Source organism: Lepidochelys kempii, chromosome 23 (genome assembly GCF_965140265.1).
Source record: "Lepidochelys kempii isolate rLepKem1 chromosome 23, rLepKem1.hap2, whole genome shotgun sequence".
Lineage (NCBI taxonomy): Eukaryota > Metazoa > Chordata > Testudines > Cheloniidae > Lepidochelys > Lepidochelys kempii.
This window is the reverse complement of record NC_133278.1, coordinates 10,510,199-10,562,827: the sequence shown is the minus strand read 5'-3', so window position 1 is coordinate 10,562,827 and position 52,629 is coordinate 10,510,199. Positions and strand designations below refer to the sequence as shown.

Here is a 52,629-nt window from a genome sequence, read left to right as displayed (position 1 = left end):
CCATTACCCAATCCCCTGGCTTAAAGGAATGAACTTGTAACCCTAAGGGTGCGGTTTGAAACAACTGAGCTTCAGACTGGTTGTCAGTCAGCTCCTTTTGCAGTCTAGCAACATATCTGGCCAAAGTTTCATCTCCATCCAAGAGGCTAGCATGTGCAGGAACATAAGTTCCCGGGACCAAAGCTGGTCTCCCAAACAGTACCTCAAATGGGGACAGGCCTAGGGGCATGCGTGGCGTTCGTCTTATATGCCATAAAACTATAGGCAAGGCCTCTGGCCACTTAAGTCCAGTTTCCTTACAAAACTTTGCTACCATTGTCTTTATTGTTCGGTTCATGCGCTCCACCTGACCTGCAGACTGGGGGTGGTACGGGGTGTGTAATTGTCGAATAATCCCCAAGCACCGGTACAGTTCCTCCAAAATCTTTGCAGTAAAGTGTGAGCCCCGATCTGAATCAATGACTTCAGGGACACCAAACCTGGGTACAATGTCTTTCATTAAGAACTTGACCACAGATCTTGCATCTGCCTTTCTGGTTGGTATTGCTTCAGGCCATCCGGAAAGTTGGTCCACTATAACAAGGAGGTGGTGAAACCCTGAGCATTTGGGCATTTCTGCGTAGTCCATCTGCAAGCGCTGAAACGGGAAGTTTGCCCAGGGTCTCCCCCCTTTTGAGTTGGCATCGAGCCGAGTCTTAGCAGAGAAGGCCAGGCAAGTAGAGCAGGAGCCAAGAACTCGCTTTACCGCGGGATAAACATGCGGTGCTGCCCAGAACTTTAGTATGGCAGCCACCGTGCCCTGAATACCAGCGTGACCCAGGGAATGAAAATAATGAGCAGCTGTGAGTAGATAACGACGGGGGAGAATAGGTTTGTTCCCGATCCGCCAAACCTTATCGGAGCCCTTAGATCCCTCCCAGCGTTTCCAGTCATGCAGCTCCTCCAAGGATACGTCAGCATACAGCAGTGTCCAGTCAGCAGGTGGGAAGGACACATCCAGGGGGAGGGAAGCCGAAACCAGAAGGGGCTGTAGAGCTGCAGCCTTTGCGGCTGAATCAGCTAATGCATTGCCCTGAGATACAACACTGTTAGACTGCCTGTGCGCATAACAATGAACCACCGCCACCTGACGAGGGGCCTGAATAGCTTCCAAAAGGGCAGAGATTAGAGGGCCATTAGCGATTTTTGTGCCTGAGGAGGTTAAAAATCCTCGTTGCTTCCAGAGCTGGCCTGTAGCATGACAAACCCCAAAAGCATACTTAGAGTCTGTATAAATGGTAACAGTTTTTCCTGAAGACAATAAGCAAGCCCTGGTAAGCGCGTGTAACTCTGCACCCTGGGCGCTGAAGGAAGGTGGTAGGGGGGCAGCCTCGATAATGTCTGCCTGAGAGGTAACCGAATAGCCCGAGACCCGGTGGCCATTTAAATGGTACGAGGACCCATCTGTGAAAAGAAGTAAATCGGGCTCTACTAAAGGGGAGTCCGCTAAATCCGGGCGGGGCTTACCATTCTGCGCGACGACATCCATGCATACATGGTGAGGGGTACCGTCCTCTGGGAGGGGTAGCATTGTGGCTGGATTGAGGATGTTACAGCGGCGTAAAGTAACGTTGTCAGCGGCCAACAGGATTAGCTCATATTTATGAGCCCGCTGTGGAGACAATGCCTGTGTAGAATGCTGTTTTAAAAGAATTTCAACCTCATGAGGGACCCAGACAGTTAGAGGGTGCCCCAGAACAATAGGTCGTGACCGTTCAACCATGACAGCAGCAGCAGCAACAGACCGTACACAGGAGACAGAGCCCTGAATAACGGGGTCCAGTTGTACTGAATAATAGGCTACGGGGCGTGGGCGACCCCCCAGGTATTGCAAAAGGACGCCGCTAGCCACTCCCTGCTGTTCATGAGTGAAAAGAGAAAATGGTTTACCGTAATCCGGGAATCCCAAGGCGGGCGCAGAGATCAGAGCCTTTTTGACGGATTTAAAAGCATTTTCCATTTCCGGGGTCCAGGAGACAGGATCGAGGGTCAGTGTTGTAGTAGCTTGAACTAACGGTTTTACCAATTCTCCGAAAGCCACAACCCAGGGTCGACAGAACCCTGCAGCCCCCAGGAAAGCCCGTAACTGCTTTTTTGTAGTCGGACGTGGGTCATCCTGGATTGCCCGCACCCTATCAGGGGATAGTAAGCGCTCCCCAGGTCTAATTACAAAACCCAAATAAATTACCTGATCTAGGCACAGCTGCAACTTGGATGGGGAAGCACGATGACCCTTATTAGCTAATGCAGTAAGCAAAACAACAGAGTCAATTAAACATGCGTTATAATCTGAGGCAGCGATTAGCAAATCATCCACATACTGAACCAGGACAGACGAACTAGGCAAAACAATGTCTTTTAAATCCTCGGTGAGAATTCGGGAAAAAATAGTAGGGGATCCTGAGAACCCCTGGGGAAGACGCGTCCATGTTAGCTGCTGACCCTTCCAGGTAAATGCGAATAAATATTGAGAATCAGGGTGCAAAGGAATACTGAAAAATGCTGCACACAAATCTATGACAGTAAAGCAAGTGGCTGACTGAGGAATTAGCGTTAGAATAGTGCTCGGATCAGGGACAACTGGATGGGGGGCTATAACATAACCATTTATAGCCCGAAGATCCTGAACAAATCGATAGACTGGACGCCCATCTGGTCCCGGTTTAGGCTTCCTTACTGGAAGAATGGGAGTATTACAGGGCGAACTGCAAGGGACTAAAACCCCCTGAGTTAAATAACTGTCAATAAGGAGTGAGATGCCTTCTTCCGCCTCCCTCGGCAAGGGGTATTGTTTTACGGACGGAGGCGGTCCGCCCCCTGTTTTCAGACTCACTGGAACTGCTGATTTAAGAAGACCCACATCAGTAGGATTTGTGCTCCACAAAGTGTGGGGAACACTGGACAATTCAGAGGGGACACCAGGAATAGGTGTAACCGATGTCATAAGAGAAGCAACCGCCGAGTCCGGGACGGACATGCGGAGCCCCTCGGGGGCGCAATATATATGTGCCCCCAATTTGCCCAGCACATCCCGCCCGAGGAGGTTTGCGGGGCCCTCCGGCATTACAACAAATCTATGTGATAGCTTTAAAGAACCAAGCTCGATAGGGACAGGGTAGGATAAAGGGGCCGGGCAGGGATTACCTTCTATACCCTGCACCCAAACCTTGGTATCGGACAGAGAGCCCGGAACAAAAGTTAAAGTGGAGAGAGTGGCCCCAGTATCTACTAGAAAAGGCACAAGGTGTTCCCCCACCTTTAAATAAATTTGTGACTGTAATCCCAAGTCCCATTCCAACTCTCCCAAAGTCCCCAAAACCTCCGCCTCTAGTCACTGGGGGTTAACAAGGTTCTGGGGGGCGTTAGGGGGAAAAGAAGGATTAGCCTCTACCTGGCTCTTCCAAGGAGCCCCTCGGGGAAGCAGGGGACACTCCCTCCTCCAGTGCCCTGGTTGTTTACAATAATTACAATTCCCCTCCCTCATTCTATCCCAACCTCCCCCTCCTCCTGTCCCCCGTCCATGCCCCCTTCCCCTCATCTCTTCGCGCCCTCGCCAATGCTGGTTTCCCAAAGGAGCCTGCAAGGCAGCAGCTAACATACTTACTTCCTCCTTCTTCTGTTTACGTTTTTCCCGTGCTTTTTCCTCGTCCCTGCCGTTAAACACAAAGGTGGCCAGGCGGACAACCTCCTGGAGGGGTTTTCCTGGCCAATCGGGCACATGCTCAGAAAAATATTTTTTTATATCTGATGCTGCCTGATCAACATAAAAGGAGACCATCATAGGACGGTTTTCCTCTGCCTCAGGGTTTATACCGCCCCCATATACACGAACTTGCTTGGACAACCGGGCCAAAAAGGCGGGGGGTGCTCAGTAAGCTCTTGCCGACATTCACGAATTTTAGACCAGTTAGCCGTTTTACTACCAGCTTTACGTACAGCTTCTAAAAGGCCGTTTCTACCCGCCTTTAAAAGGCCCATCGGAGTAGGCACGTTAGGATTCCAATTGGGATCAGTCAGGGGCCAAGAAACCCGGGTACTATCCTCCCCTGCCCAGCGCCTATTAGCATCCAGAATGGAATATTTTTCATCAGGGGTAAAAAGTGTGTCCAGGATTACCTGGACATCTCCCCATGTAGGATTAAATGCGGTAAATACAGACCGAATGGTTTGCAGAACCTTCTCTGGATCGTCACGCAGGCGAGGCATCTGCTGTTGCCATGTTACTAAATCGCCTGGGCCAAAAGGGCGGTGAACATAGGGAAAAGCAAACCGTTCACTTCCGTCCGTATTATGAGTAACAAGGGGTTGCTGAATGAGGGGAGCTTGCAGAGTAACCGGTGGGTCAATGGTGGGCCCGCACGGGCAGGGGGGTGGCGAGCAAGGAGATGATAGGCATAAGTCAGAAAGCCGAGGGTAAGCCGGGGGAGGGGCAGAAACAGGCCGGGGAGGAGAAGAAACAGGCATAGCACAGAGCGGGGCTGAAGACCCCTGAGATAGATAGGAAAAGGAGGAGGAAAGAGGACGTCCTTTCGCACGCGCATAAGCCCAGTTGTCCCATACATACCAATAATCCATTTGGGCTGGAGCTTTGTCCTCCAGCCTTCTTCTAAGCGTTGTTAATGTATCCCCAGCAAAGGACCCATCCGGTGGCCATTCAACAGATGTTTGAGTTGTTAGTGCTGGCCACTCAACCTTACATAAAATAACAGCTTTCTTCCTGCCTAACCCATGGGTGCCAGAGATATTTCCCCAATTCTCAAGAATTTCAGCTAAAGGGGTCCCCTTACTTACACTCTGCCCAGAACCCATAATGGGCTACCAAAAGAACACAAAATGTGCCACCTTATCGCCTAAGCGACGGCTCACACCCCCCCCTCCTCGGAGTTCTCAAAGGTGAACTCACCCTGTGCCGGCTGGAGCTGTCCGAGAGGAGGAGTGTAGTCTTGCTTGTTGGGGCGAGCCTAGCGTCCCTTCGTGGTCGCCAAAACTGTTACGAATTACACCTGATAGGACACGCACACAAGTGCTACGAATTACACCCGGTAGGACACGCACACAAATGCTGCGAATTACACCTGGTAGGACACGCACACCAGTGCTGCGAATTATACCTGATAGGTCACGCACAGTTCGAATCTAGGCTGAGGCACAGAAACAAAGTCCACAACTGCAGAGTTCCCAAAAGACACTAAGTTTATTACGCTCGAGCGTGGTGCCCCCTTGCTAGCCAGGAGGGGACCCTGAATGCAAATTATACAAAGGTTATATACCTTTTAGCAAAGCATGTTGCCCTCGTGCATCGGAAACCTTAGCCAATAAACAAACCCTTATCTTATCTACCACCTATCCCTGCTTGGTGCATTCCTCGTGCTATACCAGTATGTTAATTACACAGCATGGTCCTAAAGCTATGCATCAGTAACTTTTATTATCAGGATGGGAGGTCTCACATCAAGGCCAAGAGACAGGGAGTTAGAGACTGACAAAAACCAGATACTGGGAGTCAAGGCAGGCTGGAGGCGAGGAGGAGGATTTTCACAGGGATTTGATATCTAAGGATTACTCCTCCTGGTGTATGATGTGCTGGCATTTAAACAATGGTGGGCCCCAAACCAAAATGGAGTCACATGTGCTAACTTTTCCTGAACAGATAACAATGAGTGAGGAATACACTTAGCCTTTTGACCTCTGACCACCATGCATAATGGCCACTTGCTTTGAAATTAGCATTTTCTGTTAAAGACAGTAACTCATAGAATCATAGAAGATTAGGGTTGGAAGAGACCTCAGGAGGTCATCTAGTCCAATCCCCTGCTCAAAGCAGGACCAATCCCCAACTAAATCATCCCAGCCAGGGCTTTGTCAAGCCGAGCCTTAAAAACCTCTAAGGATGGAAATTCTACCACCTCCCTAGGTAACCCATTCCACTGCTTCACCACCCTCCTAATGAAATAGCTTTTCCTAATATCCAACCGAGACCTCCCACACTGCAACTTGAGACCATTGCTCCTTGTTCTGTCATCTGCCACCACTGAGAACAGCCAAGCTCCATCCTCTTTGGAACTCTCCTTCAGGTAGTTGAAGGCTGCTATCAAATCCCCCCTCACTGTTCAGCAAACTAAATAAGCCCAGTTCCCTCAGCTTCTCCTCATAAGTCATGTGCCCCAACCCCCTAATCGTTTTTGTTGCCCTCTGCTGGACTATCTCCAGTTTGTCCACATCCTTTCTGTAATGGGGGGCTCAAAACTGGATGCAAGTCCTTCTTTAGCATTTCCCAAGATTTCTTTGATGGGTTATTTAGTCAGAGGAGTATACACAATGTAAGTGTTTGCAATTACATTATAACAACAACAGACAAGTAAAAACAATATGGGTAACATTCCACTAATTTTCATGAAGTTTAAACATCTGAATACAATCTTACATTTGCACTCATTTTGATCTATACTAATATACAAGTATATTGACTTGAATACACTCTGACATGACCTTATCTGCCAGCATCCCTGTACCTGGGGAACTACTCGATGATGTGAATGATGCAAGTTCAAATTGCTCCTCTAAATGAGCTAGAGAAGAGGCTTGAACGTGGATTTTGTACAATCCAGGTGAGTGCGCTATTTAGTGGTGGCTGGGTTTCTTCCTCTGATATCTCCCTTTGTCTCTGGCTTTTGGGAAGAAATTGACAGATCTCAATTTCATCCCAATGTGGGTCAGGACATTGTTTTGAAATCTCCAACATTTTGCAGGAAGGGAAGTCTGTTTCCTGCCAAGCTATGGTGGTGCTAGTGATTTCATGAGAGCCCTGACTTGCAGATGATAGGGCTGAGGCTGTGGGAGTGGGTGACCCCTCATATGGACACTAAGAAGATTGACCATCACATTTAGGAGATGACTCCTCAATAAGGGCAGGCCCCAGGAACCCCTCTTAATGATACTGTGCCCCCCTCCCCATCCTGCTCACTCTGCATCCCCCAGGGCATTCAGATATCGCTCTGCTCAGGCTGGGCTTTTGCTCTATCAATGCGTTGCCCTGGCAACTGGCTTCTTAGGCAGCTCCAGGCTCTGCAGGGGCCTGGCTCAGAGGGCGAGCAGCTCCTGCCCAGCATGGGCCACCCAACAATAAGGGTCCCATATCACCCCACTAGTTGCTCAGCCCAGCCAGCTGCTGGCAGCAGGGGCAATAGGCCTGGCCAGAACCCCCAAAAGATGTACCGAAGAGGGGCCTAATAACATTATCTACCCACAAGAGGAACTGCCCTTCCAATCTTTCACCCTGGGGGATTTGTACCCCATAATCTCTCCCCAGGTAGGAATTACACTTCCTAATGTGTTCCTAGTTGAATGTCCCCATAATCGAATTCGTTCCTGACTACAACTGCACCTCAGTAAATCTGCCTCCTCAAAATACCTCTGCCCATTGACCTCCCCATCTGAATACAAGAGCACCAAATATCCTTCAAGATGGATTTTACTTAGGACAGTTGATTTGGATAGACCAAAGAACGGAAGGAATTTGGTATAATTGAAAAGCCAGGGTGCAGGAATCTAAATGATAAGCATATCATACACAATCCACAAATGCAAGAAGCCTGGGAAACAAGCAGGGAGAACTGGAAGTCCTGGCACAGTCAAGGAATTATGATGTGATTGGAATAACAGAGACTTGGTGGGATAACTCACATGACTGGAGTACCGTCATGGATGGATATAAACTGTTCAGGAAGGACAGGCAGGGTAGAAAGGTGGGGGAGTTGCACTGTATGTAAGGGAGCAGTATAACTGCTCAGAGCTCAAGTATGAAACTGCAGAAAAACCTGAGAGTCTCTGGATGAAGTTTAGAAGCATGAGCAACAAGGGTGATGTCATGGTGGGAGTCTGCTAAGAGACCACTGGACCAGGGGGATGAGGTGGATGAGGCTTTCTTCCAGCAACTCACAAAAGTTACTAGATTGCAGGCTCTGGTTCTCATGGGAGACTTCAATCACCCTGATATCGGCTGGGAGAGCAATACAGCAGTGCACAGAAAATCCAGGAAGTTTTTGGAAAGTGTAGGGGACAATTTCCTGGTGCAAGTGCTGGAGGAACCAACTAGGGGCAGAGCTCTTCTTGACTTGCTGCTCACAAACCAGGAAGAATTAGTAGGGGAAACAAAAGTGGAGGGGAACCTGGGAGGCAGTGACCATTAGATGGTTGAGTTCAGGATCCTGACACAGCGAAGAAAGGGGAGCAGCAGAATACGGACCCTGAACTTCAGAAAAGCAGACTTTGACTCCCTCAGGGAACTGATGGGCAGGATCCCCTGGGAGAATAACATGAGGGGGAAAGGAGTCCAGTAGAGCTGGCTGTATTTTAAAGAATCCTTATTGAGGTTACAGGGACAAACCATCCTGATGTGTAGAAAGAATAGTAAATGTGGCAGGCGAGCAGCTTGGCTTAACAGTGAAATCCTTGCTGATCTTAAACACAAAAAAGAAGCTTGCAAGAAGTGGAAGATTGGACAAATGACCAGGGAAGAGTATAAAAATATTGTTCGGGCATGCAGCAGTGAAATCAGGAAGGCGAAATCACACCTGGAGTTGCAGCTAGCAAGAGATGTTAAGAGAAACAAGAAGGGTTTCTTCAGGTATGTTAGCAACAAGAAGAAAGTCAAGGAAAGTGTGAGCCCCTTACTGAATGAGGGAGGCAACCTAGTGACAGAGGATGTGGAAAAAGCTAATGTACTCAATGCTTGTTTTGCCTCTGTCTTCACGAACAAGGTCAGCTCCTTGTCCTTGAACAACTGGGCAGTGCAGCATGGGGAGGAGGTGACCAGCCTTCTGTGGAGAAAGAAGTGGTTCGGGACTATTTAGAAAAGCTGGACGAGCACAAGTCCATGGGGCCGGATGCGTTGCATCCAAGCACGCTAAAGGAGTTGGCGGATGTGATTGCAGAGCCATGGCCATTATCTTTGAAAGCTCATGGTGATCGGGGGAAGTCCCAGACGACTGGAAAAAGGCTAGCAGATCGAGGGACGTGATCGTTCCCCTCTATTCAACACTGGTGAGGCCTCATCTGGAGTACTGTGTCCAGTTTTGGGCCCCAAAGTGCAAGAAGGATGTGGAAAAATTGGAAAGAGTCCAGCGGAGGGCAACAAAAGTGATTAGGGGACTGGAACACATGACTTATGAGGATAGGCTGTGGGAACTGGGATTGTTTAGTCTGTGGAAGAGAAGAATGAGGGGGGATTTGATAGCTGCTTTCAACTACCTGAAAGGTGGTTCCAAAGAGGATGGATCTAGACTCTTCTCAGTGGTGGAAGAGGACAGGACAAGGAGTAATGGTCTCAAGTTGCAGTGGGGGAGGTTTAGGTTGGATATTAGGACAAGCTTTTTCACTAGGAGGGTGGTGAAACACTGGAATGCGTTACCTAGGGAGGTGGTAGAATCTCCTTCCTTAGAGGTTTTTAAGGTCAGGCTTGACAAAGCCCTGGCTGGGATGATTTAATTGGGATTGGTCCTGCTTTGAGCAGGGTGTTGGACTAGATGACCTCCTGAGGTCCCTTCCAACCCTGATATTCTATGATTCTATGATTTACAGCTAGCATGATGCTGTATTATCCAAATGGATTATTTCAGGTTGTATTTGTTCTACAGTTGATGTTCAAAATGATTTTAAAACACCAGGTAATAATTATGCCCAGCTTTTATATAGCACTTTTCATCAGTAGATCTCAAAGTGTTCTACAAAGGAGGTTAGTTTCCTTATCCACATTGTACAGTTGGGGAAACTGAGGCCCAGAGAGACCATGACTGGGCCAAAGTCACCCAGCAGAGCAGCAGAACTAAGAACAGAAACCATGTCTCCTGAACCCCACTCCAGAGATCAATTCACTAGGCAATACTGCCTCCCTCTTGGTATCTGGTTTATATAAAATATATATTGTATCATTATATAATTCCAATTATAAGGAGAAATATTATAATCTGCTCTCTTTTGTCCTCCATCTGTAGATTAGTTTTGTTTTTGTTTATTTGAGATGAACTGGGCAGGTGTTTAGGAGACACAAGCGGGCTTTGCTTCTTGAGAAAGTTCCTAACACTTTGTGATTCATCTTAATTCCTAAACAGTTTGAGCCAGTATGGGAAAAATGGAATATGAAGCCCAGGAGTCATGTATAAAGTAACTACTTCAAGGTTTCAGATGAATATAATGAATTTTGTGTTGCTTAAGCTAAATTTGTGACTCAGCAGTACTGTACCTATGGATTTATATAATATATTAACAAAACTACTATACATACTGGGATCAATAGAGCCAAAGTTAGGGAATTATCCCCATCAGGGAAATACACCCAGAGACAGGTTCAATGTTTACAGAAATATGGACAGTTTAATAAAAAAATACATCATAATGACAACACCACTCTTTGAGGTCTAATCACATAAAAAGGCAGCGGAAAACATCTGAGGACTTCCAAGAGGGCATAAAGTTAGACTCTATTTATAACCTTAATTTTTTCAATTTTCTATATTGCATAATCAAACTCTCTCTTCATATTATTGCTTTAGATATCACAGGGGAGAGCTAATATGCTTTTGGGGATACAGGGTTTGTATTAGAAATTTCATTTTTCTTCATAACCATTCCTGTATGACTCCTAACCAGCAACTGAATCATTTTAAGATTTTATCCTTTTCTCTGTGGGTAGCCATCCATAATGGTGTCTTTTCTAACTATTGCTACATTGCTATATTTGGCAATATCACACTTTCATTTCCCCTCAACACATCCCCCCCCCCCCAAGATTTTGTCATTAAAGTAGTTTCCTATTTTTAAAAAATGCAACAGAAAGTTAAATAAAAATATTTCTATGAAGACAAGTCTCATTCCTTTCAGAAAGTATTGATTTCAACTTCTGAGTCAACAAGCATAGGCAAGCGTTTTTGTCTTTTTTTCTTCTGTTTTATGTTTCATTTAATCTTCAGTTTCTACTTTGCTTATTTTACTGTTTCACATGTTTACATTCCCTTCTCCCTTCTGTTTTGAGTTTTACTTCTCCAAAGTAACTTGATCTCATTTTTCCTTTCTCAGAGGCTTTAAAGGAACAGGGACTCTGATGGGGTTGGATTGCTGGTGGTTTCTGCTTTCCTGTTTTGTTCCTGGGACTCAGGAATGTGTAATACAAAAATTTCCTCGGTAAACTCTGCAGGGATAGTTGTGATGAGGTGCATCACCCCTGCACCATAAAATGAGATTTTTTCCCTCTTCCTGATCCAGAAATACACCAATCACTTTTGTCAAAGTTTGACTCAGATTCACAATTTATCAGACCACTCTGTTTTATTAGCAAAGCTGCTCTGCTAATACATTTAGTAGTGAGCCCCCCGAGTGGGGCTTGTGTCTCTTAATTTATACAGTTTTTTGGAGAACAAGTTACAGAGAAGTTACAGACAAAAGAAGAAAAAGATTTTAGTCACCACCCTTCGAGATCCCTGAGACCAGTCACGTATCTTCAATTACCTGCCACCCATAACAATCTCCTTTAACAGCTTCCAGTTAACTTAACTAATTTTCCTTCACACCTTCCATTCTGATGCCTGCTTCTTAGACGTGCTGGCTCTATCTTAATTGCTTCTCCATTCAAAAGCTAACTGTCCCTACGTGTGTTCCCTCAGATACTTTGTAACATGTTTTGGCATGCCCTCTCATATACAATGTATCCAGCATGTCCCCTTATACAACATTATACTTATACAATGTTATACTTCCACACTTTATATGGTATATCCTTCTTTTCAATCTCAGCATTTTTTATGCTTGAAAAAAAGTCTCCCTGGGACCTCTTCAGAGACCAATATTCCTCCTCAGCGAGTTTCTCTGCCTTCTTTTTTTTCACTCTGTCCCTCACCGACTGACTAAGGATCCCCAGCTCCCAGTCCAGTTTCTCCCCCAGCCTTAAACCCCTCCTTCCCCACCACGAGCAGGGCCCCAGAGGCTGCATCCAGCTCAGGAGATGCAGGTCCATGCCAGACTCTTTTCTGATCCTCTGACACTTTGAGTTCTGGGTGTTTGCAATCCTGATCCAGAGTGATGGGAACTGGGGAGAGAAATTGGAATAGTCCCCTGGTTAGTAAGGAGTGAATCAGGTACACTCAGTGTAAGGAGAAGAGACAGGGAATAAACCAGGGGAGCAATGAATTTTAAAATGACAAATTCATATAAACATCAACATAACGGGTACTGTATGACAATACATACTCCGCAGGCAAAGTCCAGCACTGGGGCAGGGACAGGGCATAGGGAGCTTTTCCCGATCTTACACTCCACTACTGAAGTAAGGCAGCAGGGGCGCTGGCTAAGTTCCCTCGTGATTTATCTTTGCTCCAATGGAGCGATATCTGCTGGCTTGGGCCAGCAGGAAGCAATTTCTGGAGGTTAGACACAAGCTGCTCCTTTGTGAGCAGCCGTAAGGAGCAATAAGGAGCATATTGCATACACATCACTCTGACCCACCCTGCCCTGTTGTGGCTGGATGGCTGGTGGACGTGCTACTCAGATGTTCCCACGCCTTTAGTGAAGAGAAGCAGGATTCTTCTTATGTGTTGCTATGGAAAACTTATTATGAAAAGTACTAGGGGTCTGATCCTGAAATGTGCTGAGCTCTCTAGCCCAGCAAAGTGCATCAGAACATGAGTAGTTCAATTGACTGCAACTGCTTCATTGGATGAAGTCAGAGTGCTCAGGATCTTACAGGGCTAAACCTTATCTGCCGTATAACGTGCATGCACACACGCAAACACCTTGAGGCAAAAATCACACAATGCTCTGACGCATTGTAAGGACACCACAACTGACCGGAAGGATGTGAAATTCTAGTGTTATGTTACAAACCACAAGTGCTTTAAAAACTGGACTGAAAGGGTGAATTAATCCTGGAGTGAAGCTCTATTCTGGAATTGCTTTATTTGTCTTTAAATTAGAGGCTTATTTCAGGCTCGATCCTCCAGAGGCACGGTCCATGCCAGAGCTCCCAGCATGAAGGGGAGCGTCAAGCAGCACGGTCACTTAAGATGTTGCAGTCGGGTTCCCTGCTCTGCCTGGAGAGCTCTGGGAATGCTCACATTAGCCCCTGTCTGTCCTGCTGCCAGCTTAAATGCCATATGGCTAACACTGAACTCAGTCTTCTTCCCAAGACCTTCACTCTCCTGCCTTTCTCCACTGCTGGTGACAGCTTTGTCTTCACCCTGGTGCACAGACTCACAACCCTGGTGTTATCTTCAACTTGTCACTTTGCTGACAAACCTTGTCTGTTTGTTTTTTCTTCACAACATCTCAACAATGCACCATGCCCTGCCTATCCCTATGACTAAAATGCTTCTCCAGTCCTTGGTCATCTCATGCTTCCACATCTCCCACAACCTACTCCTCTCTTACTGCCCCAGCTTGAACCTCACTTCCCAATTTCCATTTAAACCACAAGAGGTCAAGTCAGGCTTCTCACCTGCTCTGTGTCTCACTGCCTCACCTGTCAGTCACCTTCTTTAATCCCTCCACTGTCTTTCTCTTACCCTTTGTGACGTTGCACCCCATAATGCTTTATAGAAATATGCTTATGAGTGTAAATATGACATAACTGTAATATGTTTTATGCTAGATATGCCATGTAACATATCTTTGCAAAGGTTATGATTTACTGAATATATTCATCCTATTTGTATGCATGTGTCATTTTTATATTTGAAGTTATGAGCGTTGTATTTAAAGTGTTTGCTGTAGGAAGCATATAAAACAGATTTGGTCAACATAGTGTGAAGGGATTATTCAAGTAATCCACATCTGAGCTTTCCTGGGAAAGTTCAAACTAACATGTAAACAATGGCATCGGACTGCAAAAAACTGAATAGAAATGTGACTTGCACAGGTGGCTGGTTGTTAGAGAGCCTGCATTTGACTGCAGCTGGGAGTGTCCCTAGTTGTGCAAATGCTGGTGAAAGTGCAAACTTGGAGGGCTTTGCAAGTTGTCACAACAGCACAGTGTGACAGGGATTTGGGGAATTTGTCACCTACCTCGACGATGGGGCTATATTCTCAGTTTCATGGGCAGAACACCTGTAACACTCCAAGCTATCTTCCAGTCCATAAGGGAAGCAGGATTAACCATTCAGTCCAAAAAGTGTCAAATAGGCCTGAACAGGGTAACGTACCTTGGACACCAGGTGGGTCAAGGTACTATCAACCCCCTACAGGCTAAGTTAAATGCTATCCAAAATTGGCCTGTCCCTAAGTCAAAGAAGCAGGTCCAATCCTTCTTGGGCTTGGCCGGGTATTACCAACGATTTGTATCACACACAGCCACATTGACACCCCACTGACAGACCTAACCAGGAAAAAACAGCCAAATGCCATTCAGTGGACTAAGAAGTGTCAGAAAGCCTTTAACCAGTTTAAGGCGGCCCTTACATCTGACCCTGCACTGAGGGCCCTGGTCTTCGATCAACTGTTCATCGTAGGAGCAGTTTTAATGGAGAAAGGACCGATCAACAATTCCATCCTGTCATGTTTCTCAGCAAAAAACTTGCTGGGAGGGAAAGCCACTGGTCAGTCTCAGAAAAAGAATGTTACGCCATTGTGTATGCTCTGGAGAAGCTACACCCACACATTTGGGGATGGCGGTTCCACGTGCAGACTGACCATGCTGCACTGAAGTGGCTTCACACAGTCAAAAAGACTAACAGAAAACTTCTTTGGTGGAGTTTAGCTCTTCAAGACTTTGATTTTGAAATACAACACATTTCAGGAGCCTCTAACAAAGTGGCTGATGCACTCTCCAGGGAAGGTTTCCCAGAATCAGCTGGCTGAAAATGTCCCTGCATTCTAAGTCACTGTAGTCCTTGAAATGTAAAAAGTACTGTTTAGTTCTTCCTGTAACTAGTGAAATTAGAGGTGCATATATCTTATTAACTCTGTTCCCTAAACCTCCAGGAAGAAATCCCAGCTGGTGTGGACCCAACCTGAACCAGGTTGGCCAGCACCATCTATGATTTGGGGGCCTGTGATAAATAAAGTGGTGGGATAGCTCCCTTTGATGGACACCCACCCAGCCAGCCAGCCAGTTAGCTGTAAAATCTCTCTTGGTAGCTGTTCTTTACTTGCTTTACCTGTAAAGGCTTAAAAAGTCCCCCAGGTAAAGACAAAAAGGAGTGGGCACCTGACCAGAAGAGCCAATGGGAGGGCTAGAACTTTTTTAAATGGGGGAAAAAAACTTCCCTTTGTTTTGTGTTTTGGATCTCTCCGGGAAAGAGAAGAACAGAGGGCAGCAGGAATGCTGTGTAAGGCTTGAACCAGATATAAAAATTCATCCTCCATACCTAGAAGAAATTATTGGACAGGGCATGTTTGGTTTTTTTTTGCATTTGGGTGGTGGCTGTGTTTACCAAGCCAAGATCAGAAAGAAGCTGTAACCTTGGGAGTGTAATAAAAGCCTGGAGTGGCAAGTATTAATTTTTAGAATCCTTGCAGGCCCCCACCTTCTGCACTCAAAGTGACAGAGTGGGGATTCAGCCTTGACACCCAGTGTCACTCAGTGGGTCAGCAGCACACTGAGGAACAGAGCTCCATCTGCTAGGTCAGACAAACTCTGGGCATTTATTTCTTACCACAACAGGAGTGAAAAAACTCGGATCCCTCTCATTAATCAGACAACCTCTTTACTGATTCTACAGTCACTAACCACAATGTGCACTCATTTGAAATCAGGACTCTAGACTCGCTCGCTGTTTTTAGCATGTTGCCGATTGCTTTGGAGGAGATTTCATTATCTGATCCTGGTTCTATGTTAATGGAACTTTCAATAGTGAAGGTTCCAGCAGGTTTCTTTGTGTTGACGGTGGTTGGCTTTTCTTGTCGGTTTTGTCCCTTACTGTCTCGCCAGAGTACCTGGGGCTCAGAAAACCATCCCTCTGACCTGCATGCCTTGCCTAAACAGCCCGGAGTCTGGGGGAATTGCCCCACTGGCAGCACCTTGTGTACAAAAGTAGCTTATGTGGTCTATCAGAATTTGGGAACTGATCTTTTCATTAGAGGGAAATTCCCAGCCTCTCTTTCCCACTGAGCTTTTGTACGGGTTTCTCCCCTCATGTAAATCTGAGGAGCTTTCATCATCAAGTTCAAACAAAGATGTTGTGCCTCAAAGTGCACTGCAGTCAGTGGTACCTCAAGAAAACTTATTTTTCTTGATATCATTTCACAATCTATAAGAGAAGTGAAATCCTGTGTGGACACTCTCCCTCTCACTCACTTGTGGCTAAGAGGTTAAGAGAGCCAAATTGCTGAGTGAGTTGGTTCACTAGACAATCTTGCTAATAAGCATGTGAGGCTAAATCTATAGTTTTTAAGGCCAGAAGGGATTATTATGTCTGACCTCCTGTATAATGTAGGACATAGAATCATAGAATATCAGAGTTGGAAGGGACCTCAGGAGGTCATCTAGTCCAACCCTCTGCTCAAAGCAGGACCAATCCCCAGTTAAATCATCCCAGCCAGGGCTTTGTCAAGCCTGACCTTAAAAACTTATAAGGAAGGTGTCATAAATATAAAGGGAAGGGTAAAACCCTTTAAAATCCCTCCTGGCCAGAGGAAAAATCCTCTCACCTGTAAAGGGTTAAGAAGCTAAAGGTAACCTCGCTGGCACCTGACCAAAATGACCAATGAGGAGACAAGATACTTTCAAAAGCTGGCAGGAGGGAGAAAAACTAAGGGTCTGTGTCTGTCTGTGTGATGCTTTTGCTGGGGACAGAACAGGAATGGAGTCTTAGAACTTAGTAAGTAATCTAGCTAGGTATGTGTTACATTATGATTTCTTGAAATGGCTGAGAAAATAGCTGTGCTGAATAGAATGAATATTCCTATCTGTGTGTCTTTTTTGTAACTGAAGGTTTTGCTTAGAGGGATTCTCTGTGTTTTGAATCTAATTACCCTGTAATTAGGGTAATCCTGATTTTACTTCTATTAAAAGTCTTCTTGTAAGGAAACTGAATGTTTTTTCATTGTTCTAAGATCCAAGGGTTTGGGTCTGTGGTCACCTATGCAAATTGGTGAGGATTTTTACCAAACCTTCCCCAGGAAGTGGGGTGCAAGGGTTGGGAGGATTTTGGGGGGAAAGATGTTTCCAAACTACGTTTTTTCAGGAACCCCGATAAAGTTTGGTGGTGGCAGTGGAAGTCCAAGGGCAAAGGGTAAAATAGTTTGTACCTTGGGGAAGTTTTAACCTAAGCTGGTAAAAGTAAGCTTAGGAGGTTTTCATGCAGGTCCCCACATCTGTACCCTAGAGTTCAGAGTGGGGAAGGAATCTTGACAGAAGGAGATTCCACCACCTCCCTAGGTAACACATTCCAGTGTTTCACCACCCTCCTAGTGAAAAAGTTTTTCCTAATATCCAACCAAAACCTCCCCCACTGCAACTTGAGACTCCTTGTTCTGTCATCTGCTACCACTGAGAACAGTTTAGGTCCATCCTCTTTGGAACCACCTTTGGAACCACCTTTCAGGTAGTTGAAAGCAGCTATCAAATCCCCCCTCATTCTTCTCTTCCGCAGACTAAACAATCCCAGTTCCCTCAGCTTCTCCTCATAAGTCATGTGTTCCAGTCCCCTAATCATTTTTGTTGCCCTCTGCTGGACTCTGCACTTGTCCTTGTTGAACCTCATCAGATTTCTTTTGGCCCAATCCTCCAATCTGTCTAGATCCCTCTGTATCCTATCCCTACCCTTCAGTGTATCTACCTCTCCTCCCAGTTTAGTGTCATCTGCAAACTTGCTGAGGGTGCAATCCACACCATCCTCCAGATCATTTATGAAGATATTGAACAAAACCGGCACCAGAACTGACCCTTGGGGTACTCCACTTGATACCAGCTGCCAACTAGACATGGAGCCATTGATCACTACCCATTGAGCCAGACAATCTAGCCAACTTTCTACCCACCTTATAGTCCATTCATCCAGCCCATACTTCTTTAACTTGCTGGCAAGAATACTGTGGGAGACCGTGTCAAAGCTTTGCTAAAGTCAAGGAACAACACGTCCATTGCTTTCCCTTCATCCACAGAACCAGTTATCTCATCATAGAAGGCAATTAGATTAGTCAGGCATGATTTGCCCTTGGCAAATCCATGCTCACTGTTCCTGATCACTTTGCTCTCCTCTAAGTGCTTCAGAATTGATTCCTTGAGGACCTGCTCCATGATTTTTCCAGGGACTGAGGTGAGGCTGACTGGCCTGTAGTTCCCAGGATCCTCCTTCTTCCCTTTTTTAAAGATGGGCACTACATTAGCCTTTTTCCAGTTGTCTGGGACTTCCCCCGATCATCATGAGCTTTCAAAGATAATGGCCATGGCTCTGCAATCACATCCGCCAACTCCTTTTGCACTCTCGGATGCAACGCATCCGGCCCCATGGACTTGTGCACGTCCAGCTTTTCTTAATAGTCCCGAACCACTTCTTTCTCCACAGAGGGCTGGTCACCTCCTCCCCATGCTGTGCTGCCTAGTGCAATAGTCTTGGAGCTGACCTTGTTCGTGAAGACAGAGGCAAAAAAAGCACTGAGTACATTAGCTTTTTCCATGTCCTCTGTCACTAGGTTGCCTCCCTCATTCAGTAAGGGGCTCACACTTTCCTTGACTTTCTTCTTGTTGCTAACATACCTGAAGAAACCCTTCTTGTTACTCTTAACATCTCTTGCTAGCTGCAACTCCAGGTGTGATTTCGCCTTCCTGATTTCACTCCTATATGCCCGAACAATATTTTTATACTCTTCCCTGGTCATTTGTCCAATCTTCCACTTCTTGTAAGCTTCTTTTTTGTGCTTAAGATCAGCAAGGATTTCACTGTTAAGCCAAGCTGGTCACCTGCCATATTTACTATTCTTTCTACATATCGGGGTGGTTTGTCCCTGTAACCTCAATAAGGATTCTTTAAAATACAGCCAGCTCTCTTGGACTCCTTTCCCCCTCATGTTATTCTTCCAGGGGATCCTGCCCATCAGTTCCCTGAGGGAGTCAAAGTCTGCTTTTCTGAAGTCCAGGGTCCGTATTTTGCTGCTTTCCTTTCTTCCTTGTGTCAAGATCCTGAACTCGACCATCTCATGGTCACTGCCTCCCAGGTTCCCATCCACTTTTGCTTCCCCTACTAATTCTTCCTGGTTTGTGAGCAGCAAGTCAAGAAGAGCTCTTCCTTGTAGATAAATTGGAGAGAGTCCAGCGAAGGGCAACAAAAATGATTAGGGGACTGGAACACATGAGTTATGAGGAGAGGCTGAGGGAGCTGGGATTGTTTAGCCTGCAGAAGAGAAGAATGAGGGGGGATTTGATAGCTGCTTTCAACTACCTGAAAGGGGGTTCCAAAGAGGATGGCTCTAGACTGTTCTCAATGGTAGCAGATGACAGAACGAGGAGTAATGGTCTCAAGTTGCAGTGGGGGAGGTTTAGATTGGATATTAGGAAAAACTTTTTCACTAAGAGGGTGGTGAAACACTGGAATGCATTACCTAGGGAGGTGGTAGAATCTCCTTCCTTAGAGGTTTTTAAGGTCAGGCTTGACAAAGCCCTGGCTGGGATGATTTAACTGGGAAATGGTCCTGCTTCGAGCAGGGGGTTGGACTAGATGACCTCCTGAGGTCCCTTCCAACCCTGATATTCTATGATTCTATTCTATGATTCTTCCCCTAGTTGGTTCCTCCAGCACTTGCAGCAGGAAATTGTCCCCTACATTTTCCAAAAATTTTCTGGATTGTCTGTGCACCGCTGTGTTGCTCTCCCAGCAGATATCAGGGTCTCCCATGAGACTTCCATCTATGCACCTTCCTCCTGAAACTCAACCACACAGAGTCATTCCACTGAGCAGCCGGCCCACCGGCCTCACTTGCCCTGCCCCTCTCCCAATATTACCTTAGTTCCTCACCCTCCTTCCCTATATCCCTTCTGTTTCCCTTCTCCTCACAGTATTCTCTCGCCTCTTGACAGATCAACAACTGGCCATCTCCTTTGACAACTGACTGGCTTCATCTTAACAGCAAACTATGGGAGGTGGAGGCCATCTTTGTCAAAGGCAGCCTCATCAGCACTTGCAAAGGCTGTCAGGAAGTTGTTTTATACAAGCCAGGTGAGTGAACTATTTAGGGGCGGCTGGGTTTCTTCCTCTGATATCTCTGTCTCTGGCTTTTGGGAAAAAATTGACAGATCTCATTTCATCGCAGTGTGGGTCAGGACATTGTTTTGAAATCGCCAACATTTTTGCAGGAATGGAAGTCTGTTTCCTGCCAAGCTATGGTGGTGCTACTGATTTCATGAGAGCCCTAACACGTAGGTGATGGGGCTGAGGCTGTGGGAGGGGGTGACCCCTCATATGGACCCTGGGGAGATTGATCCTCACTTTTAGAGGACGAATCCACAATAAGGACAGGCCCCAGAAACCCATCTTAATAATACTGTGCGCCCCTCCCCTTCCTGCCCTCTCTGCATCCCACAGGGCATTCAGATGTCACGCTGCTCAGGCAGGGCTTTTGCTCTGTCAGTGCATTGCCCTGGCAACTGGGTCCTGAGGCAGCTCCAGGTTCTGCAGGGGCCTGGCTCAGACGGGGTGCAGCTTCTGCCCAACTTGGACCACCCAATAATAAGGGCCCTGTATCTCCCCACTGGTGGCCCTACCCATCCAGCCACTGATAGCAGGGTGTATAAGCCTGGCCAGAACCCCCAAAAGATGAACCAGAGAAGAGGGGCCAAATAACATTATTTACCCCCAAGATGAACTGCCCCGCCCCAATCTTTCACCCTGGTGGACTTCTATCCTATAACCTCTGCGCCAGGGGGAATTAAACTTCATAATGTGTTTCTGGTTTAAATGTTCCACTAATCTACTCAGCAGAGGAATTGCACCCCGTAATATGCTCATACGGAATTAGCCCTCCAAATTTGCCCTTCTAGGGCACTTACATGGCATAATTTGATCCTGACACAACTGCACCTCAGTAAATCTGCCTCCTCAAAATTACTCTGCCCATTGACCCACCCAGCCTGTGTACAAGAGCACCAAATCTTCAAGGTGGATTTTACTCAGGACAGTTTATTTGGATACACTAAAGAATGGAAGGAAGTTGGTATAATGGAAAAGCCAGTGTTCAGGAATCTAAATGGTAAATATATACAGATAGGAGGATGCTGTATTAACCAAATGGATTATTTCAGGTTGTATTTGTTGGACAGGTGATGTTCAAATTGATTTTAAAGTACCAGATATTTTTGAATTGTAGTTGTGTTGAAATAAGCAGCTTTAGATTCCCTATAGAGGAAGAATAATGTTTGAAAATAAAACTAAAATAAGTAGAATAAAAAAGGAAAAGAACATATATTTGGTGTTTCGAGTAATAATAACATCCAACTTTTACACAGCACTTTCCATCATTAGATCTCACAAAGGAGGTCAGTTTCCTTATCCCCAGCAGAACTGAGAACAGAAACCAGGTCTAATGAACCTCACGCCAGAGATCTATTCATAGAATCATAGAATCATAGAATATCAGGGTTGGAAGGGACCTCAGGAGGTCATCTAGTCCAACCCCCTGCTCAAAAGCAGGACTCATCCCCAATTAAATCATCCCAGCCAGGGCTTTGTCAAGCCTGACCTTAAAAACTTCTAAGGAAGGAGATTCCACCACCTCCCTAGGCAACGCATTCCAGTGTTTCACCACCCTCCTAGTGAAAAAGTTTTTCCTAATATCCAACCTAAACCTCCCCCACTGCAACTTGAGACCATTACTCCTTGTCCTGTCCTCTTCCACCACTGAGAATAGTCTAGAACCATCCTCTCTGGAACTACCTCTCAGGTAGTTGAAAGCAGCTATCAAATCCCCCCTCATTCTTCTCTTCCGCAGACTAAACAATCCCAGTTCCCTCAGCCTCTCCTCATAAGTCATGTGTTCCAGACCCCTAATCATTTTTGTTGCCCTCCGCTGGACTCTTTCCAATTTTTCCACATCCTTCTTGTAGTGTGGGGCCCAAAACTGGACACAGTACTCCAGATGAGGCCTCACCAATGTCGAATAGAGGGGGACGATCACGTCCCTCGATCTGCTCGCTATGCCCCTACTTATACATCCCAAAATGCCATTGGCCTTCTTGGCAACAAGGGCACACTGCTGACTCATATCCAGCTTCTCGTCCACTGTCATCCCTAGGTCCTTTTTCCGCAGAACTGCTGCCTAGCCATTCGGTCCCTAGTCTGTAGCTGTGCATTGGGTTCTTCCGTCCTAAGTGCAGGACCCTGCAATTATCCTTATTGAACCTCATCAGATTTCTTTGGCCCAATCCTCCAATTCGTCTAGGTCCCTCTGTATCCTATCCCTGCCCTCCAGCGTATCTACCACTCCTCCCAGTTTAGTATCATCCGCAAATTTGCTGAGAGTGCAATCCACACCATCCTCCAGATCATTTATGAAGATATTGAACAAAACCGGCCCCAAGACCAGCCCCTGGGGCACTCCACTTGACACCAGCTGCCAACTAGACATGGAGCCATTGATCACTACCCGTTGAGCCCGACAATCTAGCCAACTTTCTACACACCTTATAGTGCATTCATCCAGCCCATACTTCTTTAACTTGCTGACAAGAATACTGTGGGAGACCGTGTCAAAAGCTTTGCTAAAGTCAAGATACAATACATCCACTGCTTTCCCTTCATCCACAGAACCAGTAATCTCATCATAGAAGGCGATTAGATTAGTCAGGCATGACCTTCCCTTGGTGAATCCATGCTGACTGTTCCTGATCACTTTCCTCTCATGTAAGTGCCTCAGGATTGATTCTTTGAGGACCTGCTCCATGATTTTTCCGGGGACTGAAGTGAGGCTGACTGGCCTGTCATTCCCAGGATCCTCCTTCTTCCCTTTTTTAAAGATTGGCACTACATTAGCCTTTTTCCAGTCATCCGGGACTTCCCCCGTTCGCCACGAGTTTTCAAAGATAATGGCCAATGGCTCTGCAATCACAGCCGCCAGTTCCTTTAGCACTCTCGGATGCAACTCGTCCGGCCCCATGGACTTGTGCACGTCCAGCTTTTCTAAATAGTCCCTAACCACCTCTTTCTCCACAGAGGGCTGGCCATCTATTCCCCATGTTGTGATGCCCAGCGCAGCAGTCTGGGAGCTGACCTTGTTCGTGAAGACAGAGGCAAAAAAAGCATTGAGTACATTAGCTTTTTTCACATCCTCTGTCACTAGGTTGCCTCCCTCATTCATTAAGCCACTTTCCTTGGCTTTCTTCTTGTTGCCAACATACCTGAAGAAACCCTTGTTATTACTCTTGACATCTCTCGCTAGCTGCAGCTCCAGGTGCGATTTGGCCCTCCTAATTTCATTTCTCCATGCCCGAGCAATATTTTTATACTCTTCCCTGGTCATATGTCCAATCTTCCACTTCTTGTAAGCTTCTTTTTTATGCTTAAGATCCACTAGGATTTCACCGTTAAGCCAAGCTGGTCGCCTGCCATATTTACTATTCTTTCGAGACATCGGGATGGTTTGTCCCTGTAACCTCAACAGGGATTCCTTGAAATACAGCCAGCTCTCCTGGACTCCTTTCTCCTTCATGTTAGTCCCCCAGGGGATCCTACCCATCCGTTCCCTGAGGGAGTCGACTCAGCAACACTGCCTCCCTCTCGGTATCTGGTAAGGACAAGTATTATAATCTACTCTCTTTTGTCCTCCATCTGCAGAAAAGCTTTTTTTTTTTTAATAATATTTGAGATGAACTGGGCAGGTGTTTTGGAGACACAAAGGGGCTTTGCTTCTTGAGAAAGTTTCTAACACTTTGTGACTTATCTTAATTCCTAAATAGCTTGAGCTAGGAAATGTAGAATATGAAGCCCAGGGGGTCAGTATTAACTAACTACTTCAAGATTTCTGATGAATATAATGAATTTTCTGTTGCTTAAGCTAAATTAGAAACTCAGGAGTACCTACAGATTTATATAATGTATTAACAAAGCTACTATATGTACTGAGATCAATAGAACCAAAGTAAGGAAATTGTCCCCATCAGAGAAATACATCCAGAGGCAGGTTCAAGGTTTCCTGAAATATTGGACAGTTTAATAAAAAATACATCAAAATGACAAAACCATTCCTTGTGGTCTAACCACATTAAAATGTCAGTAAAAACATCCCAGAACTTCCAAGAGGGCATAAAGTTAGACTCTATTCTTAACCTTAATTTTTAAATATATTGCATAATCAAACTCTCTCTGAATAGTATTGCTTTAGATGTCACAGGGAAGAACTAATATGCTTTTTGGGGTACAGGGTTTGTATTAGAAATTTCATTTTTCTTCATAACCATTCCTGTATGACTCTTAACCAGCAACTGAATAACTGCAAGATTTTATCCTCTTCTCTGTGGGTAGCCATCCATAGTGGTGTCTTTTCTGACTATTGCTACATTGATTTGCAATATCACACTTTCATTTCCCCTTCATCTCAACACAACCCTGCAAGATTTTGTCATAAAGTATTTTTTAAAAAATGCAACAGAAAGTTAAATAAAAATATTTCTATGAAGACAAGTCTCATTCCTTTCAGAATGTATTGAGTTCAACTTCTGAATCACCCAGCCTATGACAAGCGTTTTTGTCTTTTTCTTCTGTTTTATGTTTTATTTAATCTTCAATTTCTACTTTGCTTATTTTACTGTTTCTGATGGTTCATGTTTACATTCCTTTCTCCCCTCTGTTTTGAGTTTTACTTCTCCAAAGTAACTAGATCTCATCTTTCCTTTCTCAGAGGCTTTAAAGGAATAGGGACTCTGATGGGGTGGATGGCTAGTGGTTTCTGCTCTCCTCTGTTGTTCCTTGGACTGAGGAATGGGTAATACAAAAGTTTCTCAGTAAACTTGACAGGGATAGTTGTGATGAGGAACATCACCCCTGCCTCATAAAATGAGATTTTTCCCTCTTCCTGATCCAGAAATACGCCAATCACTTTATATGGTATATCCTTCTTTTCAATCTCAGCATTTTTTATGCTTGAAAAAAAGTCTCCCTGGGACCTCTTCAGAGACCAATATTCCTCCTCAGGGAGTTTCTCTGCCTTCTCTTTTTTCACTCTGTCCCTCACCGACTGACTAAGGACCCCCAGCTCCCAGTCCAGTTTCTCCCCCACCTCCACCTCCCAGTACTGCCTCCCAGCCACAAACCCCTCCTTCCCCACCACGAGCAGGGCCCCAGAGGCTGCATCCAGCTCAGGAGATGCAGGTTCTTGCCAGACTCTTTTCTGATCCTCTGACACTTTGAGTTCTGGGTGTTTGCAATCCGGATCCAGAGTGATGGGAACTGGGGAGAGAAACCGGAATAGTCCCCTGGTTAGTAAGGAGTGCATCAGGGACACTCAGTGTAAGGAGAAGAGACAGGGAATAAACCAGGGGAGCAATGAATTTTAAAATGACAAATTCATATAAACATCAACATAACGGGTACTGTATGACAATACACACTCTGCAGGCAAAGTCCAGCACTGGGGCAGGGACGGGGCATGGGGAGCTTTCCCTGATCTTACACTTCAGTACTGAAGTAAGGCAGCAGAAACGCTGGCTAAGTTCCCTCGTGATTTATCTTTGCTCCAATGGAGCGATATCTGCTGGCTTGGGCCAGAAGGAAGCAATTTCTGGAGGTTAGACACAAGCTGCTCCTTTGTGAGCAGCCGTAAGGAGCAATAAGGAGCATATTGCATACACATCACTCTGACCCACCCTGCCCTGTTGTGGCTGGATGGCTGGTGGACGTGCTACTCAGATGTTCCCACGCCTTTAGTGAACATCTTCAAACCTCTACACAGGGCACCTGCCTCTCCACCTTCATCTCTTACTATTCCCTCTTTCACTCCACCAGACTCTCACCCCAACATTCCCTGTTTATTCTTCTCCCCCTCATCTTTATGCCTTTTTCCATGCTTCCTCTTTTTCCTGGTGACCCCTCTTCTCTTAGTATGCAAGGCACACATCCTCTCTTCACTGAAGTTTCTTCTTAGGTAAAACATTACTAGTATTAACCCACGACAGCAACATGCTGTTGCAGAAACACACATACACACAAAATCATTTTATAAGACATAAGTCCCATTTAGCTTTTATCCATAACATGTAGTGTGTGAATATTTTTCTCTATTGATTAGGTAACCAATAATGTAAAGTCAGGCCCTGCTGCTATAAAGCAAAGTTAGCAAAAGTGAGGCTATCAGCTAAAGTCAGTCCCTGTTACAAAGCAGATGCCTGCTTGCAGGTTCACTATCTGATACATAGAATCACAGAATATCAGGGTTGGAAGGGACCTCAGGAGGTCATCTAGTCCGACCCCCTGCTCAAAGCAGGACTGATCCCCAATTAAATCATCCCAGCCAGGGCTTTGTCAAGCCTGACCTTAAAAACTTCTAAGGAAGGAGATTCCACCAGCTCCGTAGGTAACGCATTCCAGGGCTTCACCACCCACCTAGTGAAAAAGTTTTTCCTAATATCCAACCTAAATCTCCCCCACTGCAACTTGAGACCATTACTCCTTGTTCTGTCATCTGCTACCACTGAGAATAGTCTAGATCCATCCTCTTTGGAACCACCTTTCAGGTAGTTGAAAGCAGCTATCAAATCCCCCTCATTTTTCTCTTCAGTAGATTAAACAATCCCAGTTCCCTCAGCCTCTCCTCATAACTCATGTGTTCCAGTCCCCTAATCATTTTTGTTGCCCTCCGCTGGACTCTCTCCAATTTTTCCACATCCTTCTTCTAGTGTGGGGCCCAAAACTGGACACAGTACTCCAGATGAGGCCTCACCAGTGTCGAATAGAGGGGAACGATCAGGTCCCTCGATCTGCTGGCAATGCCCCTACTTATACATCCCAAAATGCCGTTGGCCTTCTTGGCAACAAGGGCACACTGTTGACTCATATCCAGCAACATGTACTTGGCAAGGAAAAACACTGGCATTGCAAAAACACAAGCACTCCTAAACACAAAGTATTCAGGTAAACACATTCCAGATGGGAAGTACCAGAACACCCAGATACAAGGTTTCAGTGTAAATAAACTCCCCAAAGATAGTACCAGGACACACTGACCCCTCCTAAAGATAAGGTCAGGATGACAGTGTGATGGATAGAGATGTTTTGAGTGAACCAACAGGTACGAGGTAAAGGGTGGTAACTAACCATTTCAGAGGAGCGACACGTTACGTTTTTGTATCAGTGTATAAAGGAGCGGTCACAGAGGGGGTGTCTGTCTGTCTGCACTAGGGGGGAGCGGAGAGTCCTGCTGCTCACTGAACTGAGTCCATTGTAACAGGCATACATGTCTTAATATCCCCGTAGAGTCTGCCAGCTGCTATTACCATGCTTCATTGACAATAAACCTGGCCAGGAGGTTTGGGGGGGAGGGATAGCTCAGTGGTTTGAGCATTGGCTTGCTAAACCCAGGGTTGTGAGTTCAATCCTTGAGGAGGCCATTTAGGGATCTGGGGCAAAAATTGGGGATTGGTCCTGCTTTGAGCAGGGGTTGGACTAGATGACCTCCTGAGGTCCCTTCCAACCCTGATATTCTATGATTCACTACTGAACCATGTCTGTGGTCTTACTGAGCATTTCGATCGAGATTTGCTGTGTCAGCTGTCTGCGCAGAGACGGCATAGCACACAGGGAGAATGCACACATAGCCCACAACTGACAACAGGGCTATTCATATGTTTCGGGTTATGCTTGTGTTTAAACACTGTGCTGGACTGGGGTCTTCAACTGTAAACTGTTCTTGACAGGGACCAGACCTTCCCTGTGTTTCTACAGCACTGAGCTTGTAGTTAGTGCTTAACAAATAATTATTGCTGTGGAAACCAGGTAAATACAATAGAATTTAAGGTACAGATGGATTGGGAGATATAACATATGTTTATATCATCTGTAAATATGTCCAGTTAATGCACAAGGGATGATTTTCAATTCAAATGTTAATCTGTGAAAGAAAATATCTCAGAATTTGTAGATAACAAGTTTACTGTATGCACTGTGGCTTACCTGCATAGCTCTGAGCTCTTCTGAAATCTACACAGGGAAAAAGCAATTACTGCCTTGACAATCTATGGCATAGTGAAATACAATGGAGTTTAAAATATCTTCTGTCTGCTTACTGTGTGTTTATAGCACACTCATCTCCATGCTGTTTTAATCTAGTTAATACTTGAGTGATAAGTATAATTTTCATTTAAAGAATAAGTGGATAATTTAAAACAACTCAACTTACCCAGCTCTCCTGAGAGTCGATCTGAAATGAAAGGATACTCCAGTCAGTGACCCTAACTTGTTCTTTTCTGATACTGTTTTTAAAATTCTGAGAACTCTGTACAAACAATGCTCAGACAATGGGGCTCAGTCATGCAATTCTTATTTGTGCTCGTAGTTCTTTCACTACACTAACAGTCCCATTACAGTTCATGGAACTACTTACCTAAGTAAGAACTGCGCTCTTAGTTTCAGCGCTTGTTTACAGGAAGAGTGGGAATAACATGGCCACTGAGGCTGAGATTTCTGAGAGGTGGGCAACTTTTTCCTTAAGCTCCCTTGAAAATCCTAGGCACAAATGTTATCGGCAATGCTATATTACAGTCTCTGTGCTGTGACTATCAAAGACACAAAGCAGAGAGCAATATCAGTTCATTCCATTATATAAATGCTTCCCCAACATCTTTATATTCAATGGTCTGCAGTGCAGTCCCACATTAACTCAGCCATTCAAAGTGCCTCTAGCCAAAGGTGACTACCAGGGTCTGTTTTTCTGGTTCTAGCTTCATAAATCTTACATACATTATTGTACCTGTATCATACAAACAGGCACCAGAAATCAATGTTTTCAGTTCTTATCTGAAATATCATCATTTGCCAGTGCTATTGTCTAGCAGTGTTGAGTCCTGCCTCACAATTTTTGTGTGATACTGAAGTACAGTGCAGAATGTGTTAGCTTATATGATTGTTGTCTCCCTCCTAGCACTGTTGCAAAAACTAAATGAGCCAAATTTATTCCCGTTGCAGTTCCAATGACTGCCGCAGAATTAAAACAAAGATAATTTCTTTTAAAAAAAATTAAAAAACCTCACAAGCACTAATGTTGGTAATCTCAGCACTATGGTTAGTGCACATACAATCATTATATATCTGAATCTGTGTAAGTATAAAGATCGCATTACCCTTAGCACCTAGGCTATAATCCTAAGGAAGACAGAGACAGAATATTTTAATGATTTTGCAAGTGTGTGTATCACCAGTGCCTTCTGCTGGATGGAATCGGAACTATTCAACTGCATTTCACAAGCCCTATACATTTTACAGCTATTGAAGATATTTGTTTAGCTGAAGCAACAGGGGCCTGTGTTATAGAAATAGGAGAGATCTGGGTACCATCTGTGTTCTTGTCACGAAGGTCCAAGTGGCCATGATGTGTAGAATAGTAACATGTGTAGTGCTACTTGGATTGTAATCCCCTTGAGGCAAGGGCTGTCTTTTTGTTCTGTGTTTGTGCAACACCTAGCCCAATGGGGTCCTGCTCTATGACTGGGGTTCATAGGCACTACCATAATACACCTAATAAGTAATGTGCAGCACCTAACATTATGGGGTCTTAGGTTATTCCTGTGGATACTAGGTGCTACTGTAACTCAACTAACAAATAATACATGCCACCTGGAAGTGCTATGACTGGGATCCTAGATACTACTGTAAATCATGCAATACATGTTGTACAGCTCCTAGCACAGTGGAGTATGGCTAGGTGTTATGGTAATAATAATAATAATTAATAATAAAGTAATTAATTAATTTGAGCCCACAGTTTTGTTACAATGTATTAAGCAAGATAGACTCATGATCAAAGGAGAATGTTTCTCAATCCCAAAAGAGTGGGCATAATGGGCCACATGCTTTGTTTTCAAAATACAAAAAGCAGGGGTCACCCCGTGAAATTAATAGGCAGGTTAACTACAACAAAGAGGAAGTACTGTTTTCACCCAACACCCTGTAAAGGGAAGGGTAAACACCTTTAAAATCCGTCCTGGCCAGAGGAAAAATCCTTTCACCTGTAAAGGGTTAAGAAGCTAGGATAACCTCGCTGGCACCTGACCAAAATGACCAATGTGGAGACAAGATACTTTCAAAAGTTGGGAAGAGGGAGAACATCAAAGGGTCTGTGTCTGTTTGTGTGATGCTTTTGCCGGGGACAGAACAGGAATGGAGTCTTAGAATTTAGTAAGTAATCTAGCTAGATATGCATTAGATTATGATTTCTTTAAATGGCTGAGAAAATAAGTTGTGCTGAATAGAATGAATATTCCTGTCTGTGTGTCCTTTTTGTAACCTAAGGTTTTGTCTAGAGGGATTCTCTATGTTTTGAATCTAATTACCCTGTAAGGTATTTACCATCCTGATCTTACAGAGGTGGTCCTGTTCTTTTTACTGTTTCTTCTATTGAAATGTTTCTTTTCAAGAACTGAATGCTTTTTTCATTGTTCTAAGATCCAAGGGCTTGGGTCTGTGGTCACCTATGCAAATTGGTGAGGATTTTTACCAAACCTTCCCCAGGAAGTGGGGTGCAAGTGTTGGGAGGATTTTTTTGGGGAAAAGACATTTCCAAACAACATTTTCCCAGTAATCCAGATTAACATTTGGTGGTGGCAGTGGAAGTCCAAGGGTAAAGGGTAAAATAGTTTGTACCTTGGGAAAGTTTTAACCTAAGCTGGTAAAAGTAAGCTTAGGAGGTTTTCATGCAGGTCCCCACATCTGTACCCTAGAGTTCAAAGTGGGGAAGGAACCTTGACACCCTGTTAACCTGGTATGTTTTGATGGCTAATTGTAAAATGGGTTCAAAAAAGGACTAGATATATTTATGGAGGATAGGTCTATCAACAGCTATTAGCCAAGATGATCGGGGGTTCAACCTCATGCTGTAGGTGGCCCTAAATCTCTGATAGCCAGAAGCCAGGAGGGGAAGGTTTGGATGGATCTCCTCAGAATTGGTTGCTCTGTACACTCCCCCTGAAGCTCTGGTACTGGCCACTGTAGGAGACAGGATAGTGGGCTAGATGGACCTTTGCTGTGACCCAGAATGGCAGATCTTACATTCCTGAAGTAGAAGCAGAGTCTCACTGGCTGGTATTTGACCACATTTATTGAGCTTCACCTTCAAGATGCCATAGATAGACTCACCAGAACACTCATCTCTTTTACTCTAAGCCAAGTAACAAAATAGAGAAGTTTCCTTACCAATATTTTCTTGTATGTCTTGAATTGCTGCAAAATAGTAATTTAAATTAGTGCACTGAACAGCAGAGAGAGAGAGAGAGAGAGAGAGAATAAGAACTGAGAGAGCGAGCAAAGAGATAGTGATCCATGGAGAACATTGTAAAAACTATTCATAGAGAATTCTGCTATTACACATTCATGGCATGGAACCTGCTAAATTCTCACTCCATATTTAATAGCCATCTGTTTTTACGACTCAGTATGGGACCCATTTATTTCGAACAATAGAGTGCAAACACTTGAAGAGTCTTTGAGTTATCTCTCATTATTTTTATTATTTGTAGCATGCCAACAGCATGCTACGTGCTTTAAGACATTGAACTCAATGAGGCTCCTGCCACTAAGAGCAGGCAATATACACTGACAATTTCCTGTAGAGATGAAGGATGCTGTGCAAAAAGAGTGATTGACAGAGATGTTTAGCAGCTTCCTCTTAATGAGTTCCACAATTATTCTTTAAATGCTGGTATGTTTTCTTAATATTTATTTTATCTCATTATATGATGGAGCAGATCAGTTTTTGTTTGTTTGTTTCAGAACTGTGAAGAAATACATGGAAAAAGGGGAGAATTGAAAAAAATGTTTGTGAAAATTGTTTCAATTTTTTCAAGCAGCTCTACTTTCTGGAGCTTGGTTTATAGGCATTAGAAGTGAAATGTGTTTTAATAAGCGACTTGCAACTAGATGGAGTGGAGGCACTTTGGATCATTGGCCTGTGAGGTGTTTGAAGCACAGGGGACACGTGGGAAGGAGTCATGGATGAAAAATGGACATGAAAGTTGCAGTTGCAGGTAGAACAAAGAAGGTGCTGGAGGAGAGGAGAGAAACTATATTGGAGAGGTCAGACAGAAGAAGAAAGTTAGGACAACAATCTCAACTTTGTTGTAGATTGCAAGGGAAAGCCAGTGAAAGAATATGGAGAGAAGGGTGGACTTAGATGAGGGGAGAAATTAGGTGACTTGTCAAGCAGAATGTGGGTCAATGGAAAGTGGGAGGGGATGTGGTGAGGGTCTAGCAGGTTGTGAAGGTGGATGTTGCGGTGGTCAAGCTGAAAGCTGGACAAGACTTTTCGTGATGGAAATGGAGTAGAATGAGCCAATGTCATTGTGGAAGAACACAAAATATTCAAATCCTGCCCACTCCATCAACCTATGGGAAAATGGAGAGAGAGGAGAGGGAAATGATAACAAAGCTGCATTCCATAGAGAAGGTAATAGAGAAGGGAGGGAGCAGGGATTTGGAGGAAAATAAATTCATTTTTCAGTTGCTAGTGGCAAGACAGCTTGGTTGTGGCATCTGAAAGAGAGTCAGAGACGTGTGACTGAATGGAGGGAAAAGATAAGAGGTGAAGAAGATAATCTATGAGTCTTTGTTTTAGAAGAGCTAGTGGAAGATGTATGTCCAAATGATGTCCCACAGGGAGAGAGCATACGAGAGGGTCAAAGGCATAGGGACAACAGTGGAGATCTCTATCCAGTCCCTAGTATGGGAGCAATGTTTATGATGTCGGTAAGTAGGCAGCTATATATGATCACCTTTTCTAATTTTCAGCCACATTTATTAATAATTTCAGACAGTGATTGAAAATAAAATACATATAATAGTCATTCAAATAAAAAATATGCTGCTGTTCATTTTTATACAGCAGCTTTTTTCATGTATGGCAAAGCTCTGTCTGTCTACACTGAGCATTTTAATAAAATGAGACTTACCTGTTTTACCTGTCCTTTTGTCTGACTCTAAAAGAGTAAATGAATGGAAAAACAAGAACAAATGCATATTACTGGGGTAGTGATTGATTGGCTTTAATTGAGAGAGTTCCTTGATTCCAAGGGAAGAAAGGGCCATTGTGATAATCTAGCCTGACCTCCTTTATAACAGGCCAGAAAACTGCCCCAAAATAATTCCTGGGGTCCTGGGTGAAAAGCTGTGAGATGGGCTGTGACACTTTATTTCATGTTATTCCATTGTTAAACCAGCTTCAAGTCTTTGCAAAATGGATATGAAAACAATTTCTAAAATAATAAATAACCCATAAAATTAAAAAAAACAAAAAGAAAATGACTCCACACACATCCAAGAAAGAGCATTCCATTTGGAAATGAACTGCATTCAATTTTCCAAATTTAATCTTGAAAATCTAAACTCATATAAGAACTTGATTGGGCCTGTCAACCAGACAAAAATACTTGGGGATGGTGGCCTTCCTTCTATACATGCACATGAACACACGCACAATAGAAATGACAAATCATAAGAGCATTTGTATTCTCACCTAGTATGCTGAGCAGACATTCTTTTTCTGAAAGAAATTATTTTTAAATATCATTGTAAGATAGAAGGCAAATGTTGTTTAGTATATTTTATGGCATTTATGAAATATGCATTACACTTTACACCTATATCTATAATTTATTTTAAAATACAATCATTCATATTGTATGGGTCAAATTCTGCTCTCAGTTACACTGGTGCAAACCCAGTGTAAAATCATTGATTCAATCCATGAGCATACCACAATGTTTTTTACTTTATTTGAATATTTGTGTAGTTCACTACATTTTTTAGGAGTAATTGAAAATGGGCCTTGTTTGTAGTCCTTGTCAGAAAATATTTTTCATTCCCCATGGAAAATTTTGATTGTCAAAAAGTTAAAATTTTAACGTATTCAGGCAAAAAACAAAAGTTTTTATTTTAGAAACGCTCAGTGTTTGTATGAATACTGTAGGGTTTCCACAGAACATAAACACTTTCTGAAAAAAAATAGTGAAACCCTCCCCAAATTTTGACCAGGCCAACCTTTGGCCCTTGTTGAAAAATGCGGTATTCCCGTGATTTGATATGTCACTCACATACAGCCTTAGACATTAGAATATATTTCATTGACAGAGGAGTACTGCCTTGGACAAAAGTTTTATCTCGGCCAACATAATATATTTATTTTAAGTCAATCTGGACAGCTTCCAGGAACAGGAAGAGTCTATGATGAATGCCCTATCTACCTATCTATATCTATGTAACCAACTAGTATAAAACAGATCCTCATCATTCATGAATCAAAATCTATTAGTACTTTTTTGAAGTAAATTACATAATAAATTTTCATGCTTACATTGTACTTACACATGACGGTTTTCTGGTGTTATACGACAGCCTAAAGATTAGTCTTGTTTAATCTATCATATACAGTTATTCAATCGTTATAAAAACTAGGAGTACTTGTGGCACCTTAGAGACTAACAAATTTATTTGGGCATAAGCTTTCGTGGGCTAAAACCCACTTCATTGGATGAATGCAGTGGAAAATACAGTAGGAAGATATATATACACAGAGAACATGAAAAAATGGATGTTGCTATACCAACTGTAATGAGACCAATTAATTAAGGTGGGCTAGTATCAGCAGGAGAAAAAAAAACCTTTTGTAGTGATATTGGATGAAGTGGGTTTTAGCCCGTGAAAGTTTATGCCCAAATAAATGTGTTAGTCTCTAAGGTGCCACAAGTACTCCTCGTTTTTATAACGATTGAATAACTCCTCATTTTTTTTGCTGATACAGACTAACATGGCTACCACTCTGAAACCTGTCAGTAATTATATAAATTGTACTGTGAGTGATTTACTTTGTTGGTTCATTTCTTTCTTATTTTTTGTAGTGGATTAAGATTCACTTTTGAAGTTTTTTGTAGTAGTTCATATCCACTTTTGATCAATTTTACTTTGATTGTTTGGGTGACATACAGAAGCTGATGTTCGTTTTGATTTGATAGGAGATTAGCACCTGAGTTTAGAGTTCAGTGAGACTACTTGTGTGTTTAAAATTGAGTAAATGCTTAAGTATTATGTTGGATTTCAGCCTAGGCTTGTTTCACTTAAATGTATCAGTGATCTAATTAATGTTCCTGTAGTTTGAAGTTTCTTTTGAGAGTACCTGGGGGACTGAAATAGGGAAGCTCATGAGAATGGGAAACGACTTTACTGTAATTTCTTCTTTTCTTTTCTTTCCTTTCTTTCCCCCCGCCCCCAATATGAAATTTTATTTTAAATTTTCTTACCTTCTGAAAGATAGGGCATCAGCAGGTCTAGGTTTAGTCATAATTACCCACACTTACTGGCTTTCTAATTATTATGTGTGCTACTTTCCCTATGGAGAGAACTTGGCATGCTTGATAGCAAAGCTCACTCATAGCAAAATTCCCAGGGGTGCAGAGTAAATATCTTAATTCCTATTTAAGACCTCAGACTAAGATTTAAGAGAGACGTAACTCGTGCACAAGATTAGTGTTGGCTCTATCAGGCTATGGCTACACTAGATAGCTTACAGAGGTGCAGCTGGATCGGTGCAGCTGTGCCACTGTAAGTTCTCTAGTGTAGCCATTCTAAGATGACAGGAGAGAGAGCTCTCCAGTTGATTTAATTCATCCTCATACAACAAGTGGCTGTAACTTTGTCAGCAGGAGAAGTTCTCCCACTGGCATAGTGCTGTCCACACTGGCACTTAAGTCGGTGTAACTTACGTTACTGGGGGGGGTGCTTATTCAAACCCCTGAGTGACATAACTTGTTGATTTAGTTAGGGTTGGTCCTGCTTTGAGCAGGGGGTTGGACTTGTTGATTTAGTTGGGGTTGGTCCTGCTTTGAGCAGGGGGTTGGACTAGATGACCTCCTGAGGTCTCTTCCAACCCTAATCTTCTATGATTCAATGATTCTGTGATAACTTACTGATGTAAACTGTAGTGTGTACATAGGCTAAATCTCACTTAAGCCTTATTTTGAGGGCGTAAGTGGGTCTTTAGTGGTGAATAGCCCTGGTGTAATCCCTTAGTGACAGATAGATTCAGAGATTCTTATATTAACAAAGGTCCCAGTCCTCAGTGATTTCTTTACCTAGGTAAGGACTGATACCTCTGTGGTTAATGTCTTGGGAAATTTCAGCATGCTATGTAATACTGTTTTCATGAATCTGACTCATGGAAATACTCCTAACACATTATGTTATATCACATCAAAATATATTTACCTTCTTCCATTGTTTTCTTCTGATTTACTGTAAATACATGGAATCACATTGCAATGTTAATTACTCTTATAAGTTTTCCAAAGTCTTATTTCAACCAAAAAACAGCTTTAAAATACTGGACTAGATTCTCTCCATGTAGAAAAATCCTGCTTTAGGAGACAGAAAAAGGATTTGCAAAAAGAAAAGGCTACAGCTCACTTCATTGGATGCATTCCCTTAGAGACTACGAAAGCTTATGCTCAAATAAATTGGTTAGTCGCTAACGTGCCACAAGTACTCCTTTTCTTTTTGTGAATACAGACTAACACGGCTGCTACTCTGAAACCTGCCCACAGAAAGCAGAGGATGGCCCATCATCTGTGAAAATGTCAGGATGCTTGTAGAAGCCCCTTGCCTCAGCATATCTACCCAACCCACATCACCTGACCTGGCAGGACAGCTTCTGAGTGAGCCAGACAAAACCGCCAGTGAACAGGATCAGATACCAACTGGTACAATGATTGGGGGTAGGAAAAGAGGGGCATCAGATTGAAGTTTTGGAAGAGCTGAAAAATAAAGGAAGGAGTCCAAAACAATTAAGTATAGGTGAAGTGAAATAAATGGGACCGATCATGAGTCCTACAATCTGCTGAAGAAGACTAAAGTGAAACTTTAATTGAGGAAGAAGAATTTTTTACCAGAGAAATATTATGGGATGCTGAAATTTCTAGGCGACCCCATGAACACCCACAAGGGAAATGAGTGATCAGAGGAGCTAGATTCTCACCCAGCTTGTTAAAAAAGTCCAGGTCTTGCCCTAGTCCTGAATGAATCTTGTGGACCAAGAGAAAATCCACTATAGCCAAACATAATTCCCAGAGAGATAACCAGCAGGAGGCAATCACTCCTGTTTCCAGTGCCTATGTTATAAAAGGCCTCGAACTTTATACTTTACCCAGTCTATATTGGAGGATATAAGTGATTTCTTCATGTACATAAGCCAGCCCTTTCTACAACTGTTAATGATTCTGGAACGATGTCAAGGGATGCCCATATAGGAATGAATGGCACAAGGTTAGCCTGAATGTGATCTATTTTAATGACAAGATCTGTTTATAACAGAAGGAAACAAACTTTCCTGATGAGCTACCAATGGCAATAGTTGCTGTTGCTCAATGCCTGAATATAGACCCTGTCTCCTATGAAATCATTGAAAAAACACACAGCTGTTGACCACAATTAAGATAGAATAAACCCACCCATCTCCTGTAATTTATAAACAGCTTCTCAGGTCAGAACAGAAATGTAGGGGTTGAAAGGGACCTTGAGAAATCATCCAGTCCCACCCTCTGTGCTGAGGCAGGACTAAGTAAACCTAGATTATCTCTGACAAGCGTTTGTTGAACCTGTTCTAAAAACTCTCCAGTGATGGGGATTCCACAGGCTCCCTGGGACTGTGTCAAAATCAAGATATAAAATATGTTAATATTAATTTTGTATTCACCTGGCTAATTACTTACCTGAATGAGATGTTGTGTCATTATTATCTGAAAAAAATGAAAATGTCTTTTGAAAATGAGACATTTTTCATAGCATCCTACAATAGTTTTGATGGAAACAATCACTGGCATGAATGCTAAATCTGTAATCCCTAACCATCCATTGGTTGTCTATTCAGGCCTTGAATATATTTATAAGTGAGGAATTTAAAAATTGTCTTGTCAGAACAAGGTACTTATCTGGTAAGGAATTATAATTTACAGACCCTTATATTTCATTTTCTCAATCTGCCCCTAGAAAACTCATTTCAGTTTTTGTTTGGTTTTAGTATAAATTCCATATAATCTATTTAAACATTTTCACATATTTATTGAAAAAAAAACATACAAAGAAATACTTACTTTTCAGTTTATACCCTACAGCAGCAATAAGGGCTATGCTAAGAAATAAAATGACCAGGAAAGCAGCCATCCAAGGGGAGGTGGCTGGGAAGAAAACATCTGAAAAAATATGTGAAAATGTCAGTTACATTCCAATAATTCTTAAGAAACATCATGAAAATTATAAGGCTAATTAAATGGAGTCTGTCTGCAGACCTGGTGAAATCAGATTGCACTTGAATTTAAAGACTTCTGTTTCTTTCTGGCAGAACAAAGTCTAGATGAATTTAGATCAAAAGATTCTACACATCTTCAAAGATATCATGGAGAACAGAGCTATGGGCTCCTCCAATGTGTTCTGGAAAAGCACACACCTGCAGCCACACCCAGCTCACCTTACCCATGCAGGTAGAAACACCTCAGACACTGGCATGTGTCTCACATGAGTAAGTTTCGCAGGATTTACCTCAAATACCCTTTCAACACTTGTAGTAATGCAGAAATTGTATGCATATTTAAGAAAAGGTTTTAATCTGCACATATATAAATTATAACTCATCAGTCCATGAAATGGTGAAAGTCATACCCAAGCTACCTCATGGGCACAACCCCTGCTGCTTACTGGGGGAAATGCAAGATGCATCTCTTTGCCAGAGCACTCCCACCAGAAATAGTATAAAATAAAAAGAAAGGAAGAAAGATTCTCTACTGAGGAAGGGAGGTAGAGAACCTAAAAGTAGTATCTTTGGTGGAGTTTCTCAGTTTAATGATATAAACCATTTTTCTGCATGCACTAACATTAATTAACCCTGTTAACAGCCATGTGCAGTAAGTGGGATAAATACCATTACCTCCCTATTGAGATGGGGAAAGTAAGAGAAGTTAAGCAACTTCTCTGAGGCCATAAAGCAAGTCAGTGGCAAGGTTTGAATGCAATACAGAATCTCTGTATTCAACAGATATAAACAGGACAACTCACCTGGGTGAGTACTTCAAAGGTACTTCAAAGGTGAGTAAGGGCGATGGAATCTGCCCAATAACCATTAAATAATAGTGAAAACTTAAAGTAACGTTAATGTTGAAAAATTAAGCACACAAGAATCAGGAGAGGCCAAAATGAAGGTCATACACACCACCTTAACTTTATCCTCTTTTTCAATGATGCACCAGTACGTTGAATGAAAGTTTTCCGTATCTTTTAGTAATACTGAAAATGCCATGCAACTTTGTTACATATTCATGTGCAATAAAATCTATTAGAACATTGTATCATTATGTAGAAAGAAAACACTTAATAATGTACTTGTGCAAATTATGATTTTTAAACTTTTTAACTCAGCCTAATCAAAATGTTTTTTTTTCTGGAAACTGACAGGCAAGTATTTAAAAGAAGATAAATCCTAGCTCTTACAGTGGGCATTTCAACAGTAGATCTCAAAACAATTTACTAAGGAGGTCAGTATTATTATCCACAGTTTTGGGCAAACTGAGGCACAGTGTCACTCATCAGGTCAGCAGCATATACAGGAAGAGCACTCAGGCCTCCTAAATCCTAACCCAGTGCTCCATCTGCTTGACCAGACAAACTCTGGGCATCTATTTCTTACAACAAAGGGGGAGATAAAAATGGGACCCATCTCATTAACCAAGCAGCCTCGTTATTGATCCTTACAGTCATTGATCTCAAAGTGCACTCACCTGAAATTAGGACTCTGGACTCGCTTGCTGTCTTTAATATATTGTTGATTATTTTGCAGGAAACTTCATTGTCCGAGCCTGGTTCTATGTTAATGGCACTTTCAATATTGTAGATTCCAGTAGGTGTCTTTGTGTTGATGGTGGTCGGCTTTTCTGTTCGTTTTTGTCCTTTACTGTCTAACCAGAGCACCTGGGGCTCAGGGAACCATCCCTCTGACCTGCAGGTGAGGCCGATCCCCTGGTCTGTATAGTCCTCCAGGAAAATGGAAGACTCACCACCTCTAGCTACAAAGAAAGAACAAAAGTTGTTATTACCTTCTCCTCCCCAAACAGTGCAGAGTTTGGGGGATTTCACACTGCCTTGTACACATGCTGCCTGAGAATTCTGACAGAATTTGTGACTCCTTTCATATGAAATTACAGGGCAAGAACTCTTCCCATGTTAAGTTAAAATAGTGACATTGTATCTTAAGAAACCTATACATTGGAGCTGTTTCTCTTTGCCCATAGCAAATCAGAATCTGTCAAAAAGCCTCTATGGACATACTCCTATTAATTCAGATATCTTGGTGTGCAGATGTAGTGAAAACTCAGTTCAAATGGTAAGCTGTCACTTTAAATTTCAGGGTTTTTTCTGGTCCCTTTTGCTGCGCTCTGTAGAGAAGTGTGAATCTGGGTTTAGCAGCAGTCAGTCTGCAAAGAGGAAGCCTAGAGCAATGTGGGGCGAATTGGGCCTCTCTGGTATAAGGAGCCTGCTTTGTGTCTCTCTCTGTTTTTTGGTTATTTTGTGTTAGGGTTTTCGATTCTAAGAAATTAGGTAATGTTATATTGCAACCTCCCTGAAAGAGCATTTTATGGCTTTTGTCTAACTTCTGTGTTTGTATGCCATGAACACAATATTTGGGAGTTAAGTGGACTGCACCATGTATGACCTAGATGTGTCAGGTAACATTTTACATAGGGGCTTAGTGCTGTAGGGAAATCTTCTAACATAAACACCTGCCCTCCCTATATAAAACTCATCCTCCATAGAATTTAATTGAGTTCAACAGAATTACATTAAGTCCTGTGAAGGGATACCCTCTTACCCTGGTATGAGGGAAACTAAAGAGCTCCTCTTGGCCTGTTCCATGCTGACAAGAAATACCTGCAAGGTTTGCTCAGCCTGGACTTGGTGTGGTAACTCACATGACTGGAGCACTGTCGTCATGGATGGGTATAAACTGTTCAAGGACAGGCAGGGGAGAAGAAGTGGAGGAGTTGCATTGTATATAAGGGAGCAGTATGATTGCTCAGAGCTACAATATGAAACTGGAGAAAAGCCCGATGACAGTTGTGACAAAGTTCCTCCTCTACCTTGGTGGGTCCTGCGCTTATTGGTGGATTTGCTCACCTCAGAAGTAGGGCAAGTAGAAGTCGGTGGAAACCTGGGCAGCAGTGACCATGAGATGGTCTAGTTCAGAACCCGACAATAGGAAAAAAGGAGAGCAGCAGAACACGGACCTTGGACTTCAGAAAAGCAAACTTTGACTCCCTCAGGGATCTGATGAAGGGTCCTCTGGCAGGCTAATATGGGAAAAGGAGTCCAGAAGAGCTGACTGTATTTCAAAGAAGCCTTCCTGAGGGTGCAGGATCAAACCATCCTGATGTGCAGAAAGAATAACAAATATGTCAGGTGACTAACTTGGCTTAACAGAGAAATCTTCAGTGAGCTTAAACACAAAAAGGAAGCTTACAAGAAGTGGAAACTTGGACAGATGACTAGGGAGGAGTATAAAAAATATTGCTCGAGGGTGTAATCAGGAAGGCCAAAGTACAATTGGAGTTGCAGCTACCAAGGGATGTGAAGGGTAACTAGAAGGGTTACTACCAGTATGTTAGCAAGAAGAAGAAGGTCAGGGAAAGTGTGGGAGCCTTAATGAATGGGGGAGGCAACCTAGTGACAGAGGATGTGGAAAAAGCTGAAGTATTTAATGCTTGTTTTGCCTCAGTCTTCACAGGTCAGCTCCCAGACTACTGCACTGAGCAGCACAGTATGAGGAGGAAGTGAGCAGCCCTCAGTGGTGAAAGAACAAGTTAAGGACTATTTAGAAAAGCTGGACATGCACAACCCCATGAGACCAGATCTAATGTATCTGAGGGAGTTGGTGGGACCTGTCATACCTGACCAACCTGATTGCCTTCTATGGTGAGATAACTGGCTCTGGGGATATGGGAAAAGTGGTGGACTTGACTTTATCAAAGCTTTTGGTATGATCTCCCATAGTATGGACTGGATGAATGGACTATAAGGTGGATAGAAAGCTGGTTAGATAGTTGGACTCAACGGGTAGTGATCAATGGCTTGATGTCTAGTTGGCAGCCGGTATCAAGTGGAGTGCCCCAGGGGTCTGTCCTGGGGCCAGTTTTGTTCAAAATCTTTATTAATGATCTGGATGATGAGATGGATTGCACCCTCAGCAAGTTTGTGGATGACACTAAGCTTCAGGGAGAAGTACATAGATATGCTGGAGGGTAGGGATAGGGTCCAGAGTGACCTAGACAAATGGCAGGATTGGTCCAAAAGAAATCTGATGAGGTTCAACAAGGACAAGTGCAGAGTCCTGCACTTAGGATGGAAGAATCCCATGCACTGCTACAGGCTGGGGACCAACTGGCTAAGCAGCAGTTCTGCAGAAAAGGACCTGGGAATTACAGTGGACAAGAAGCTGGATATGAGTCAACAGTGTGCCCTTATTGCCAAGAAGGCTAACAGCATATTGGGCTGCATTAGTAGGAGCATTGCCAGCAGATCGAGGGAAGTGATTATTCCCCTCTATTTGGCACTGGTGAGGTCACATCTGCAGTATTCAGAGTAGCAGCCGTGTTAGTCTGTATTCGCAAAAAGAAAAGGAGTACTTGTGGCACCTTAGAGACTAACCAATTTATTTGAGCATAAGCTTTCGTGCATCCGATGAAGTGAGCTGTAGCTCATGAAAGCTTATGCTCAAATAAATTGGTTAGTCTCTAAGGTGCCACAAGTATTCCTTTTCTGTCTGGAGTATTGCATCCCGTTTGGGGCCCCCCACTTCAGAAAGGATGTGGATGAATTGGAGAGAGTCCAGCAAAGGCCAACGAAAATGATTAGGGGGCTCAGGCACATGACTTATGAGGAGAAGCTGAGGGAACTGGGCTTATTTAGTCTGCAGAAGAGAAGAGTGAGGGAGGAGTTGATAGCAGCCTTCAACTACCTGAAGGTGGGTTCCAAAGAGGATGGAGCTTGGCTATTCTCAGTGGTGGCAGATGACAGAACAAGGAGCAATGGTCTCAAATTGCAGTTGGGGAGGTCTAGGTTGGATATTAGGAAAAACTATTTCACTAGCAGGTTGGTGAAGCAGTGGAATGGGTTACCTCAGGAGGTGGTGGAATCTCCATCTTTAGAGGTTTTTAAGGCCCGGCTTGACAAAGCCCTGGCTCAGATGATTTAGTTGGGGTTGGTCCTGCTTTGAGCAGGAGGTTGGACTAGATGACCTCCTGATGTCTCTTCCAACCCTAATGTTCTATGGAGGGGAAGGAGCTTAAAAGTGCAAGCTTACCACAGGAAGGGGCAGTGAACAGGAAGAAGGTTGCTCCAGCCAGGGACTACTGGCAGCAGAGGGAATCCAGCCAAGGAGGATACAGCTACAGGACACACTGCCCCAAAACCACCCTGATCGAGGGCAAATCAATACACCCCAGGAAGAGGGGTGGAAAGTAAACCACATAAAGGGGCAACAGTCTCTGTGAGACTGAGCCCTTAGAGATGATCCTCTTAGGGGCTGCCTGAGAGACTGGTCCTTGTTCCAGCCAAATCTTCCCCCTTTTGTAAAGGGGAGGGAGGAACAAGGGATCAAACCCTGGCCTGCGAGCAGTAGCTGACAGATTCCCCTGAACACTGTTCTCTAGGTGAGAAGAAGGGGTAAAGGAAGGACATTGGACCTGGAACCCCTGAAGCTCCCTCCCCCATGTCCCTTCACTCTTTGTTTGCCCACCTGGATAGATACTATATTACCTTAGACTGAAGACAGAGAGCCATTCCACTCACCTGTCACATCCAATTCAACCACGACCTCATCGTACCAGGCCTCCAAAGAGACGCTGCAGGTGTATTTCCCTTTGTCGGAGACAACGACATCCTTCAGGTTTAGAGACACGTTTCCTGCTTGAAATTCAGTTTGGAAGAACTGCGTTCTGCTCCGGTATCTCTCATCCTGTGTCTCCTCTTTTGTTACTCCATCATAGGAGCTCACATCTACTTTTGCCGAGTGTCTAGAAAGTATCCACTGGACAGTAATTGTTTTAGGATTATTCTGACCTGTAAGCTGGCAAGGCAGGACAACCGCTTCTCCAATGATAGCAATGACAGGATTCTGAGGAGGGATGATTTTAAACTGACCTGTGTGTGGACGGAAACAGAGGTTGTATCCATTGCAGATGCCCTCGTTTGTAGATTCTATAGGAAACTATGTGAGGCCAGAGTGTGGATCTGCCTCAAGCCCTGTGGATGAAGCTGTGTGTAGCTGTGTTGCCCTCGGAACATCACAGAGAGGAAGCACAATTCCACACTTGCTTCCTGGTTGGTCTGGAGCAGAGGGGGTAGCCACTTGCCGATATGTTATACTAGCAGCAAATTAAAATACCTGTGCTGATTCAGCTGTGCTGATGGATGTATAGGGGGAGGAGCTAAGGCCCCGTCACTCCTGATCCAGCTGCTCTGGGAGTTGGCTACAGGAGCATAGCTCCTGCTTATGCCATTATGCCAGGTCCCAAGGTCTGGGTGGCCTGCACAGAGGTATAAGTGGGTTGTCACTTCCCCTTACTCTCCTGCAGAGGCACACAACCGATTTCAGAATCTGGCCCAGGATGATCAGTTTCCACTTCCACTTAGGAGACAGATATGAAATTTAAATCAGAAGGTGCAAAAATGGCTCCAGTTAATTTCCCACCGTTTGAGGAAGGGCCTGCTCTTCACATATCACACTGAATGCAATAGAGATTCCCCCACCCTCCCAAAGGGGGCAAAGGGACTTTGATCTCTCATTTAACAGTATTGAACAGGGACAGAAATTCACAGGCTACCAATGTTTTTCCCACCATATATTATCTGGTAAATGGAATTACTGTTTACAGTGATCACTGCAGGCAGAGAGGAAAAGCTTGCTTGATTTCATAAAAGCTTCTACAGCTCTTGATGTTTCACAGAGCTGGGAAAATAACAAATTTTCTGGTTTAGTAGCAATTTGGAAAAATTGAAGAAAGAATTTGATTTGGGTCAAAGTGAATCTAAAGTTGTTTGAATTTTTGGTGACTCAGTAAAGTCACTTTGGGCTTTGTTCCAGAGAGGTCATTCAAACCTGGATCCTTCATATCCCCGGGGAGAGCCCTAACCAGGAGGATAAATGTTGTAAGAAGAAAGGAGCTATGTTATAAGAAGAAAAGGGCTACGGCAGTACCACCACCACATTCTCCTGCTGTTTTGTCGATCACCAAAACTATTAGTCAAATTGGTAAATAGTTTTGGGTCAAGTGAAACTGCAATTTTCATTGAATAAACTATTTGGCTGAAATATTTCAGCCCACTCTAGCTGCACTTTTATACAGGAAAAAATGGAACTGGTAATGAATAGCCAAAGCAACAAAGCCTCCTACATGGGAAAAAACACCAGCTGGGATGGAAATTGCACAACAATGCATGGGCACACTTATGCACATACATAGATCCATAAATTCTGAGGCCAGAAGGGACCATTGTGGTCATCCAGCCTGACCTGTATCACACAGACCAAAGAAGTTCCCTAAAATAATTCCTAGATCAGATCTTTTAGAAAAAACCTCCAATCTTAATTTAGAAATTATCAGTGATAGAGAATTCACCATGGCCCTTGGAAAATTGATTAGTTACTCTCACCATTAAACATTTATATCTGAACAGTCTGAAATACTATCACGCATTTGGTATTTTAGTCACAGATGCCATATTCTGCAGTCCTTTTTCACAATGACTAACCCTGTGACTTGTAGCACTGACTTCAAGTGGGGCTATCACTGGAAATAGGTACTACCTAACATCAGTAAGTATCTCACTTTGCATATCGAAAGGTGTGCCCACTGGATTTTGTCCTTATATGTTTTGCATGGCTCTTCTATAACTGGGGGCTTCAATGATGTGGGCCCATATGATCTGCTCTGTGAATTTTAGTGATCATGTAAGGAACCTGAAGAACAGTCCTGGAAATTTATATGAGAACCCCTATATTAACTCTATGTGAGGGATTGAGTATGACTTAAGTGGTGCAGAGAAGTGAATTGCTCTCCCAAAGGGAATACATTTGTCTGTATGGATAAGCTGTATTAGAATAGTACATAATGTGATTGTTTGGCTTTCTTTTGAGTCAGGTCTCCGCATGTCTGCGGACTACGTGGCTCTGGGAAGAAAGATAAAGGAGTTTGAGGCGCAAGTGGTGTTCTCATCCATCCTCCCCGTGGAAGGAAAAGGCCTGGGTAGAGACCGTCAAATCGTGGAAGTCAATGAATGGCTACGCAGTGGTGTCGGAGAGAAGGCTTTGGATTCTTTGACCATGGAATGGTGTTCCAAGAAGGAGTGCTAGGCAGAGATGGGCTCCTCCTAACGAAGAGAGGGAAGAGCATCTTCGCAAGCAGGCTGGCTAACCTAGTGAGGAGGGCTTTAAACCCTGAGCCCACTGGGGGAAGGAGACCAAAGCCCTGAGGTAAGTGGGGAAGTGGGATACCAGGAGGAAGCACAAGCAGGATTGCGTGAGAGGGGAGGGCTCCTGCCTCATACTGAGAAAGAGGGGCAATCAGCAGGTTACCTCAAGTGCCTATACACAAATGCACGCAGCGTGGGAAACAAGCAGGGAGAACTGGAAGTCCTGGCAAAGTCAAGGCATTATGATGTGATTGGAATAACAGAGACTTGGTGGGATAACTCACATGACTGGAGTACTGTCATGGATGGATATAAACTGTTCAGGAAGGACAAAAAAGGTGGGTGAGTTGCACTATATGCAAGAGATCAGTATGACTGCTCAGAGCTCAAGTATGAAACTGCAGAAAAACCTGAGAGTCTATGGATTAAGTTTAGAAGTGTGAGCAACAAGGGTGATGTTTTGGTGGGAGTCCACTATAGACCACCAGACCAGGGGGATGAGGTGGACAAGGCTTTATTCCGGCAACTCGCAGAAGTTACTAGATCGCAGGCCCTGGTTCTCATGGGAGACTTCAATCACCCTGATATCTGCTGTGAGAGCAACACAGCGGTGCACAGACAATCCAGGAAGTTTTTGGAAAATGTAGGGGACAATTTCCTGGTGCAAGTGCGGAGGAACCAACTAGGGGCAGAGCTCTTCTTGAATTGCTGCTTACAAACCGGGAAGAATTAGTAGGGGAAGCAAAAGTGATTGGGAACCTGGGAGGCAGTGACCATGAAATGGTCGAATTCAGGATCCTAACACAAGGAAGAAAGGAGAGCAGCAGAATACAGACCCTGAACTTCAGAAAAGCAGACTTTGACTCCCTCAGGGAACTGATGGGCAAGATCCCCTGGGAAAATAACATGAGGGAGAAAGGAGTCCAGGAGAGCTGGCTGTATTTTAAAGAATCCTTATTGAGGTTACAGGGACAAACCATCCCGATATGTAGAAAGAATAGTAAATATGGCAGGCGACCAGCTTGGCTCAACAGTGAAGTCTTTGCTGCTCTTAAATACAAAAAAGAAGCTTACAAGAAGTGGAAGATTGGACAAATGACCAGGGATGAGTATAAAAATATTGCTCGGGCTTGCAGGAGTGAAATCAGGAAGGCCAAATAACACCTGGAGTTGCAGCTAGCAAGAGATGTTAAGAATAACAAGAAGGGTTTCTTCAGGTATGTTAGCAACAAGAAGAAAGTCAAGGAAAGTGTGGGCCCCTTACTGAATGAGGGAGGCAACCTAGTGACAGAGGATGTGGAAAAAGCTAATACACTCAATGTTTTTTTTGCCTCTGTCTTCACGAACAAGGTCAGCTCCCAGACAACTGCACTAGGCAGCACAGCATGGGGAGGAGGTGACCAGCCCTCTGTGGAGAAAGAAGTCTTTCGGGACTATTTAGAAAAGCTGGACGTGCACAAGTGCATGGGGCCGGATGCGTTGCATCCGAGAGTGCAAAAGGAGTTGGCGGATGTGATTGCAGAGCCATTGGACATTATCTTTGAAAACTCATGGCGATCGGGGGAAGTCCCCGACGACTGGAAAAAGGCTAATGTAGTGCCCATCTTTAAAAAAGGGAAGAAAGAGGATCCTGGGAACTACAGGCCAGTCAGCCTCACCTCAGTCCCTGGAAAAACTGTGGAGCAGGTCCTCAAGGAATCAATTCTGAAGCACTTAGAGGAGAGCAAAGTGATCAGGAAGAGTCAGCATGGATTCACCAAGGGAAGGTCATGCCTGACTAATCTAATTGCCTTCTATGACGAGATAACTGGCTCTGTGGATGAAGGGAAAGCAGTGGACGTGTTGTTCCTTGACTTTAGCAAAGCTTTTGACACCGTCTCCCACAGTATTATTGCCAACAAGTTAAAGAAGCATGGGCTGGATGAATGGACTATAAGGTGGATAGAAAGCTGGCTAGATTGTCGGGCTGAATGGATAGTGATCAATGGCTCCATGTCTAGTTGGCAGCCGGTATCAAGTGGAGTGCCCCAGGGGTTGGTCCTGGGCTCGGTTTTGTTCAATATCTTCATAAATGATCTGGAGGATGGTGTGGATTGCACCCTCAGCAAGTTTGCAGATGACACTAAACTGGGAGGAGAGGTAGATACACTGGAGGGTAGGGATAGGATACAGAGGGACCTAGACAAATTGGAGGATTGGGCCAAAAGAAATCTGATGAAGTTCAACAAGGACAAGTGCAGAGTCCTGCACTTAGGACGGAAGAATCCAATGCACCGCTATAGACTAGGGACCGAATGGCTAGGCAGCAGTTCTGCAGAAAAGGACCTAGGGGTTACAGTGGACGATAAGTTGGATATGAGTAAACAGTGTGCCCTTGTTGCCAAGAAGGCCAATGGCATTTTGGGATGTATAAGTAGGGGCATTGCCAGCAGATCGAGGGACGTGATCGTTCCCCTCTATTCGACACTGGTGAGGCCTCATCTGGAGTACTGTGTCCAGTTTTGGACCCCACACTACAAGAAGAATGTGGAAAAATTGGAAAGAGTCCAGCGGAGGGCAAGAAAAATTATTAGGGGACTGGAACACATGACTTATGAGTATAGGCTGAGGGAACTGGGGATGTTTAGTCTTCAGAAGAGAAGAATGAGGGGGGATTTGATATCTGCTTTCAACTACCTGAAAGGGGGTTCCAAAGAGGATGGATCTAGACTCTTCTCAGTGGTAGCAGATGATAGAAGAAGGAGTAATGGTTTCAAGTTGCAGTGGGGGAGATTTAGGTTGGATATTAGGAAAAACTTTTTCACGACGAGGGTGGTGAAACTCTGGAATGTGTTACCTAGGGAGGAGGTGGAATCTCCTTCCCTAGAAGTTTTTAAGGTCAGGCTTGACAAAGCCCTGGCTGGGATGCTTTAGTTGGGTATCGGTCCTGCTTTGAGCAGGGGGTTGGACTAGATGACCTCCTGAGGTCCCTTCCAACCCTGATATTCTATGATTCTACGTGAGGGTGAACAGGACAGAGGGGACTGGTTTTATGGGAATGTACCTGAAAAATAAAAATATTAGACAGGTTTTTTTTAATGAAACCTTATACATTTTAAAGTAAAGGATGACACATGAATACATCATTTTTGGAATCTATGGTTTTCCATAGTAATGGAAATGATTAATTGTTTCTTTGCATATGTTTAACACAGAACTCTATTTACCTGTAATCACATGTGGCATCTGTAGAAAAGACAGTATGTGAACAGCTGTCACCCAGTGAAATATGGACCCCATCGCTGTGCAGGCTTTCAAGACATCAATAGGACAGTGATGAAACATCCAAGGGAAATCCTTATGAGTCTTCCAGTCTCTTCAGATGCAGAACACAAAATGACAGCAGTGAGGGTAGAAATATCTCAATATTGTAGGAAAAATGAAAAGAAACTTATAGACAAGGGACCTGATCCTGCTATTAATTGGAGCAGGACTGGGACCAATGTTGCTATGTACGCTGAGCTGTGCTGAAGTAATATTCTCCTTACAGACCCTACTTAGCCTTTCTAATGTGTGCAGAACTATCTTTATTGATAATTTTCGCACAGGAAGGAAGGAATAGGTAGTGCTGACCAGGGCCCTTGGGAAGTGCCCCGGGGGTTAAAAAAAGGGATTTTGTCAGATACATATATATATATATATATATATATATATATATAATTAAAAACCTATATGCAAGTTCTTAGCACTAAAAGATTATTGTGGAACAACTCCCATCTTGACTGACACTGGGAACTAAAGTGAGGATTTACAGAACTGAAATCATAAACTGTTACTGCTTGAGCTAACTAGACAGGTACTTAACATGAGAAAAGTAACATCTGTATACCACCTATGAAGTGATCACAACACACACACAGACACACATACACAGGTTGGAATGGGACTGGATTCTCTTTGGAGTCCAGCAATGCTCCTGGATAGACAAAAGGGCACCCTGCAAAGCACGCTAGGCACTGAGTCATAGAATCATAGAAGGCTAGGGTTGGAAGGGACCTCAGGAGGTCATCTAGTCCAACCCCCTGCTTGAAGCAGGACCAATCCCCAATTTTTGCCCCAGATCCCTAAATGGCCCCCTCAAGGATTGAACTCACAACCCTGGGTTTAGCAGGCCAATGCTCAAACCACTGAGCTATCCCTCCCCTCGAGTCCTCTGTAAGTGTGAGTATATGCACTCCAGAGTTCTCCCAACAAAGGAAAATGAAAGATCAGAGCTCAAATGGAGGCCAGCTCTCCTGCAGAACAAAATGGAACTACATATCCACTCCCATTACTGGTTTCAGAGTAACAGCTGTGTTAGTCTGTATTCGCAAAAAGAAAAGGAGTACTTGTGGCACCTTAGAGACTAACCAATTTATTTGAGCATAAGCTTTCGTGAGCTACAGCTCACTTCATAGGATGCATACTGTGGAAAATACAGAAGATGTTTGTTTTTATACACACAAATCATGAAAAAATGGGCGTTTATCACTACTGGATTTGTGCTGGAAATGGCCCACCTTGATTATCATACACATGGTAAGGAGAGTGATCACTTTACGTAAGCTATTACCAGCAGGAGAGTGGGGTGGGGGGAGAGAAAACCTTTTGTAGTGATAAACACCCATTTTTTAATGATTTGTATGTATAAAAACAAACATCTTCTGTATTTTCCACAGTATGCATCCGATGAAGTGAGCTGTAGCTCACGAAAACTTATGCTCAAATAAATTGGTTAGTCTCTAAGGTGCCACAAGTACTTCTTTTCTTTTTACTCCCATTACTGTACTTCTCAATCCTATCGATGCATCTTTCTGTCGATCAGTCTATACACTCTCTAGGCACAGAGAAGTTAAGATCAGAGTGTGCTTTTCACTAGATTTGGAAGGAAGTAAAGGGAAAAAAAGATTTAAAAGAGGGGGAGGGAATAGATAGGCCTGATTCTCTGTTCATATAATCCATAGTTACTCCAGATTTACACCTGTGTGAAAGCAGAATCCGATATAAAAAAGGGTCAAATGTTTCTGGCTTAACTTTCAAAATATTTTATTCCCTTTTAAAAAAGAAATCAGAAACTAACACTATCTCCAGGTACCCTTTGCCACATAAACCAGAAAGGGGATTACTCACACACAGACAAAATGCTAAAAAATAAAGGCTTATTAACTTTCAATGGCATTTGAGTGTCAAGCACCCATAGACCTTATTTAAAATTGCATCCACAGACTGATACAGATACATATACAAAAAGGCTGAACATCCATAATTTTATGTATGAACTGCCTGGAAAACACTGGACATATTTAATTTTTCAATACAAAAGGACAGCATTTATAGACAATCTTTTTGTGTGAGCTTGTGGCAAAACCAATGCATTGCAGGGGAGAACACAATCTTCTTTGTCTTGGCTGATTTGACAACACAGCTCTTTTAAGCATCGTTACTGGTTTATAAAAAAAGCACAATGCTCACACCCCGCTATTAATATAAGGAGCTGTGAGAAAACTCTCCAATACAGAAACAACCTCAAATTCCTCATCTTTCTTCATGTCTGTTGGCTAGTTCACTTTATTCCTGAGATTAATGCCTGAAATAAGGTGAAACATACTATTCTGAGCAAATTCCTTCTTACCTGCAAATGGCAGTAATGTTTCTCTGTCATGCAGTTTCAGACCTGGAAGAATCTAATTTTAATTCTCAAATTCAATCAGCTAGTGAGACTTGTTTTTACCAGATCACTAGGCCAACATTCATCTGAATATCCCTGTAAACATAATGAGTTTTATTTCTGTTTTAGCTAAAATGTCATTTCTTACCTCAATAGCAGAATCCGGGACAGCCATTACAAACTGTACAGGGATTAGGGCTGAGACGAAGCTTTCTCCTGTTACAGATACCTTTTATGGCTATTGAACTTTATTCGTTACTCTTCTGTATTTATCTAGTGTGAGTTTGTGGTTTA

General features: G+C 43.6%; 1 protein-coding gene across 1 annotated transcript; it reads right to left on the bottom strand.

The window, feature by feature from the left end:
* Positions 1 to 24,831: 24,831 nt before the first annotated feature.
* LOC140901953 (butyrophilin subfamily 3 member A1-like) lies at positions 24,832 to 49,973 on the bottom strand. The gene is made up of 12 exons (XM_073321453.1): positions 49,856 to 49,973; positions 44,028 to 44,378; positions 39,965 to 40,249; positions 38,288 to 38,386; positions 37,907 to 37,933; positions 36,408 to 36,434; positions 33,664 to 33,690; positions 33,101 to 33,127; positions 31,350 to 31,376; positions 28,342 to 28,362; positions 28,116 to 28,142; positions 24,832 to 25,397 (listed from the first exon to the last, which is right to left on the bottom strand). The coding sequence occupies exons 1-12, from the start codon at positions 49,971 to 49,973 to the stop codon at positions 24,832 to 24,834; spliced, it is 1,602 nt and encodes a 533-aa protein (XP_073177554.1).
* Between the last annotated feature and the right edge of the window lie 2,656 nt (positions 49,974 to 52,629).

Coding starts and splice junctions, on each gene's coding strand:
- LOC140901953 (XM_073321453.1), bottom strand. CDS start 49,973: ATGTTTCATCACTGTCCTATTGATGTCTTGAAAGCCTGCACAGCGATG. Junction 44,379..49,855: donor GATGCCACATGTGATTACAG/GTAAATAGAGTT, acceptor GTCCACACACAG/GTCAGTTTAAAATCATCCCT. Junction 38,387..39,964: donor GTCCAGAGTCCTAATTTCAG/GTGAGTGCACTT, acceptor ATATTTTTTCAG/ATGTTTTCTTCCCAGCCACC.